This window comes from Ambystoma mexicanum, chromosome 10 (assembly GCF_040938575.1).
Source record: "Ambystoma mexicanum isolate Mex_15411 chromosome 10, UKY_AmexF1_1, whole genome shotgun sequence".
In the NCBI taxonomy this organism is placed as follows: Eukaryota; Metazoa; Chordata; class Amphibia; order Caudata; family Ambystomatidae; genus Ambystoma; species Ambystoma mexicanum.
In genome coordinates, this window is record NC_090932.1 from 1660649469 (window position 1) to 1660721557 (window position 72089).

Here is a 72089-nt window from a genome sequence, read left to right on the forward strand (position 1 = left end):
TTCCCACAATATTTACCCTACTTGTTTTTTGCTTACTGTGCATGGCCAGTCGTTCCATCTCTTTGGAATAAATTTCCTTCTCCCTTTTAGTAAGGGGCCCAATATTACTATTATATGGGATTTCAACATATTTAAAGTTATTTTCAATGGGTACCGTATCCTCTAGGTCACTTTCCTCAATAATATCGTCCTTCCCCTTTAGCCAATTTTCTAGGCCCGTACTTTTAATTGCCACTTTTTTCCTTTCATCCAACTTCTTTTGATGTTCCATAATTTCATAGTGGTTCCCTACTTCTACACATTCCGCGTCTAATGGGGCGGTGTTAGCAAGAGACATGGAGTTTCTTTTCATAATTTTATTCACTTTAGTCTTGGCCATCATCATCCTTTTACGAGGTGCTTTCTTATTTTTCCTATTTCTCCTAGTGCGCCTCTTAGAGCCTTGGGCTACCCTTATTTCTATCTCACTCACACTATTATTAATCTCTTCAACCAGGTTTTCCCTAAGGTTGAGTTGTTCCATATGGGAAATATTAGTCGGTGTCATAATATTCTCAATTTCTTTTTCAGCCGCCATAACCAACTCACTCAGATCTCCTATAACCTGATTTGGCTCCATGGTATGTCTTTTCTCCTTGTTAAAGTCATTACCACAGTATTCCTCTATCATAATCCCAAGTGATCTAGTATTATCAATATTCTGTAATACCATTGATTTTATATCACTATGTTCGTTAAGCAATTTGGTGCAGATGGTCAAGAGGACATCCATCATAGTAGTTAGGGCGTCTAATTTCTCACCTGATAAAAGTGAGTTTTCACACCCCCTACTTCTATTGCTTTTATCATCACTTTCAAAGTGGTTTCCCCTAGAGTTAAATGACTCATCACACGAATGTGAGTCCTCTTCTCCTTGAGCAAATTTATTCAAGTCTGGGGAAGCTGACAAGTTGGACCCAATTTTGTTATTCATATCGGTATCTTCAACCACAGAAATTTCCAAATTAGTACCTGTTCCCATAGATTGTCGCCTAAAGTTATGTACTAATGTCAATAGTGAATTATTATCTTTCATAGAGCTATTAGTGGGAGGTGGGAGAGATTGTATTTTATCAGATACCATTACTTTTTCCTTAATGGTTAAAAAACTGAGTATTTTTGGTTGGTCTAATACACCTTTACCATCACCAGTAGTTTCATTCTTACCACCCTTCTTAGATTTTCCCCCATTACCAAGCTTCTGAGTGGCTAGTTTGGTATTTGGTGCAGGTATGTTATTCTTCCCCTTTTTAGATCGTGTACTTGGGGCCATATTAGTATAGCACCAAGTAATAGGTATGTACAGGTGTAGTATAAAAAGAACTAGAAGAAGTTAATAATAATATTATATATTATTTATCCTTAAAGAGTCACATCACCATAAAAACCAACAAGTAAAATATTAAATCAGTCCTACTATAGCAAAGACTTAAGTATACCTATACCCAAAGTTCACTACGTCTGTTTATGATAAATAAAACTGGGGAGAGGAAAAATCCTTCGCAATACTGGGCAGCCGGTACCATCAATTGATAGGTAAACAATTAAAAAGTAAGTGTTAACAATTAAATACAACTTTTAGGTTATACGTTAAAATCACATAGCATATTAGAAAATGTCCAAAACGTTGGATGAGAAATAATAAATTCAATCCAAATCAATATGATGTCAAACTGTTGGTGGAAAGAACCCACCCTGAAAGGGAACGCCCGACAGCTTGAGGATCGGCCTTAGTCCGACTCTCCCCCCCACCAGGTAGTGAAAGAGTATTAGCCTGTAGAGGTATGGTTAGCTTACTTCAGTTCCTGGGTGTTAATAGTTTATTTTTCACACTCCACAGCACGTCCAACAGCCGTATAACAGCCAACGCCCTTTACCTCTAACGGGCTTAACGCCGCGAGGGTGGATGGCAAAGGGTTTAAAGGCTGAGGTGGATCATTTGATGGATCACGTGGCAGGCCCTAGCCCCGCCTCCTCAGCACAGCGTTTTTAGTGCCAGCACCTGCAAGAGCCCCCTCACAGCTCGCAGTGCAGGTTAGTTCCACAAATTAAAAACAAACGTTTTTTTTTCCTTTTCCAAATCTCCAAAGCACTTTTCACAGTCAGCAAGCACGCCGCTCGGGCGGATGGCAAAGGGTTTAAAGGCTGAGGTGGATCACGTGATGGATCACGTGGCAGGCCCTAGCCCCGCCTCCTCAGCACAGCGTTTTTAGTGCCAGCACCTGCAAGAGCCCCCTCACAGCTCGCAGTGCAGGTTAGTTCCACAAATTAAAAACGGACGTTTTTTTTTCCTTTTCCAAATCTCCAAAGCACTTTTCACAGTCAGCAAGCAAACTACTTTTATAACTTCCTGATTAGAAGAAGTAAACATGTATCTTTTCATGTGCATAAATAACTAGGTGCAAAGAAATTATTGTTACAAAAACATTTCCGTTTTCCAGTTAAAACATATTTTTAATCGCATATAAAATACTCCCATTGAAAATTGGAATGACATTTTTACTCCCTAAAAAATAATTTTACTCCCAACTTTAAACAAAAAGGGGGTAAAATACTCCCACTTCCAAATCTTATCACTGGTTATCGCAGTAGTACTCCCACTCTGCAGCAGGGATTATTTCTTCCAAGAGTCTGGCACCCTAGTGGTTTCCTCAGAGAGGGTTTTCTAGGTTGGGGGTGGGGCGGGCGGTGGATGTGGATATCCTCTCCTTCAGGCTAGCCCCCCTCCCCCCGCACAGCAGTCCAGCACAGTGTAGGTCCTTTTAACTCATCGCCATTGTAGTACGGTGGGTTTCACATACACCAGGACTTATCTTATATGAAAGGAGCCTACCTCAATAGTTACAGGTAAGTAGGTTCAAGCAGTAGGAACAGGACACAGGTACACCATGGACACACCCACCAGCAGCCCTCTCTCTAGCTAATCCCTGAGACGCTCAGGGAATTATCAACGTTGCCCCACGGCCGGAAACAATGAACATCACCTTGACAACATAAATATGTACTGCTTTGTGTCCATTCCTTCGTTCCCAAAAACCACAACAACAAAAACGCGATAACTCACTGCATTGCGTCTCTTATCATTGTCAAAGCTCGATGTGACCAGACAAAAGCTCTTACTACACTCATTAGATAACTTGTACAAATGTCACCATGAATTCGGAACAACATTTCTATGGAAACAGGGACACCCTACACAGGGCTGACGCAAATCCTCTTCGTTTCACTTCCGAAAGGGCTTCTTATCACCACCGTGTGGCGGGCTGCTTCTTTTATTCACCTGACAGCACCCAACGCTGCCCGGGATGTCTTCACTGCAAGCTGCAGGCAAACGCCTCTTTTAACGCTGCAACGTCTCACAGACTCCCAGCTCAGTAATGCAGCAGCAACTTGCATCTGTCACCTGTACTGGTGGATGGGATGTTGCAGTCTAGGGGGACAAGGCTTCCAGAACATTGAGGAAGACATTGCAAAGGTTCCCGCTTTGGGAGAGAGAAGAAGACTATTGTAACTGGTGATGGTGGTTTGGGGTTAGAAGCTTCTCTAACACAACTGGGGTGGAAGGTGAGAATGTTGTGGACTTTGATTCAAGAACTCTCAAGGAAGCTGAGTACAAGTATTTGGTGGTAGAAAGGGAGGCATTGGCTGTGTTTTGAGCCATTGGGTATTACACGTTTTTTTTGTTTTTTTTGTGGGGTGTAGTGTTTACCTGTGAGAGCGATATCACAAACTACTGGTACATCTGTTCTCTTTAAAGGGAATGGCTACACGCATATCTCCACGCATCTCCAGGTGGGTGCTGGTTTTATATGAGTAAAACTTTGGAGTCTCGTACTTTCATAACGAGAAAAACTGTAGAGAGTCAGATGTACACATCATTTATAGAGCCCACTCACCTCTGTCATACTGGAAGAACAACAAGGCAGCTTTGTGCTTGACACCTGGCATCATCCCAATACCACATCGAAGGTGTGAGAGAAATTATGAGCTCAGACAAAAGCATGGAATGTACCCTCGAACTGATGTGGTAGACATGAGCCTGCAGACACCACTGGATATGGAAGAGCTATAAGTAAAGTTTGGCAGATGTAAAGTGACGCCATTAAAGAGAGAAGATACATAGAAGCACTGAACTCGATGTATGAACATCTAAAGAATGAAGAATGAAGTAAACACATATGTAAATATGAAGAGAACCATACCTAAGAAGATAAGTGACAGAGATGGAATAAATGCAGAAATGTAGAAATGCAAGGTATATGAGGCATATATATAGAAGCTTGCTAAAGTAGCAAATAGATCACATGTGAAGCAGCCATGTTAAGAAAATTAACGCCGGCAATGTATTATAGTAAGTAAGAAGCCTTGAGAAGCGAAACCAAGGCTACGAAGCTGACATGCACTGGAATACACATGTGTGCAAGAATAAAGCATATTTTCTTGGCTCAGAATCAAGGATGCTGCAGCAAGAGTAACTATATGGCACGAAAGCAGTCAAACAGGATAAGCAATGCAGTCAGGACTTATTTCTGTTAGATTAAGGAAAAGAGTGACCAATTGCGAGTGCCAACTATTGTTCGATTAAAGATGCAGAAAGCACATGCAGAATGGAGAAACCAAGTCTCCAGAGGCCAAACAGAGTAACAGCACCCAATATAATTGAATTAAAAAGCACTGAATATAAGGGAAAAAAATGACAGAATCATAGTCTCCTCCATGTGATTTAGGATCGGAAAACAAGTAATATTCATAAATCTCCAGACGATGATAGCAATATGCCTTAACTCCCTTTTCAGTTCAGAAGAAGAAGAGAACAGTCAGCCAGGTCAACTACAAAGAAGAAGCCTTGGCTTAGGGCCTAACTGATGAGAGATGGTACGGCTAATTAGCTAAACCAAGAAGTTGTCTGACTTTGTTCCCTTGCACCTGGGTTTCATTGCTTACGTGCTGCTAACCAGCCGAATGTCCAATGTTGGTAAGAGAGAGACAACCAATCATGAGGGCCTATGTAATGGGGGACCATACATTGTTGCACGTGCCAATCCGCTGCTGGTATTACATTATTATCTGTATTTTACATAATTACAGCTGGTTCAAGGCGTGCCTACCAGATACGAAGCATCCAATGATTATACTAACACATATACAAGACTATATGTATATGTTTCACTTGACCAATCCCTCCATCAAGTAGGTTTTTACTGTTAGTCATGTAGGATGATGTCATACCTGATAGATGTCGAGGTATAAAACTTTCACTTGTTTGGGTTGGCGCAACAGGGGACATACATATTCGTGGAACGTATAAAACCTTTTGTGTAACCGAAATGCATTGAGAGTGTGTGAGCTGCAATCTGTTTGTTCATCAGGTTGAAATGAGAATAAAGTAGTATTTTGCCATATTCTTTAAGTCTGTCCCATTATTTGGGCTTGCGATTATTTATTGTGGTAATCTCATTCAGCACTTGGAATGTGGCAGCTGCTATTGCAGATTTGGTAGCGACGCAGATGGTCCAGATCCAGACTCTCTGATTTTTGATGTCTTTCACCATCAGCCAGAAGATCGTAGAGTTTCCGTAGAGTTTCCGGTGGAGAGTGGAGAAATCACATTCTAACTCAAGACGGTCGGTAGATGCCGCTTGGAACGAATTCCTGTCTGGCCGCAACAGCCTCCCCACGGACTGAGGGCGAGGTGGTCGATTGGGGAAGAGTTGATACTGAACGGTTCAAACTGAGCAATGGATGTAAGTAGAACATAGAAAAAGTAGCAAATATAAAGGGAGGGGTTGTGTTGTATGTGTAAATATATATAGTGGGGAAAACGTAACAGGATTGATTCAAGAAGAGATACTTAAAATACCTATTTTCAAGGAAAGAAGAAGGAAATGCATCACACTCCAAGATGGGATTATTAAGATAAGGATTCCAGCGGCAAAGCCAAAGCAAGATGCGTTTCATACTCACAAATGGGGACAAATGGAGATGAAATACTTTTACTAGAGAAAGCAAGAAAGATGATCATAGAATTTGATGTGCACATTTGTTTGGGGTTATGAATATATTAGTGTAAGAAGTTGATTTGGTTGAAAAAGACAGGGGGCTTTTATAAATTGTGATTATTTAGGCTGTAGCCTGGAAATATAGAACAGTATTAATCATTTGACTGCATATAAGACCCTAAAAACAAGCGATTTGAACCAATCATAGGAGGGTAACAGTAGAGAAAAAATATAGCAAGATAACTTTTTCAGATTGCCAACAATAAAACAACAGGATAGTGAGAATCGATAGAATTGTAACGAAGAAGCAACGAGAATATTACTGTATAGCCTTGGAAAGGGTGTTGGAGAATTGTTTTTGAGCAATGGCTGGCGATTGAGGGTGCTTGTTTGAATTGATTGTTGTGATATGTAAAGTAGTGAGAAAGAAGGACAGAATAATGTTGATGTAAAACTAATTGAATAAAGTAGTAGCAGAATAAAATATCTGGTAAGTATTGACAGTTAAAAATTACGTAATTATGGGGGCATTCCCCTGAAACACTCGTGCAAAATATTACCGACATACACACCAAAAATTTTGAAATATCATGCTGAAACGGTTAAAGGTACAGCTGACAAAATGTTCATGACTTGGTCTCAAGAGGGTTCCCTATCAAGAACAGTATTGCAACACATGACAACATAATGACATGCTGCACATACAGGGAAAAAGTCACAAAAAGGTTAGCTATTTTAGAGCTATGGAAAATGTGTCAGAGCAAGAAAGAAGACCTGCCCAGAAGGAGTGGATGCTTGATTAGCATGAAGGGGAAGGTACAACACCCTTGGCTCCTCTTTCTCCTCCCTGAAGACAATGGTACAACCATTGAGAAACAGGGATGTTATCCTCTAAAGGAGTTAAAAGCAGCAGTGGGGTATATTAATCTCATATATGCACCCCTCGCTAATAGTAGTTAAGATAGTACAGAAGAGAGTAAGATTAAAGTATGCAAATGTATGTCCGGACGTAGGAAATATAAAAAGCGTAATAAAAGAAGGGACTGATAGAGACAGAAGAAGAGACCAAGAGCCAAAAAGGAGAGAAAGATGAAGCAAGCAAAGTGACAATTGTAAAGAATGAGTGGATGGGAGGACAGATATTACTCAAAATAGACGGAAAGGGTATTGATGATGTTAAGAAAAGAGAAGAAAGAGGAGTGGGTAAGGGATAAAAAGGAAGAAGAAAGGGCATACAAAAATGAGAAGGAAAAAGAGAGGAAGCAAAAGGAGGATCAAAGAGGGTATGAAGAGCAGCTCAAGGAGAGAGAGAGAGAAAAGATGGGGATAAGAAGAAGCGGGAGGAGCTATACACACAAATATTGAAAGAAAGAATGTTACAGAGAAGACAGGAAGAGGAAGAAAAGAAGAACATTAGGAGTAGAGGACAAAGGGATGACAAAATAGATCACATTGTTAATGTATATGTAATACCAGTTGAAGAACGAGAATGATGGGAGGAAGAGAGAAGGTCATAACAGCCCTCTAGAGAGCTGCACAAGATCTTAGAGTACCAACATGGGCTAATGAGCATGAGGCAGAAGGCATAGGGGAAAGGATTGGGGAACTATTTAGGCAGATGTGGGAACAAGATGGTTATGAGACCATAGGGAGTATCAAAGGATCTCCACCAAGGGAAACAAGAGGTAGATCGGATGACGTAATGATGGACAAGCATAGACTAGATCTTGATGACGAGGAAAATGGTAATAGCCATACTAGTTGGGGTATAATGATGTCAGATGAAGAGAGGTGAGGAGAGGCGGCATGTGGCTCCTTAACAGCCCCAAATATAGAACGAAGGGTAAAGTGGACAGATTTAGGAGAACCACAAGGAAAAACATCAGAACCTGTATCATATCCAAACAACCACAAGGACGGTTGCATAGTGTAGAGGAAATGCCCCCGCCTTATGTAAGTAGATTGAGGTCATTTCCAGGATGAAGACGAGTGGTAAAAACCAGCTCCACCTGGAAGATAGTATGAGTGGATATGATAGTAGAACCGGATATACACAGTTCCCATTATTAGAGAAAGGGGGAGGACAACCACAATAAATACTGTGGCTGCAGATGGATGAAGATAATTTAAAATGTAAGTAATCCAGTTTGACTTCAGGAGTGGGTAAATGGATTTATGAGTTAGAAAGACTGACAGCAGGAATGACATTAGCAGTAGGTGACATAAAAGGCCTACTAGCAGCTATTCTCTGGGAGAGAGCTGATGACATTTGGAGATGAGTGGGATATGCGAGTGTGACAGCACAGAACACAACACATGATGGAGCACCATTTAACAATTTCTGAGCAGACGTATGGAGGGCACTTAGTACAGTATCCTGATATGTCAGACATGGACGTGATTATGGCATGGAAAATGGGAAAGAATGAAGATCCTGTTGCTTATATTCAGGAGATTCAAGAACATCAGCATCTTGAGATGAGGGAACCATGGGATAAAACTGTAGTGTTATTTTATCGTATTTTATGTCAGGGACTGCTCGTGCCAGTGCAAAGACAGATGAATAAACAGTTAGGGATGGAAGCAAAGCCATGGCCAGAAATACAGTTGATTATTGTACATCCCTGTTGATTGTTACAAGGGAAGAATAAGTTGAAAATAGGAAGGTTCAGGAAGCAAAGTCAGTTCAGAGTAAGTTGTCAAAATTTTCCATAGAAGGAGCAGCTTTGACGAGCGGTGAAGGAGTGGCCACATAAGAGTTACCGCCTACACAGCCAATACATTTAGGGCACCCCGTATATCAGGGAGGGTACCATTACTGACCACGTGGTGGAGGGAATGGGTTTAAAGGATGGGAAGGTGGATTTTCAAACCCTCTAGGGGGGCAGGATTTAATGGAGGACAGCTGCAACCGTGCTGGAATTGTGGATGAGCAGGACATATTGAACAAATGTGTAGTTGTAGATATTAGAAATTCATTCCGTCTGAAACATGCCCCTCTCCTTCCATGCAACATGTGGCAAAACCTGATGGACACTGCGCTATGTAGCTGCCATTGCAAAGTTTCCCATTCCACATTGTTCGTGGAAGAACAAATTGCCACCTCCATGATGGCCACCCTGTTATATCATGCTACCCAAACCAAGATGGTCATCAAGTAGGACCATGCTGCCCAACCCAAAATGGCCACCGGCATCCAGTCTCAGCTAGCAGACACTGCTGTTTGCCAGCATCGTTGTGTGTTGTCATTTTGTTTTTTGTTCTGTGTCTGAGCCCTGATGCCTGCAGGCTCTGGCACAATATAAACCAATACACATAAACAGACATGAACAGTAGTTATCAGCAAGCAGTCAGTATAAAAGCAGGACACAAGCAAGAGGCAGTTTCTTGCAATGCAAATCTTGAGATGCCATTCTGAGGTTATAGGTATTTAGCCTTCCTTTAGCTTTCTTATCTGCACAGACCGTTTTCCTAAGTGATCATTACTAAGCCCTTTATGTGTTTGTCTGAAACCCTGGACTTTTGACTCTAAACCCTTTTTCTTAAACTGGAACTCAGTTTACATACCTTTTCAAGATACCCTGGTGGTTTGTGCTCTAAGACTGGAGATTAAATGTGATTATTGTTATTCTTCAGAAGGGGGAAAGAACTCCCTAAATGATCACTATTGCAGACACTAATTGGTTGTTATTGTTTCCACTACAGCCCCTGTTTTGAGGTGCCAGGATATCTACCTGAAGCGTCTATGTTATGTCGCTTTTGTTTTGGTAGTCAAAAATGCCTCCTATGTCTCATTGCTGAACGGGGAGTAGTCTCTGACGTCCAAAGTAGGAGTAGGCCCTTCTCCGTGACTCCCAGGAGGTTGTCGTTGTTTGCAGAATCACAGTTCAGACAGTAGAGGGTGCATTCAGCAGAACTGGCAAGCTCCAAGAGGGGGTACAGGTTATTTCCGACTGCATAATACTGAACCACTGAACCACCGGAGTATTATGCCCAAGATCACACACAGTATCAGACAAGTACAGCAAACACAGCAGATTCACCACAAGGGCAACCACAGCAAGCACCTATACAAACACAAGAACAGACTCAACAGTACATGCAAATGCAACAGGAGACAATGCCACAATGTAAGGCAAATACAGGATACCCACCAACAAATACACCCAGGATAGTGGGTATAATAGTAATGGGAGAGAATCCTTTTAAAGGTAAAGGTATGAATTTATGTTCACAATAAGAAAGTCCACAGAGAGACCTGATGTGTTTAGTACTACCTGTGACACCAAACCCCCAAAAGAAACCGAGGGTCAGGGTAACGATAGTAGGCAAGACATATTCACTTCTTGTAGACACAGGAGTGACTCTTGTGTTCGAGAGGGAAAATATCCAATGTCTAGCATCACTATGAATGCGCAGGGATTCTCTGGGGCTATGAGTTTGGTTCTGTTTACTGATAAATAACCAATTTCAATAGGAGAACATGCCGTGTTTATGTCATGTTATGTTAGTAATGCCATTATTGTATTCTCAACTGACACCAGTTAAAATATTACTTGATGACAAAACTTAATATCACAATATCTTTTACTGACAAAGGGATAATATGTTCCACTCCAGGGTACATCACAAAATAATAAGAAAATGTATATTAGCATTTAAAGGCCGACAAGCATTACAAGCTGTCCCATTAGATCCAGAAGTATTTGTGTATGGAGTAAATATCTTGTTGCCATGGCTTCCTGGTTTGATAGGTAAATTACTACGGATACCTGATGAATGCTTGTTCAGGCCAGAAGTACCTATGGATGATGAAGGACAGGTTATTACCATAGAATTGGAGGAAGTGATAGTGGGAGAGGAAAGGGTTATTGCTCGTGGGACAGATGACGAAGCAAGGGAATGTAGAACAGTAATAGCTCTTGACAAAGGGTATAGATTATCAGACTTGATAGATGAGGAGTTATTCAGAGATAAGAATTCAGGCAAATTAGTATTTTTCATAAGTCTTACTTATTGAATGAAAGTGGAGCATAGGGAAATACCACAGAGAATGGCAATAGTAAGGAAAGTAGTCATCATTTTTCCAGACTGACTTAGAAAGGGTGACAAATATTTTATGGACCAACAGAGCCAAGCAGAAGCAGCTAAAATAAAGCTTAAGCCAGGAGCAATTTTACCACAAGCAGAATATTACCCCATGTCCAGAGAAGCATGTAACACGCTGTGTACTCATTAAAGAAATCAACGGGGGGTCGTGGAGATTTATTCAGAATCGACGTCCCCTAAACCATACTGTTAAAGCAGAATTTGCTCTGGTTCCAAATCCAGCTATGATGTTATGTAACATCCCAGCTACACCCAAACATTTTCAGTAGTAGATTTAAAGAATTCCTTCTTTTCAATTACCCTTCATGAGCACAGATTTTACCTCATTTTCATATAGAAATCAGTGGTGGAAACATAAGAAATTACCACAGGGGTACTGTGAGTCCCCATCAATCTTTAACAGGGTCCTTCAGATGGAGCTCGGTAACATACAACTTGACAGTACAATAATTCAGCAGTATGTAGATGACATGTTAGTATGCAGTGAGACAGAAAATAACTTGCAAAGAGGACTCAGTCCAGTTAATGACAGTATTGTCAGGAAAAGGATACAAAGTGGACAAGGAGAAACAGCAGTATTGTCAGGAGGATGTGCTGTATATAAGGCAGCTAATCTTTCAAGCAGGGAGTAAAATGACACCTGAGAGAGCAGAAGCAATCATGAAAACTCCAAGACATGAGACAGTGAAGGACGATTAGAAATGTGTAGGCCTTTGTTATTACTGCAGGGCCAGGGTTATTGATTACAGTAGATATATTAGACCACTTTTAAAAGGACTCAAAGAAGCAGAGACAAGTAAAAGTGAAATAGTATGGACAGGCGAGATGACAGAAGGATTTGAAGAGTTAAATTGGGCTATTTGCACAGCCCCTGTGTTAGGGATTCCAGGAAATAATGAGGAGTTTTATTTATTTTCTCATTCAAATGGAGTGGTGATGACAGCAGTCCTTATGCACAAGACAGCATTAGGACATGGACATAAACCATTAGCTTATTACAGTGGGATTTTAGCCCCAGTAATGAGAGGGCTTTGCCCTTGTAAATAAGCATTAGCTGCTGCTGCTTTCACAATTGAAAAAGCTCCAAGTATTACAAGGGGGTGCTCAATAACGCTATTTGTTTGAGCATTCCTTATTTGCCATTTTGGGAAATCCTAAAATCATGTTGACTACACAAAGAGCATCAGGATATGAGGTGATCATTTCAAATCCAGTGATCAAAGTCGTTAGATGTAGAGTAGCGAATCCAGCAACATTTATAGCAGACCCAGTAGAAAAAGAGGATTATGTACATGATTGCACAATGTATACTGAGTTTTATGATGATATTCCCCACGTTAAAGAAAACACTCCAGGAGAAGGGAAATTCTATTCATTGATGGTTCTTTGAAAAATGTATCAAATGACAGGACATACGGGATTGGCAGTAGTGAAGTTAAAACAGAATCGTAATTTGAAGTAGTGACAAGTGCAAGATTGCCTTCAAATTGTTCAGCACAGGCTCCAGAATGATTGGCCCTTATCGCTGCACTCCAGCAATATGAGAAGGAGGAAGTGACAGTATATTCTGACTCTGCCTATGTGATATCAACCGTACACGTAGGATTGTCACTCTGGAAAGGGAGGGGCTTCTTCAACACAGACAGCACACCAGTGCAACACGCATTGATATTGGACAAGCTTATTAAGGTACTAAAGCTCCCATTAGCTATCGCTGTGGTGAAGTGTGAAGCCTACATTAAGAGGGCAGACATGATGTCTCGAGTTAACAAAGCCACAGACATTGAAGCAGCATATTTTCCCAACATTTCTAATTTTGAAGTAGAAAGTGTTAAGCAAATGTCAGAACGATGCATGATGATGAAAGAAGGCTTTAATATGTTATCCATTGTATAGTCAATTGAACAGCAAGGTCAAACTCCACAAGAGGAACAAGATATGGAAAAGACAGGGTTGTTCTTTATCTCCTACGGAGCGTATATGGAGGCAAGATAGTACTGGAAAGCCAATTATGTCACTAGCATTATTGAAAGGTGTGCTGGATCAACTACACTATCCTGCGCAAATAACCAGAGAGAGTCTTGCTGCCATGATCGCAGGAGATTGTTTTTTTCCAAATTTGTTAGAACATGTTGCACAATTTATTGCGAACTATATTGGCTGTCAGTAATTCACAGCAGGACACACCTTGAGTGAGAGGAGCAATGCCCCATCCCAATGGTCCATTTCAGTGTCTGCATATAGATTATTTGGATATGTTGCAAGCATGCAATGGCTACAGATATATGTTAGTATTAGTATGACCCTTTTCCTGATGGATTGAGGCAGGTCCATGCAGGCACCCCAATACCACATGTGCTGCCAAGTCTCTCGTACAAGAGGTGTTTCCTAGATGGGGTGTATGTGAAATCCTACGGTCTGATAATGAGACACATTTTGTAAATTAGATGTTTGAGCAAATAACCCTTCTATCAGGGATAAAGCATACATTTCATCTGCTTAGCACCCACAGGTGAATGGTATTTGCAAGTGTTTAAACAGTCTCCTCAAAGAGAGGATATCAAATATAAAGATTACTTTGAAGAAGGGAAAGCTATGTTGCCTACCTCTTGCCCTATTTGCATTGAGAATCCAGCCTGGCTCCCATCACCACCCGACTCCTCATGAGTTGGTGACAGGACGCCACGTGAGAGTATACCTTGCTCATCCCACTCGAACAAAAACTGATGCCCATAGTGTAGCAAAAACATTTGGGGATGGGATGCATGATTATTTGACAAATGTGACCGCTAGCATCTCTTTTATATCCCAACAGATAGAAAATCAGAGGGAACAGTTGAAGAAGATTGAAGAAGGCAGCCAATCAATCAAGCTTACCAAACCTTTTGTCAAACCTCCCGATTCCCTGCACTCAAGCTCCCACAATGCACCACGGCGGTGTTTATCCCCACTATCACGCACCTCCTGGCAGCAAGCGAAGCCCTACTCAGCTCGTTCAAGAACGAGCGTTCATTCTTCAGCAGTATGGACACAACAGAGCCGCTGTGTGTCCCGTGGTCTACGCCCCTTTCTTCACTGGTAGTTGCTGTGGCGCAAGACCACAACCCGAGTAGGACTTCATGTTCCCATGGGTACACGCATTGTATCCGGTCACGTGACTCAGAAACAAGGTCACGTGACACGGTATAGCAATCACGTGACTCAGTGAGTTTAAAAGGACGGAACTAGCGTTGTACCGCACTTCACAGCTGTTCTGTTCTAGTTGTTTGGCACATACTCTGTTTCTTGCTTCCACGGATCACGGACCATGGATACTGCTCTACGGATTGTCTCTTCTTTTGTCCTCTGGATTTGGTACTTTTTTGCGAGACTTGGATTTTGACCTCGGAGTGGATCTACAGACTTCTACTGGATTTTTCTTTTGGACATTGACATTTTTGGTCACCTGGAACCTGCAGCACCCTCGCCCCACTCAGTGCTGTATTTCTTCAAGTCATCACCTTTGGGGCATCCAGTGAATATATCAAGGACAGTTGCATCATTTCCACTGCTATCTTGTGCTGCCTCCTTTCACCGAGGGTACAGGATTCACATACCATCCAATATTATTCCCCAAAGCATCCGTCATCCCTCACACTGGTAAGGTTGATTCTTATCCATTCTTGTGCTACTTGCCATATATGTTCTGCATTGCTGTATATGGAATTGTTTGTTTCCTTTGCAGTTATTACCTGGGATCTCCTGTGTTCCTGTACCTAACCACCACCTGTCTCCTCAAAGATTGAACAACGAGTTGTTACATATTCTCTGTTCGGTACTTGGGGTCGGAGGTTCTCTAATCCTCGCGACAATCAAGTTTTGACAGACTGTTAAACCGTGCCTTGTCGCTAGGATTATAGAAGCCTCCGCTTGGGATCCGGTAACTGCTCTGTTTCAGGCAATTGCAGTATTGCAGGCAGACATGGCAGCTGCTACTACCATTATTTTTCAGCGTCTTGACACCATACAAAGTGAGTGCCATGCCTTGCCCGCTGACCCAGAATTTGGAGACCCATCACCACAACCTGGCACTTCCAATGACCCAACCCATGCCCCTGTTTACGTTCCTACTCCGTTTCCCTTGCCGGCCCCAGAGAAATTTCAAGGTGACCCAAAACAATTCTGTACATTCCTGAATCAATGCAAATTACATTTCTTATGTAGACCACAAGCATTCCCTGATTCCACCACCAAAGCTGCTTTCACATTGTCGCATCTAGGTGGTATTGCCACCGCTTGGGCCAATCCCTTACTGGAAAACGACAGCCCAACCTTGTATGATTTTGATCTCCTAGTAACTGACATGACACGAGTATTTGACACCCGACAAAGGGCGCAGTCCCGGGATCTTGATCTATTGGACCTGGCTCAGGGTAGGATCCCGCTCATAGAGTATATCACACGATTCAACCAGTTGTCCGTAGAGACTTCATGGCCTGAAAACAAGAAGGCTGTAGTTTTTTACAGGGGCTTGAACGATCGAATGAAAGATGCCTTGTCTGTAGTACCTTCATTGCACTCTCAGTATCCCGAACTAGTAGACTTGGCCCTGCAGGTCGATGCAAGAAGTGCAGAACGGAAAGCAGAAACCAGAAGTTCATCTTCTACGTCATTCACTGCTGCTTCCGATGTTTTAGGGGAACCCATGCAAATAGGGGGCATTCGTAGCCCGATCACTGCAACCGAAAGAGAATGCCGTAGAACGGCTAATGCCTGTTTTTACTGCGGACTAAATGGGCATTTCGTAAAGGAGTGTCCAAGACACCGCAAGCTCAAACCTCAGGGTTTTCAGAAAGCTTGTCCCTAAATACGGGGGCAAGGACGAGCACTCATTTGTCCCCCTTTGGACCAGCCCTCCTATTTGGGAACAAAAGACCTGCGGTTATTCAAGCCACCTTGATGCCCTTGTCAGAAACTACATACCCAGTCCATATTGTCATTGATTCCGGGGCTACTGGTAAGTATACAGACATATCACTGGCAGCGTCTCTCAACTTGCCTCTACGGAATAAAACACACCCAGAACCCATACAAGCCATAGATGGCACATCACACATCTCGGGGCCTATCAGACAAGATACAGCGCCTCTCACATTAGTAATGCAAGATCAGCATCGGGAAACCATTACGTTCGATCTGATATCTATGCCGCAGTTCTGGTTGATACTCGGAATCCCCTGGCTGAGAGTCCACAATCCTACATAGACGGGGCTTTGGGACGCGTCTGTTTTGAATCAGCTTTTTGCCAAAACAAGTGTCTTGTGCCCCCTGATGGATGTTCAACACCATACCAAGCTTTGGGGGCTATTGCTCACTTTTCCCTGAATGATCCTGTGAGTACGGATCCGAATCAGACCCAGCATCGGGTGGGCCTGATCACGGCAGGTATACCCAAAGAATATCATGACTACCTGGAGGTCTTTGATAATGGTAGTGCAGAGGTGCTTCCCCCTCATAGATCATATGACTGCCCCATAGATCTTATCCCGGATGCTTCTATCCACAATGGACGAGTTTACTCGTCTGCCGCAGAGGATCAGGCTCTTAAAGAATATATTCAAAATTCACTGCGCTTGGGTCATATTCAGGCTTCAACTTCCCCTGCTGCCAGCCCTATCTTTTTCGTTCCCAAGAAGGAAGGTGGCCTCCACCTTTGTGTGGACTACAGACGGCTCAATGCTATCACAGTAAAGAACCAGTACCCTCTTCCACTCATTGTCCCATTACTCGACCGGTTGACAAATGCCTCCATATATACCAAGCTAGATCTGAGGGGCGCATACAATTTGGTCAGAGTACGAGAGGGCGATGAGTGGATGACCGCATTTTGTACCCAATATGGTCTATATGAGTACAAATTTATGCCGTTTGGGTTGTGCAATGCCCCTGCCACATTCCAACGATTTATGAATGATGTATTTGGTGACATATTGGATACATACGTCATCATATACTTAGACAACATTATGGTTTTTTCTCCATCTTTGGCTGACTATATACTTCATGTACACAAGGTGCTTTCAAACCTAAAACAACATTCCCTTTTTGCCAAACCCGAGAAATGCCTGTTTCATGTAAATGCAGTTGAATTCCTGGGGTTTTACATCACACCAGACGGGTTATCCATGAATCAGTCCAAAGTCTGTGCAGTCCTGGACTGGCCAGTTCCTACACACGTTAAAGCTCTTCAGTCATTTCTAGGTTTTTCTAATTTCTTTTGGCGCTTTATTTCTGGCCTTTCCTCCACAGCTGCACCTCTCACTGCACTGACTAGTCCCCGAAACCCATTCATCTGGATTAATGACCACCAAAGAGACTTTGAGTCACCTAAAGCTGCCTTTACAATGGCACCGGTCCTCCAACATCCGAATCCAGATATGCCATTTGTGACGCTTCTTCCTTCACCTTGGGTGCTGTCCTATTCCAGTCATGTGGTTCCTCGGGTCGATTACACGCGGTGGCTTTTCACTCATGAAAATTCACGAAGGCCGAAAAATATTATACAGTCACGGAGAAAGAGCTTCTATCCGTGAAAGACGCCTTTCAGGTCTGGAGACATCACCTCCTAGGGACCCAACATCAAACCATTGTGTATACGGATCATCGCAATTTACAAGATTTGGCCACCTTAAAATGCACCAATAGTCGTCAGGTTCGATGGCACTTTTTTTTTTCTGGCTTTTGATTTTGTGATTAAACATCATTCACGAATCACACACGGAAAAGCCGATGCTCTCTCATGGTCCCCGGGGGGTGTCTCTACCTGTCTTTCCTGAATCCCTGTTGGAGAAAAAAACATGTTATCTGTCTGTGTACTCCTCCTATATTTATGGTCTCAGCTATCCATCTCTGGGTCCTTCATCATGCCGACCATCTCTCGAAATGGGATCCAGTATACCGAGATGGCTTGCCCTACGTTCAAGACAGATTAGTGCTACCTACACCGGATATACGCAAACAAGCCTTAGAATGTCCCATTATGCCCCCATCAATGGACATCCTGGACAGAAACATACCCTATTATTACTCAAATGATGGTGATGGTGGCCCACAATGAGAAAAGACTGCAACGACTATGTAAACACGTGCTCAGTGTGCGCTCAGTGTAAGACCAGAAAAGGACGCCCCTTGGGATTACTGCAACCCATGCCCATGCACCCAAACCCTGGCACATGGTTACAATGGACTTTATTACCGATCTCCCACGCACGCAAGGGTTTGATACTATCTGGGTTGTTGTGGACTCCTTTACCAAGATGGCCTGCTTCATTCCCTGTTCAAGTATTCCATCCGTACCCACTCTGGCGGGGTTGTTTTTCAGGTCTGTTTTCTGTTTGTTTGGGCTTCCCACGGTACTCATATCCGACAGGGGCTCACAGTTCACGTCCAGGTTTTGGAGGGCTCTTACCAAACTACTTGGCATGGACGTCTGGTTCTCCTCCGCATACCAGCCAGGGACAGACGGACAAACCGAGAGGGTCAATCAGTCACTAGAACAGTACTTGCGTTGCATGTCATTACAACAACAACAGTCATGGTACCGTATGCTAGCGGAATTTACCTACAATAATGCCCCCACTCTTCCACTAGCTTTTCTCCTTTCTATTCCCTTTACGGCCAAAATCCCCACACCCTTCCTTTTTCTGACCAGGTTCTATCTCGCATTCCTGCAGCCACTGCATGTTTCAGTGACCTGACTCAAATCCATGCCCAAACACTTACCCATCTCCGTGAAGCACAAGCTGCAATGAAAACCGCTGCAGATAAGAAACGAGTTCCTGCCCCTGCCTATGTTCTTGGTGACAGAGTATGGTTGTCCACTCGCCATCTACGTCAGCCTGGATGTCGCAAACTACTCCCTATGTTTGTGGGGCCCTACAGAATTACCAAGATTATCAATCCGGTGGCTTTCTGCCTTTCGATTCCTTCTGCTTGGCGCATCCATCTGGTTTTCCATGCTTCCCTGCTCAAGCCCTGCCTGCCCTGCCCTGCTTCTGCTTGCATTGTCTTGCCACCTTCCCCTATTTGTTTGGGCTCCTCTGAGGAATACGAGGTCAGTGCTATCCTGGGTTCTCGTTTTAGCAGGGGTAGATTGCAATATTTGGTGGACTGGGTGGGTTACGGCCCGGAGGAGAGGTCATGGGCCTGCGCTGATCAGGTGTGCGCCCCCCTTCTTGCCTCTCGCTTCCATCGGGACAATACATCCTGCCCACCGCATTGTGGGCCTTTGTGGGGAGGTTCTGTCACACCTCTGGATTCCCCACACTCAAGCTCCCACAATGCACCACAGCGGTGTTTATCCTTCCATCACGCAACTCCTGGCAGCAAGCGAAGTCCTACTCAGCTCGTTTAAGGACGAGCTTTCGTTCTTCAGCAGTATGGACACAACAGAGCCGCCATGTGTCCCGTGGCCTACGCCCCTTTCTTCACTGGCAGTTGCCGTGGTGCAAGACCACGACCCGAGTAGGACTTCACGTTCCCATGGGTACACTCATTGTATCCGGTCACTTGACACAGAAACAAGGTCACGTGACACGGTATAGCAATCACGTGACTCAGCGAGTTTAAAAGGACGGAACTAGCAGTGTACCGCGCTTCACAGCTGTTCTGTTCTAGTTGTTTGGCACGTACTCTGTTTCTTGCGTCCACGGAACACGGACCACAGATACTGCTCTACGGACAGCCTCTTCTTTTGTCCTCTGGATTTGGTACTTTTTTGAGAGACTTGAATTTTGACCTTAGATTGGATCAACAGACTTCTACTGGATTTTCCTTTTGGATATTCATGTTTTTGGCCACCTGGAACCTGCAGCACCCTCGCCCCACTCAGTACTGTATTTCTTCAAGTCATCATCTTTGTGGCATCCAGTGAATATATCAAGGGCAGTTGCATCATTTCCACTGCTATCTCGTGCTGCCTCCTTTCACTGAGGGTACAGGACACACATACCATCCAATATTATTCTCCAAAGCATCTGTCATCCCTCACCCTGGTAAGGTTGATTCTTATCCATTCTTGTGCTACTTGCCATATATGTTCTGCATTGCTGTATTTGTAATTGCTTGTTTCCTTTGCAGTTATTACCTGGGATCTCCTGTGTTCCTGTACCTAACCACCACCTGTGGCCTCAAAGATTGAACAGCGAGCTGTTACGTATTCTCTGTTCGGTTCTTGGGGACGGAGGTTCTCTAATCCTCGCGACATTCAAGTTTTGACACCTTTGGAACCACATAGTTTGTATGCTGGATACCAAGTGCTCATCACAAGCTTTGTCGGCACTCAGCCAAAGCCCCGTTTTGAAGGCCCATACCTAGAAGAGGAGGTCAGCCCCACTGTTGTAAAGATTCAAGGAAGACGCGCTTGGCTGTATCTGAATGATGTAAAGCTCTACAAGGGAGAATCCCCTACCTTTTCGGCAACCATTGAGAGTGAAGCAAGAGAAGACGTTCCGTGGATGCAGACCAGATCGGCTACAAAGGGGCAACAGGAGTCATTAAAAAAACAGTTTTGGGGGACATGTATTGGTCCTGTGAAGGAACGGGGCAGCATTTTGGACTACCTTCATGAACAGTTTCTGTGAGATACACATGCCTTTTGCCCTCTTATGCAATGGGGCACACTTGGTAGGGTAACTGTGAAAAAGGCAATCAGTTTGCAGGGTAGAGTGTGTCTGTTTAAGTTCCATATGTGGTGACCTGTTTAATAAATATTTGGGACCCGTGCACAACCAAGGTGGGAGGGCCATACTCCATTTGGCTTCCGTGAGAAGAGAGGGGTTGTGTATACCCCTTCAGGTTTAAAAATGAGACATATAGAAGCTTGCTAAAGTAGTAAATAGATAGCGAGTAAAGCAGCCATGTTAAGGAAATGGACATCGGCATTGTTTAATAGCAAGCAAGAATAAGCAACACTCCAATGCCTGAGGGTTTGTAGTACCATATAAATGCCAATCATTTTTATTATATGTCCCCCATGAATTGTGTGTTCATCATGCATGGCTTATTTTAGGAGGTGTTGCTCTCCATCATGTATTTATTTAGCTATATCACATTCATCCATGTGTTCTTATGTTTGAGGGGACAGGAAAGAGCCAGGTGACGGGAGCAGGACAGGATTGTGAGCATTAGGTGGTGTGAGAAACCTGAGGGTATTCTCCCAGGTAGACATGAGGAGTCCCTTATTCAGGTGGCCAGAGAAGGGCTGGTGCTCTCAGAGCCCAACCCTGTGGCTGGACGAACGAGGGAGGATCACCAGAGTAGGGGAACCCGGGGGTTTGTTTGGGGAAATGCCCAGGTGAGACGCCATACTGTACCAAAGGAGGAGAGGAGGACGAGATACCTAAGGCTATTGTAGGCTTTAATATATTTACCCCCCTTCCTCCCGTCAAACTTCTCCTGTACAAATATAACAATTCCCCTGGAATCCCAAAGCCTGTCACATTCAGAAACCACCTCTCTCGGAATGTGTGCTTTTCCCCGTCCTACCCGAATACTCCCAGTATTTCTCTTTCCCATCCCTCTGTTTATCATTTCCTGCTTTCCCAACCTGCTCAGACAAAACACTACCGTTCCCACAAACCCCCTTGTTTATTTTATGAAAGTAATTCTTCACAAACCCCTAGGACAAGAACCAAAATCCCATACAACACCTCTCCCTCTCTATACCCCGTAGAATACTTGAACACTCTAAAACCCACCCTTTCCGACATGAACACTTTCGCACAACACAAAAGACAACGGACTAACACCAGAGCTGTGTACCTGACATGTCCCAATACAAGGGTCAGGCAATGTCAGGCAATTTACACCTGATGGCCCTTTCCCTTACCCACGGGGATAAAAGCTGGAGCACGAGAGCACAGGACAAGCAAGGAAGACTGCACGATGTGACAGCTAACTCAGCACAGCAGTTCAAAAGGAGGCGAAAGGCAGCGCATACTGAGGGGGTGACAAGGAGAGAAGCGACCTTGCCCTTTCCGACCTGGGCCCGTGAAACCTCTGCAGATGGCACCCTAAGACTGAGAACAATAACCAGCGTGTATTCATACAGATGTCAACGGAATACAAGACCCACCTCCGTTGATTACCAAGCCGGGGAGAAACCAACCTTGAATCCAAAGAGAAGGAAAGCCAGGCGGTTCATCACAGCTGGTGAGTCGAGGGGAGAGTCGACAAGAAACCAAACTGTGTTGAACAAAAAGTAGCCAACTTTGAAAGGTTTAATGATCCTATTGATGAGAGAGGGGGAAAACCAGCAACAGATGCATCTAGAACCACGTGGGTGCTCAAGCAGGAAACTCTAAGCGATTACCCGATGGTAGAGACTACCGTAACCAGAAGGCTTTGGGAAGAGGAAAGATAGGTGAAAGTGGTCTACCGGGGTCTTGTAAAATATTCTGTACTGTCAAAAGTCTTTGACTGACGGATGATGTTGAAGCAAATGAAGGTGAGTCCCGCTTTGTGAAACTAGTGTATGAAATGTGTTTCTTAAAGGTTGGAGGGATGCTAACAAAAAGGGCCGAAGTCTAAAGTCCCAAAATAGAGTGAACTGTCTGTAAAAGTTGGCGAGAGTGAACCCGGCAGAGGGAAGCCAACAACCAGAATAGTGAGTTAATTAATCGAAGTAAACCCAACCAAGGGGTGGCCACAGTGAACTGTCTGTAAAAGTTGGCGAGAGTGAACCCACCATAGGGAACCAGACAATCAGGGGTAAAGCCCGAAGAACTGTTTAAAACGACATTAAGATTCATGACAGCAAGAAATATTGGATGAACAGGGTAAGTGAATTGTCCCCCTTGTCAGTTGGGTCTGAGCCCAGCCGAGGGGGATGCAGGGGTGAAAATTAATCACTCAAAGTTCATATGGAGAAGAACTTTATGTTTGTTTGTTGAATCCATTAGGCCCTCAAAGGCAAGAGGCTTTTATTGAAAAGAGACTTAATCATCGAAGAACCTGCTAGTTGGAGTGGAACTGTTACCTCAGGCTGGGAAAGCTCGAGTGTGCGCTGTGCTCAGGACATCCGCCTTGTCTCGTGCTCAAAACGTGGGCAAGGGAGACACCCGGCAATCACATCCTGACTTATTATTTATGAACACTTCTTTCTTTATTGAGAACATTATCCTGCACTTCTTTTCATATTAAGAGTAAGGATTGGCAATAGGTTTTTCTTAGTATAGGCCTTTTTATTTTGACAAAATGCCCCAAGGACCGCCTTATTTTCATTTGATAGTCGACACTTGCTCCCATCTTAGATTTAGGTTTAGATTAGGCATTTTTCAACCCTGCATTTACAGTTTAATGAATACCATTGAACTGTGATCACGTGTGTCTGTCTTTACTGTTGCCACCATGAGTTCCTTACAGTGGGAAGGTACTGGGAGTAGGTGCTATATCATAGGTTGCACTCTATTAAGAGAGTGTTGGGCTATTTGGTATGTGAATTCAGGTTGAATGGCTTTTCCCAAACTTCCCCATACCTATCCATTTTTGTATCCCTACCCCTCTTTCCGGTGAAACTAACCTTCCACTACCTATCCACAACCTCTCCCTAACCCTCTTCTCCCCATTGGCTGTCTCATGTTGACATGTTTAATAAACATCAGGGAACCATGCACAACCAAGGTGGGAGGCTCGTACTCCCTTCGGCTTCCGTAGTAAGGGAGGGGTTGCTGATACCCCTTCAGGTTTGACAATGAGACATATAGAAGCTTGCCAAAGTAGGAAATAGATCGCAAGTAAAGCACCCATGTAAAGAAACAAGGATGTCTGCATCATAAAATAGCAAGCAAGAATCCACGAGAAGGAAATCCAAGGCTGTAATGCTTACAGGAACTGGAACCCAAATGTGTACAAGAGGAAAGGATATGTGCTTTATACATTGTGAGTGTGTGAGAGTGTGTGTTCCGAAACCTTTTTGTTCACCAGTTTTCCCTACTCCATTGAACTGGTGATAAAGTTGTATTTTGCAATATTCTTTGAGTCTGTCTGGTTATTTGGGCCTTAGATCATTTATTGTGGCACAAAATGCTGCTGCCAATGGCCTTTCAAGGCTACCAGTGATGTTGCCTGATGGTGATGTTTAGGGGATGAGTGAAGGTATGAGTGAAGAAATGGTGGTGGCCAGTGTAGGATTCCCTGCTATTGATGAGGACGTATGAGTAAAGGCTGAAAGGGAAGACATTTTTAAGAATTTGAAGGAATGGACGGTCAATGGTTGGCCCAATAGCAGTACTCCAGCAAGGGAGATGGATACGTGGTGTGAAGGGAGAGATGAGTTGTGTTTTATTGGTGGGAGATTGTGGAAAGGGGAGAATGTGATTCTGCCTAGTGGACTAAGAGAGAACAATATGGATCTGGCCCACAAGCGTCAGGTGGGCTTCAACCTCACCAAGAGAAGGCTGGGTGATGCAAGGTTGGGTAATGCGTTCTGGAGGCCGAACATGAATCTTATGATAGACCGCAAAGGTTAAAGAATGCTAAGAATATCTGCTGTCGGACAAAGTAAGTGGTATAGGAATGTTCCATTGAACCTTGTCCCTGTTCCAGATCAACCTTGGTATACGGTTGCCATAGATGTCATGGGACCTATTCATGGGTTAGGTGGAGTTGCTACAGTTGCTTCATTCAAAGTAAGTAGAGTGGAGGGCAGTTAAAGAGGCAACAACTGGAGTCATGATTGGTTTCTCAGAGGAAGTGTTCTTCAGGCAGGGCTTTACACGACAGGTAGTCACTGATGATGGGGTTTAGTTACGCTGAGCAAAATGCAGGAGAATCTGCCACCTTAGGATGGCCCTGTATCACCACCAGGCCAATGGCCTGGTAGAAAGGGTGAATAGGGCAATGAAGGGAGGCATACAGGTGGCAGTGAAGGCAGCCAAATACTGGTGTGAGGTGGTAAGACAAATTATAAGGAGTTATCATTACACTCCACATTCAGTGACGGGGTGTCACTATTTGTTTCTATTAAATGGAGTAGTCCAGGGAATATTTACCATTTAATATCCTGCATGGCAGGGACTGACCAGAACTGTGAGTGAATATCACAAAATGGTGATGGATAGAGTGGCGGCTGCGCAGAAGCGCATTAAGAAGAGTATGACACGCGTAACAGGGTAGTGCAGAAACACGTGAAGATTGGAGATGTTGCATTGGTATGGAATCCCAGACTGAGGTGTCATGGTGGGATGTTTTCTGCACCCAAAAGAATAGCATCAGTGAGGGGGGAATGTGGTTGTTCCTGAGGGAGGAGAAGTGTATTGTCAGAAAAGGACATTGTGATGAGTGGAGACAGAGAATTACTGTAAAGACTTGAGGGGGTATCTATACTTATGCCCACAATATAGCATTTGGGGTAGAGGCACAGATCACCCCAGACACGGTTCTATAATGGTAGCTATGGACGAGCAACAAAGGCTGAGATTCAAAGGAGATGCTGCAGGCTAGTTCTTAGGTACAGTGAATCCCCCAACTCCCCACAATGGAATTTCCACACAATATGTTAGGTAATAACAAAGTCATTTTATTTAAGGATAAAATGTCAGGTAGATATACACAAATAAACGAGACTCACTTTGTGCTAGAAATCTAAATAGATAAATTAACTTAATATATATATATATTTATCTGTGCTACCACTGTTAGCTTTAAATTCAATTGCAATGCACCCACTGCTGCCAGTTATTAAAAAAACATTTAAATTATTAGGCAAGTGTTAACCTTCTAAACGCAATACTGTTGAAAGACAGGTAATGATTAGAAAATAGGAAGAATGCTTTCTTTAGCCCATCCTGGGCAACCTACAAGGAAAGGTTAAGGTGTGCTTTATGTTGTATATTACAGCCCAGTCCAAAAATGTTTATTAATAGTGTGTTTCTCTTTCCACAGATCACACAGCCCCATAGTACCTGGGACGTCAAGGAGAACAGGATCCAAGATGAATCGAGAACCCCTGGGTGAATCCTGAGGGTGAAAACTGCTCTTCCTCATCACAGTGCCTTGGAAGGCAAAGTGATGTAGTTTTCCGAATTCACTCAATGATGCCCCACAAGAATGGACCCCCTTGAATGAAGGAGCCGCTGGGACTTTGGGATCAAGCAGGAGAAGGAAACCAGACAGTGGGCCTCATCACGAGTTGGGTGGTAACGCCGGCGCTATTAGCGCCGACGCTAATAGCCCTACCGCCAAACTCCCCGGTGCTATTAGCGCTGGATCACGGGTTTGGCAGAAGGGTTATTTCCCATTCCCCATTGGGCCCATTCGGGAATTGCTCATTCCCCATTGGGCCCAATGGGGAAAATTTGCGCTATTACCGCCGGTGGATTTGCCACCGGCGGTAATCACGCTGAAAATCAGCAATTTTGCCGCAGATTTCCCACCAGCTTAGAGCTGGGGGGAAATCTGCCAAAGCCATGATCTGGCGGACCCTTAAATGCAGCGGTAATAGCACTACCGCTGCATTTAAGGGTTACCGCCAGACTCGTGATGAGGCCCAGTGTCTTCTTCAAATTATCGACAGCGTGGGCGGAAGGATGATGTGCACCTACCCCACCAATCTTACACACAACCCTCACATTCTCATAACTCCTCCCATCACCCAGTCTGCCCCACAAAATCAGGCAGCACACTGCTCCTCTCTCTGCCTCTCACCCCGACTCCTCCCAGCAAAGCCTTGCCACTCAGTTCAGCCACTCCCAGCGCAGACATCCGAACCCTCATCAACTCTCTCTCCTCGACATGCCTCTCACACGCAAGCAGAAAATGTCCCACAGTCTCGGGCACCCCACATACCACACAGTCCCTTGACTCACGCTTCCCCACTCAAAACAAGCTGTCATTCAGCCCCACATGCCCTATCCTCAACCCGTTCAGCATCACCTCCTCCCTCCTCCTCCATTCCAGTTTCCCTGCATCCACCTTCACAGACACTTTCTCACGAACACCAAACATCCACCTGCCCTTCACCCCACTCTCCCACCTCTCCTTCCACTCATCCATAACCCGCTTCACCACCACAGCCTGTCTGAAAGGCAGCAATGCAAGTCTGTCGCAGTGATAGCGGATGTGAGGTTGTTACACCGGCTGTGGATGTCCCATAGAGAGGAAACTTGCTGTGGACCTCGACAAGGCCCGGGTGAAGTTGATAAGCCCCTAGGTGGTCCTCAATGACTTTTGGTGGTGACAGGTGCAGTGGCAGAAGTAGGTGTCGGGTTTCGAGATTTTGAAGCTCACTGCCTTTTGGTTCTTTGCTGCTGCAGCCGCAGCCTGGACCACAGGATGGTTTCTGGTGTCCTGTGCATGACCAATGGACTGGACTGCGGACCCTCACTAAGTCCGGTTTCTCTGGATGTTTTTTGCATAGATTGGTGGTGGGAAACCCACCGGCAAGCACTCCTCTGCAGACAGTGACCCTGCATCTTCTCTGGAGCGATAAAGTGGATGTGTCAAGGAAGACGTGCCCCTTGAAGATCTCTTTGGATGGTTGGAACATTGGCAGCTCCAGGTGTCAGGCAGCACTATGCAGGATGATCCTTCACCTGTGAACTCTGCACTGTCTCAGTCCACCTTGGTGTTCTGTCCCTTCCTACCTTGGTGTTCTGTCTCGTTTTAAATTGCTATGAAGGTGATCTCCTTGCATCTGCGCACAGCTGTGCCAGAGAGTACCAGTATGAAGCCAAGCAATGAAGACCTGGCACCATGGCCCCTTTCCAAGGAGATGAGTTATGCTCACATCTTGAACCGGGTGTTCCCTCCAGATATCCGGGTTGTGGCCTGGGCACCATTGGAGTGCTCCCTTCAGCTGTCTACGGTGCACCTACCACTATTACCATCCATGCTCAGTACTGGGTGCAGCGCTTATGAAATACTACATATACAAAATTAAAAGTGAGTTAATACACCTGAAAGCGCAGATCGAAACATCTATGATCTGTTAAGAAATGACACATCTCTCAGTTATAAAACAAGGTTCATGTGGACTTCTCTTCTACAAGCAGTTGATAGATACATTGAGACTGCAAAACTACCACCATCCACTGTTCTAGCACTTTTGCATACATTTCCAGCAGCAACCATCGTTCGAATAATTGTATTCATTAAACATGTTTTCAGATTCCTTCTGCTAACATCAGCATGGAGAGGGAAAGTGAAAAGGATGTTCTTTGGGGCCACTCTTAGAGTGACACAGAAAGCATACGTGGATGAGTTTGTACTGCCCCACCTCGCTTTAACCACTGCAAGGGGTAAGTTACCTGATCACATTTGTATAAATAGAGAACAATTCATCGGCCCTTCAATGAGAATTTAACAAGCATCACTTTCTTTAACATACAGATAATCATATCCTATTGACAAATGTAAGCATTTTGTGACATGTTCTCCCCAGATCCAGTCAGTAAAAACATCAACAACCATGTGTCTACTCCCTCCATTTAATAGACTCTGGTCTGTGCCACAGCTCTTCCAACAAACCTCATAATGAGGACAAACCACTTTAAGGAACTTGCCTGTCACATGACAGAACATCTGTCCGGGCTTCCCAATACTTCTCCAGGGTCTCACTGGTCCAAATATGAACCCACGATAGTTTTAGCTTTAGGGTTATTTTGTCAGTGATAAACATTTGGCCTAGTTCCATATTTAGTGGGCTATCTGGTGCGCTGTTAGGAACCCATTGCAACCTTTTCAGAAAGCTATTTTTAGTTTCTTAAAGGATATTAGACTTGGTTTAGCCCCAGATGTCTGTGCCACGAACAGCATCTGAAATCCCATTACATGTTCTTCCTAGAGCCACAAGTTAACCTTTGACACGTGTCGTTGCCAAGAACCATCAGCTGTACTCCTTATACCTAGACGGACTCAACCCTCACGCCTTCTATAGTAATATGCAAACGTGTCCATCCCCCTAACTTCCTACCACATTCCATACCGTTTTTTTTGTTAGCATTACCTTCCAGGCCTTTAGCCCCAAAGAAATGAACAAAATAGGTGGTCTGTTTCCTCATCGCTGACGGCATGCTGGACAGAAGAACAACATGGTCCACTGTGATGCTGGAAATGCATCAGAGGGACAGGGCCTCTGAATCCTTGTCCCTTACTGCTTTTTATCGTGTGTTCTGTCATGTTTTCTGCCCAGGAGTCCATGTGGGACTCCTGGCAGTGCAGCTCTCTCTTTTGGTTTGGTGAACAGACCCATGGGATACCCTTATGGCACCCCTGGGTAGGGGTACAACCCTGTGCCCCTAGTGTATGTTTTTGGGCACCTGTGGGTGGCCCACAGAGCAGGGTATGGGCTGGTGGCAGCTCCATGCTGAATTTGACAGGTGCTCTGGGTGTCCTCCATTTTGGGATACCCAGTCCCTGCCATTGGAATCAGTTGATTCCTGATAGGAAACAAGATGGCCCCTGTGGCCTCTTGCTTTCTATTGCCTGTTACCTTGTTTTCCCAAAGTCCTGGGGAGCCCTGACTCTGTCCCTTCCCCCTGACTGGCTGTTGGGTGGAAGTTCCATATATGGTGTTGTTGTGAAGGCCCAGCTAGACTGACTGGAGCCTTCCCAGTGACTGTATGTTGTGGGTACCTCCTGTCGGTGGGACCTGGGTGAATGGAGTGTGTGACCAATATACACTCCTTGTTGTGGTTGTCTGGTTTCTGGCATGAGAGACAAAGACTGAGACAGCCCTGCCCGAAACTGGCCTGAATGCAGTGTGTAGTGTTGAATGGCTGGGTACTTGTCCCAATCCACATTCCTTGTTGTGAGTGTCTGAAAGGGAGGAGTGTGGCCTGAATGCACTGTGTGCCTGATTGGCTGACTGACTGCATGAATGCCCCTCTGTATGATTGGCTGCTGAGTGTATGCCAGCTGTGTGGATGAGAGACAGAATAGTATATCTGGGGACCTCTCACCACTGGTAATGGTTCAGGAACGTTCAGGAACATTCAGAAGCGTTCAGAAGCTGTGTCTCCACTCAAGAGTAACTGGAATTGCTGATCCTCGACGTCCAGCTGGAAGAAGAAGACTTGCTGTTGCATTTGCTTCGACAGATCTGAAGGTTGCCGAATTCGTCGAGGACTGACCCGAGAGAGGACCTGGTAAGGCGCCCTCTTCCCGTGCTCCGAGGGACCATCGAGCACCGCTCCATCTTCGCCGAAGCGCCCTGGAAGACAGACCCTCGAAAGGCTGCCGACCCGAGACGGGACCGCCGAGGAGATCGAAGTGAAGCACCCGGACATCGACGCCGTCGAAGTCCATTGCCGTCGACCAGGGTTCGCAGGTTTGTGTAACCGCTGGAGGCCCGTCGAAGTTGTGTTGCCCAGCCGTGGGAACCACTTGACGCCGTGCCGCCGACGACCGGAGCCGTCCGCTCCTTGCCTAAGAACATTTGAATCGAAGGACTCCCTCGTCCGCACCGTCGACCGCTTTATCCTACCGGAGAAAGTCGAGGACGACCAACGCGCCGAGGAGAAACCTGCCGGTGGGTTTCCCGCCACCCGAAGACCACAAAGACTCGAACGACTCGACGCCCTTGCTGGGCCTCCGTCTCCACAATCTTTGCGGTCCAGAACTATTGTCACCGAGGTGCCCCGCATGCCTCTGCCTTACAGGACGCCGACGCTCCGACGCCGCCGAGCACCGCTCGGACGAAGCTGCCGCCTCATCGACGCCGTTCTACCCTGTTTGTCGACGGACGTTCGACGCCCCGTGTCTCCCACTTGAAAGGGAAGGCATTCAAGAAGGGCCGTCGATTCCCCGCCGCCGAACGCCGAGTTCCTCGACGCCTCTCGACGATCCGTGACTCCCGCTTGAAAGGGGGTCGCTCAAGAAGGAGCTGTCGACGCCTCTTCGAAGAACTCGACTCCACCAGGTACATTGGGGGGGTAAAAACATTATAGGAGGGAATAAGACTTGCAGAACAATATATGGACTGGGCTTGTGCTATATCTTTATTTTACAGGTTGCCCAGGTGGGGGGATCTCCACACAGAACTGTGTCTAGTGGTAGGGGCCAGTATTCTGCCTATTGTTCAACCACCTTATTTTCTCTCTTCTCTCTATTGCTGGTTTCACTCTATTGATCTGTGTGACATGATTACAGTATTGTTGATGCACTTTTCATGAAATCTAATACAAAGGGTGGTACCACTTTAGAACTGTATATATTTGCCATTGTTGATTTTCCTAAGTACAAAGTGAGTTATTATGATAAGTGTACATAACCTTGAATATTGATTATATAAAAACTGTGTTCTAACCAATACAGTGTGTGGACATTCCTTTGTGGGGGCTTGGGGACTACACTGTACTTAAGAACCAGCCTGCATCACCTCCTGAGAAGCTAGGCCTTGATTGCTCGTCCATTGCTACCGTAATAGAGAATCTTGGCTGGGGTCTTCTGTGCCTCTCCTCTACCATATAGAGAGCAGAAGTACAGACACCCCCTACCAGTCTTTACATCCACAAAAAACAAGATTCCAATGTTTTCACCTGCTAACGTTGGGGCGTCAGATGCATCCATTGGGAACTTTAATAACAGCCCAACAAAAAAGAGATTAAAAAGCAGGGGGGCAAGTATTCAACCTTGTTTTACGCCCTTCTCGACTGAAAAATTCTCCCCACCCAAACCCCATTGCACTCTAACCTATAACTGTTTTCAATAGATGGGGGACTCCCTTGGCAAATAGAGCTTGCCTTAATGCTAATAGCGGAATGCTATAGAAGGCTGTTCTTAAATCAACAAAAAGGAGTTGTAAACTACCCTCTTTGATAGACACATATTTATCAATAAATACGTGCAGTCTCAGAATCTGGTGAAGTGTACGCTCCGCCTTTCCAAATCCTGCTTGCAGGTGCCTCAAGGCCTCATACTCCTGGACCCACCCTTCCAAACGTATTTGCTGAATTTCCCCAAAGGTTTTGCTTCTAGCGTCTAGTAGGGAAATCGTCCTATATTTACCAGGTTACCCTGGATCGCCTTTACAGACAGGTATCATTTCTGCCTCATTTCAAGAGGACGGTTTTTGCCTTGCAGTTTGGGCTCATTACAAGCTGAGCGGTACGGGTAAAATATGGCAATATTACCATATACTGCCTCATTACCGCAACGCCCAACTATACGTTTGGCGGAAAGTTGGAGGATTCGCCTCCAGAGGATTCATCGGCCATTTTCCGCTAGATTTCAGTGGAATTACCGCAAGCAGAATTACTGCTGTCGTAATTGTACCAAAATACCCCTTGAGCCCTATGGACTCAGAATAAATGGGGACTTTACTGCCTGCCTCCACTTCTCATCCAGTATTAATACCGCTGGACCAAGTGGCAGTAACAGTAATACAGTTTGATGGTATCCGGGCAGCTTTACTGGCCAGATACCACCAACCTCGTAATGAGGCCGAGTACCGGAGGCAGCCATGGGGTGGGACAGTGGTGAGTTCAATGATATCAGCAGAAAGGAGCCTGTCGTTTTCAGCAGAGACACTTTGTTGTAGGGGGAAACCTATCCTCCTGGGTTGCTGTGGCACTTGTCCGACCGTTTCGTTTATGAGTAAGCATTAAGGGGTCCGTTGAGCTTGTCAAGACCCATGACTAGTCAAGTGAACCTTTCTCTAATTATGTCTTTGGAGAACACAGTGGTCTGGATGACTGAAACGTGGCAGGTGTTCTCTATGAGGCCAAGGTGTCTCGCTGTTACCAAAATGAGTAAACAGTGGCTCGTGGCTGGAGTTTGTCAGATATGGATGATGGCAGCGGAACCCTTTGTGTGGTGACGAAGTATGCAGGCAAATTGGCTACTGTATCAAAATGGGTCAGTGCCCTCACTGGAAGGTTCTAGCAGTCGAGGGAACCAACAGGGAACAAGTAGGCAGTATGTTCAAATGTTTGTATTTATAAAAGACCTCTGAGCATCGATAATGTTGTGACTGCTGTGGATATGGGATGCAGGAGCAGCTGGTAGTGATCCCGGGTGAGGTCTAATTTCGAGAATTTAATGGCATTGCTCATTACATATTATCATGTCCTCAATGTTGGGACCTGGGTGTCGTTCACGCTCAATGGTGATATTGGCAACGCACATATCAACGCACAGTCTGATTTGTCCATTGTCCTTAGTCCCAAGTTAGTGCCCTCCCTCTGTTTGACCTGCTGTGCTAGTTCAAAAGGTGAATGTTTGCATAGGAACACCGTCCTGTGAGAGTGCACCGCGTGTTGGGGTACGACAAACTCGCCTTGCATGGTGGCATGGAAGTTGTGTTAAGATGTCCGTGTAGAAATCTTTGGCTGTGGTAGAGCAGAATGTGAGTGTCATTGTGCGCCAAAGTACATATGTGCAGGGCCGGAGCCAGCCACAACATTTTGGGGTTGTTGGAGGGCAGTTTTGAAAGCTGGAAGTGAGTGGGGCTATGAACCCCCCAACCCATGAGGCCAGGAGCCTGAATAGATATTACACCTTCCTTTGGCCCAATAGATGCATCTTTCACCCCAACTTACCCGGGGTGTAGGCAGGATTGTGTAGCAAGTGAGTCCTCAAGCTCATGTAGTAAGGTGAGCGGGAGCCAGAAGAGGGAACTGGCCTTGTTCTGCCCCCTGCCAGATCATTAGGAGGTACCGAGCATAGCGAGGGAGAGCAAACCACTCAAGGTGGGGTTGGAGGGGTTCACTCCCTTCCCCTCAAGAACAGTATTTAAATACAGGGTTAAAATGATGCAATTTACAGTACACTTGCTGTGATACATTAGGTAAAAAGCCACACAATTTACAATCGCTTTTGTAGGCTAAGACATAAAAAAAGCCTATTAGAAGCCTAGTCACCAGCAATGCACAGGAGTATTTTCAAACACATTTCCATGATGTCGTTGCCCTTTGTATGCCAGTTCTATGGAACTGATTGTGCCCAAACATGTCCATTCTGGTGCTCCTATACATACCAGTATTCCCACTTAAGAAAACACTCATGTTTGCATTGCCCATAATGCCGGTGATGATACTGTAATAAAACATGTTCATGCTGGCTCTGCCAATATATGTCGTAAGAACATGCTCATGTTGGCTTTTCCTTAATCCCTGTAAAAAAAAAAAAGCCATGCGACAGTAAGAAAACACGTGTTTGCTGGTTAGCTGTTAAGATAGCTCAGCAGTTTGAACGATTGTTGCTGAAGTCTGAGAGGGATCTGCAGGTCAAGGTTCAAATTCCGGCAAGGCCAGCTCAGCCTTTTCCTCCTTCCGAGGTCGATAAATGAGTACCAACAACAGCTGGGTGATCATTTTATTTAAATATGTTCTCTGTAAAGTGCTTTGAAGAAAGATTTATCAAAAAATAATTATTACATAAATTCCCCCAAATCAGAACACTCATCATGCCATATTTGCACCCTAACACCAGTAAAAAATGACATGCCACTGCAATGAAAGTACTGATTCAGCGCCAGACAGAGGTGCGCACCTTCCAATTGCAGAAATAAGGGGGTGGGCTGGGACACGCCCAAATTGGGTGAAGAAGGGGTCACTGGAAACTGCAACCAGCCCCAGGGACCCAGCATGAAGAGGAACAAGGGGGGACCCACTGTAGATAACACAATATTAACACTAGGGAACCTGAGGAATCAATGCAAGGGATGCAAAAAACACAGGTAAGCGCACTCCATGGGGATGCCACAGATAGGCTACTCATAGCAGGCCAGGATGAACACACGGTCAGTACACAGTGGCCGAGAGGTGAGCCAAGCTGAATTCGGGCTGCTCGTCCCCAGCAGACTGTGGCCGCTAGGAACAGCGCTGGGCGATAAAATCAAGGTCGGCAAACCAGTCCCAATGTTATTCAAGGCAGCTGTAATCAAGGGAGGCACTTGCATAACAACAAAGGTGGTTTCAAATTGCCCCATGGCAGTTGGGAATGGGAACAAGGGTGCGGGATGAAGGGGTGCTCCGAGAAGAGACAATCAGATGGTAAGTTTTGGTGTCCCTGAAAGGCAACAGGCCCACAGTGTGTCCATAACAGTGTTTGCGAGGGTTATCATCTGGCAGGTGTCGTATCAATGTCTCCATTCCCACCAGTTCAGGGTGTCTCATGTTCCTTCGATTCTGGTGTTGACCAATGGCAGACGAATAAAGATCCGGAGCTCAACACAACTATGTTATTACTAATTGCAAGTAGTTTGTGGGGTGTAGCGGGAGACAATGTGGCGCCACATTGGGATAGAATGAACCAGGAAAAGGCAGGTCCGTTTTAATCCAATCATGTTCAACTGACCTGTCAAGCTGCAGGGGCATGACGTATTTTTAAAAAAGTGATTTTTTATTATTTATTGTGCATTTAGGGATATTTTGACTTTTTACCCAAACATTATTAATTGGATTTCTTTTTAGCAAACATTAAAAGAAATAGAAAAAGATAAAACAGAAAAATTAACCAAAAATAATATACAATACTTCATCTTGTTACAAAGTGATTAATCAAAGGACAGTAAGAAACTATAGAATTGCAATTTACAATTCTGTTCACAAAATGATTCTTACAAACTTAAGTTTGTTGAGTATTTTCAATAACTCCAATGACAAGAAGAATTCCTTACCGGCCGACAGCCTGAGCCAGAAATCTTGAGTGTTAAGCCACTCTGTGTGATGCACAAACCTTGCAAAATATTTCTCTTTTAACTCTTGGACATATCCTTTGCCACCTAGATCACATTCACCTTCTTTCTGTTCTAAGTTATGCCGTATTCTCATGGTCTTGTTTGTTTTCACTAAATTTAGTCGAAACCGTAGTAATTAGGCATACCAGTCTGGGATGGGAAATCTTCTTAGATATGGCAGTATGTATTCTCTTGGTTTTTCACAAACACTGAGGTTTTGTGCACTTTTTTGCTCACTTAGTAGAGCTCTGGTAGGTATCCAGTCAGTTCTTAGCAGAGCACGCTTTGCTTTGTCGGGCTTTTCAATCAAAGTCTCACTTGTTGCTCACAATTCTGTAAGATTTGAACAGCGATTTTTAAAAACAATTGCCAAATAGTCACTCTTTGATGGAGTTATGTGGTCACCTATATTCTCATATAAGGTGTGTTTACAAGGATCTAAGATTGAATGGTATATGAGTAATATATTCCAATTAGGTTGTGATTGGAGTGATTATAGGCCCAATTCATATCTGAGACGTGTGATGGAGAGGGACATTTTCTCTCCAAATTCGACGTTCAATTACAGCCCAATTCAATTTGCGTGCGTTCTGATTAAGTTCCAACCCATTCAAAATTGCAGGTATATCTTTCCCTTTATAAAACTTTAATAAAGGTAATAGCGAGAATCTGCAAAGACTTTTCAGGATCTTCCTTTGTTGACTTATATATTGGGAAACTTTAGGGTCTAAGTCATCATTGAGATCTTTCATCGAATTTGTAGATCTGAGATTGAAACCCGATTAAAACCCGGATATTTTACCTTTTTTGCAACTTGCAAGATTTGGTCATTCAGGCAACAGTTTGGTAATTTTCTACATTTTGAGTGATAGCCAAAGATCATTATATGTGATTTAGCAGGATTAATCATTAGTTCATTTGTCTTTGCATATTGTTCCATGGCCTTGAGCAGGATTGTGGTCTATGAAGGCTATATCAGCAGCATATGCTAAAAAGTGCACATGATTTTTATCATTTCTAGGGCAGATAAGTGAATGTGCTATTAAAGTGTCTGGCAATCAGCGAAAGAAAGATTGAAGAGACATGCTGCTAGTATGCACCCTTGCCTTACCCCATTCGTGGTGGATATTTTGGGAGCAAGGTTATCTCTAAGATTTGATCTCACTCAAAAAGATGTGTGTTGGTGGAGGGCAACAATGATTGGAAGCAAACCCTCTGGAATGGCCAGCTTCTTAATTTGTTCCACAGTTTAGCTCTGTTCACCAGATCGACGGCTTTAGTGAGGACAATCCGAGCAATATATGTAGGTTTCGATTTCGGGTGTGAAGAGAATTAGGCCATTAAGTGTAGTTGATAGGCCTTTCCGGAAGCCATTCTATTCTATTCTATTTGGCGATAATCTTTTTCTCTTGACCCATTCTATTGATCTTTGAGCACTAATACTCCAAAGCTTTACTATTGGGTGATAATTACAAAGATCCGTTCTATCCCCCTTTTTGTAAATTGGTATAACAATTGCTCACTTCCAGTACACAGGCAATGATTGACTCTTTATGATATTTATGAAGAGGATACTGGACCAAGTGGGATATCTAATTTTAGAATTATATTTGTTAGGCCATTATGGCCTGCGGCTCTAGATCCTGATGATTTTGTGATGTTATCGACGATTCTCAAAAGTATTCCACCCTAGAGTGACCTGGGATAGGGCAAGCTTGTTGCATCCATTGGGATCAGGTTTGGCCGTAAATAATCGGCCAAAAACGTCTAGAGTGTGTAGGTAAAAGAGCTTGGAGCATTGTTTGGCCATCGTGATTGTTTCGGGTTAGTCTCTGCATGTGACCAGTGATGGTAACTATTGCTTAGTTATTTTTGTTTTCTTTCCACACTTTTATTTATCAAGACCTTCTTTTCTTTGTCCTCAAAGGTTTCTTTTGAGCTGTTTCTTTTTTATATGTTTTCTCATCAAAATGGTGAGGATTCGTCTTGAATTTTAATTCGTTTTTGGCTTGAGGACAGTCTAGATCCCAGAGGAATTCAACATACCTTTCAGGAGCACTTAGATGATGTATTACAACTTTGTGGCCACACTCTAATATGTTACTTAATTTAGAATTTAGTTTTTTTTCCTTGATTCACAAAGCTCACTACCCAATGCCCTTGACTAGATATTTGAAGGCAGTTTGGATACACATTGTCAGAAAAGAAACTGTTAATCATAAAACTAGCCTGCAAGAGAGGGCGCTAGAGGGCCATCCAAGATGGCCGCTTAGGTCAGAGCTCCCTCGCAGCCCCGCATCAATCCTGGCTAATCCTACGGATCCGAGCGCCACTGCCCCCCTGTTTCCCGGTACATGAACTCCTAAAGTCCCCGGAGGCGCCACCTCGAAGTTTCGAGCGAAATCGGAGCTCTCAACCCGAGACGCGGCCCGAGAGGCCCGGCTGCCGTGACTCGCGGGGTCGACCACTAGGCCCCGTGCTCCACAGGCTGAGCCTCCCCACTGCAGACCCTGACGCACCCCCCCCCCGGGCCACCCACAAGACAGGGGGCCAATATCCTGGCAAGGAGTCGACAGCGGCCGGAGAGAACCGGCGAGAGTCCCTGTTCGCCTTCATTCCCCCGCCAGAAGCCATCGCCGGAGCGGATGAGTCGGACGTGAGACAGGCTCCTGCAGATCCGGCACCCAGCCGCACAACAAGAACCGCCCACACTCACCGGGCGGAGACCAGGCGGCGTCGGCCAGAGGGGTCGGCCCGGGGCCCTGGCAGTTAAGGAGCGGCGGGGTAACAGCGTTGTCCCCCCCCCCTTCTTCCGCCTCTGGGACCGGGTGACCGCCGTACCAGCAGCGGCAGAGCCGACCAAGCGGCACCTCCCAACTCACGGACGACCTGAACCCCTCTGTCGCAAACCATCACACTGCCCTATACTCCGAGCCCCCGGAACCAAGAGGAGCCGGCAGAAAACCACTGTAAACATCTCTCGTCAAGGGCCGGCGCAGCATCTAAACAGCCAACCCCCCGGCTCACAGCGAACATCCTAAATCAGCCTCCCACGGAATTCCTCCAGGAGGGCCGCGCTATCAGGGCAACCCGGCGGCTGCCTCGACCTCACCACCGGCAGCCAAGATGGGGAAAAGCGACAAATTGCAGAGGAAGCTAAACTTTGAGAGCGGTCGGACCCCCAGAGCCCCCCACCAACCCGAGGACCTGGCGGCACCGTCGGAATGCCCCCACCAGGAGGGAACAACAGAAAACCCCTTTGAAATTAAAGAAATCCTCCTCGACCTAAAAGCTGGGATCGGCAGCCTGAGTAACAAAATGGACGGCCTCGCGTCCAAAGTCGATCTGATGCAACATCGCATGGACTCCCAGGCCGAACGCCTAACCGAAGTGGAACAGAGGGTGTCAAATCTCGACGACAGCTCGGAAACCCTTACAAACAGAGTACTACAGCTGGAATCACAAATGAAACTAACAGCCGCCAAGTGCGAGGACCTCGAAGGTCGGTCGAGGAGGAACAACCTCCGGATAGTCGGGGTCAGAGAACATCAAATGCAGGGGAAAATGGAAGACTTCGTGGAAACCTTATGCATTACGTTGTTCGGCCGCGAGGCCCTTTCTCGCTTATTCATAATAGAGAGAGCCCACAGGATTCCTGCAACAAGACCAGCACCAGGGGCCCCTCCGAGACCCATAATAGCGAAGCTGCTGAACTACAGAGACCGTGATTCCCTTCTTCGGCTCGCCAGGGAGAAAGGCGATCTGAGTCATGATGGAGACAAAATCCATTTTTACCCCGATTTCTCCCCGGCAGTCCAAACACAAAGGAGAACATTTACAAGCATTAAACAGAGGCTCCGCAACAGCCAACTGCCATACTCTATGCTCTATCCAGCACGCTTAAGAGTCCAGCACGAGGGAAGGGTCCACTTTTTCCAAACCCCAGAGGAGGCAAATCTGTTCCTCGACCGCCTGGGACTCCCGGATCAGAATCAAGCTCGCCCCAGACCGCAAAGGGATAGAATCCCCAGGAACCCTCCTTAAACGGGTGGATGCAGTGGAGCACAAGACCCGACACAGCTGAACTGAGTGGGCCGGATCAAATACAGCGGCATAAGTCGGGGCTGGGACACTTGGGAGGCCCCAGGCACCCCCAGCGCAGCTACCGTTAAGTTATCGTTAGCCTGAGTGGGGTCTGCCTGCCGAGGAGTGATTCCCGCATACCGGCATGGCGACTCCTAAGGCCGAGTTTGTTCTGGGTGGGGTAAGTTGGAACCTCCCGGTGAGCATGTTCATGGTTGCCCACCCTTGGGAGAACTACGTTATGGGCCAGTTGGGGATTGCCCGAAGTTCGAGTATTGCAAAGTTGATAGAGAAACCCAGCGCCGTCAATTCCTGTTCGTCCCGCACGCTGCCTGCCCCCTACCAGACGCCGTCCTCTCCGTTGCACTGTGACCCCCAGCCGCTACACACAGACCCGGTCAGCGGCTCTCGCTCAACCAGAACGCAGCTGCCCGTTGACCTGGACATGGGACCTGAAATAAATGCAAAGCCGCCCCGTTCAACGTCCTAACATGGAACATCAGAGGGGGTAACATCCCAGCTAAATCCAGGAAAATCCTACACTATCTCAGACGACATGAGGTAGACGTGGCAATGATTCAAGAGAAACATTTCACACCGACGAGTGGCCGCCAGTGGGCCAAAAGCTGGGGCTGTCACAGATACTTCTCGTCTTACTCCACAAACTCGAGGGGCGTTGCAATCCTCATACACAGGCGGCTCAGCTTCCGGCTACTACACACTGCAAAAGACGAGGAAGGCAGAGCACTTCTGGTGAATGGCATCATCGCCGGTCAGAAAGTGACCTTTGTCAACTCATATGCCCCGAATGTGGATGGCCATAACAACTTCAGCTGGGTGATGACACAGCTCTCCGCGCTAGGCCCCACCACGGTCGTGTGGGGCGGAGACATGAACACAGTTATGGTCCCTGCGAGGGACAGATCATCAGCTACACATCAACCAACTTCGAAAGCTGCTAATCAAATAATGGAAATCTGCAAGGCATTTGACCTACACGACACATGGCGAATCTCCAATGGCGAAAGGCGTGAATACACCTTTCACTCTACAGTCCATAACACAAGCTCCCGAATCGACTATTTTTTCACCTCAACCAACAGCACTCTGATATGTGGCCAGTGCCTCATCCACCCGAGAACACTCTCAGACCACTCACCAATCTTCCTCAAGCTTCAGCCAGCCAGCCCCACCCCGCCGCTACAACGCTGGCGCTTCAAGCAGGGATCACTACAGGAAGAGGTTTTTGCCTCAGAATTAAGAGAAGAGATAGACGTGTTTCTACAAGCTAACCTGGGCTCAGTCCCTTCAGCAAGCATGATTTGGGAATCCTTTAAATGTTTTATCAGAGGTGTCTGCCTCGCCAAAGAAAACGGCATTCTCAAACTCATCAGGGGCGAGCTCGCAAGCTGTGAAAAAAAACTAAAACAGCTCGAAACCCAGAACGTGAACAACGATGACCCTGTAGCTGCAGCGACATTGAGGACAGAATTGCAGAAATTCAACGACACAGCGGAGCGCGAGGCGAAATTTCTCCAACGCCCCAACCAAATCCGTCAATATGGCGAGGGCCAGAAACCAGGTGCCTTACTGGCAAATCTAATCAAAGCTGACAACAAACAGTCCCAAATCGATGAGATCAGAACCAGCCAAGGGGTAGTGGTCCACACTGACGAAGAGATAGCGGAGGAATTCGGTTCATTCTACCAAGACCTTTACAGTACCAAGCTGCCGAAAGACTCGCACCTCCTCCTGGAATACCTGGAAGGCACTGAGCTCTACTGGGTCGAACATCACCTACGGGAACCTCTGAACGAGCTAATCTCACAAGAAGAGATCAAAGAAACCATAAAGGCACTACCGCCCTCCAAAGCTCCAGGCCCGGATGGTCCAACGGGAGAATTCTATAAGGCCTTTGCAGAACCCCTGGCTCCACTGCTGGCAGCAGTGTATGAGGAAGCGCTAGAGCTTGGAACCCTCCCTCCATCTTCCCGTGTGGCCAACGTCGTCCTTTTGCACAAATCAGGAAAGCCCCCAGACAATTGTGCATCTTATCGCCCAATTTCCCTGCTCAATCTGGACAATAAAATCCTTGCTAAGATTCTGGCGAATAGACTGATGCCCCTGATGCCAGCCCTAGTGCTAGCTGACCAAGCTGGTTTCATACCCGGCCGCAATACGACCTTCGGCATCCGGAGAATGTTTGGAATCATAGAGGCACTAGACCCCACGGACCAGGCAATAGCGGTCCTACTTGATGCAGAAAAAGCATTTGACTCCGTGGAGTGGCCGTTCATGTTCCTCACCAGAATGGGGCTGGGAGCCCGCTTTATCAAACTGGTTTCTCTCCTGTACACCAACCCACAGGCCACCATCTTAGTGGGCAAAGCAAAATCAGCAGCAATAAACCTACAGCGCGGCACGAGGCAAGGATGCCCCCTGTCGGCGCTAATCTTCGCTCTGGTAATGGAGCCACTAGCTTCCAACCTGCGGGAACTTCGCCAACAAATGGGGCTCACTATCGGCCCACACAAACTTATTGTATCCCTATTTGCCGACGACGTTGCACTATTTATAAGAGATCCTGAGGCCAACCTGAACCCGGTCATGAGGGAAGTCATCAAATTCGGGTCTTCCTCCGGACTGAAAATCAATCACTCAAAATCAGTCGTCTTCCCACTGACCGGGGACACGAGGCAATTCGCTGACGACTTCGGACTTGAGTGGAAATACTCGAGGGTACGTTATCTTGGCATCCAACTGTCACTGGACCCACTGGAGGTATTCCGAGACAACTATGAAGAGGTGTTAAAGTCTCTACAAGACAAGATCGCACGCTGGAAGACACTCCCACTGACACTTTGGGGCAGGACCTCTCTAGTCAAAATGGTAATGCTGCCAAAACTGCTGTATCTCTTCAACAATATCCCGCTGTTACTGCCACAATCCTTCCTGAAAAAGCTGAAAACCCTAGTTCTGGATCTACTGTGGGTTGGGAAGCCGGCCAGAGTGGCATACACAACGCTGACACTCCCCGTGTCTAGCGGTGGTCTGGCTCTACCAGACATGGAAAAATACTTCTGGGCAGCCCAAGCTCAGTACCTTAGCCACTGGTACGCAAAGCAAATGATTCGCCCCCATGTACAGGTCGAGAGGGCCTTGGCAACGCCCAACTTCTTGACCGCTGTGGTGTTTGGTCGGCTTCCCGTCCCCAATCGCACAATGAACGTAATGCTTACAACATACAAGGTTTGGAAGTCGCTGGCTAACAAACTGGGGATACAGACAAGATACTCCCCCCTCTTGCCAGTCAAGTATATTCCTGGAATCCCCTTAACATCGGAGAGTGTGTTTCACCAGTGGGTCGACAAACTGCAGATACGATCCCTCGGAGACCTATTCACAGAGGAGGGCTTTCTGACCCCTTAACAGGCCAAACAGAAAGGGGGTAATTCGGCCCTAGACGTGTTCCTCTACTTCCGGACCCGATACACTCTGCAGACCCACCTGCCTGGTTTCCCGAGGCAACCACCGACTTGGCAACTACTACATGATGTCATTCAAGCTCAGGGAGAGGGCAGGCTGGTGTCGCTAATCTACAAAGCGCTGACCACCGGACCACCCAACGTGAACACAAGAGCGAAAACGAGATGGGAGCGGGCACTATCCACAAGTATATCGGAGGCCGACTGGAGTCACATTCTGAAGCAAACTCAGAAAATTTCACTTAACACCCGGCTTAAACTTATTCATTTTCATTTCCTCCACCAAACCTACTATACGCCGGAAAAAGCTAACAAGCACCATCCCGAAGCCCAGGCAGAGTGCAGAAGATGCGGGACTCTATCAGCGAACTTTGTGCACCTCGCATGGGAATGCCCGGAGGTAGCCCCATTCTGGAACCGTGTGTTGGACACGACATCCGCAATTGTCGGTGAAACGATACAACCCCGATGCACAGCAGCGTTGTTGGGGATGACGAGGTTGCTGTCCATGCCGTCAAGGAAGCTGACCGGACTCCTACTAACATTAGCTCGCAGAAGAGTCGCCATGGCGTGGGGCCGCGGCCCGCCACCATCGTACACTGCATGGCGGAAAGATGTGCTTTATTGCCAGGACACAGAAACTGATTTCATAAAATGCTTACCACTTCACGCTCGCCCGCCCGACATATGGGGCCCGCTAATATCCTTTCTAATAAGAGAGGCCGACACCACCTCCTCAGTGGATCCGTTGGTCACTGGGAACACACCCTGATACAGTTTTAACTCAGACTCTTGAGATCTTCCACTGGTTCACCAGAGGGGCGAATTGACGCAAGAGCGGGACGATATGGGGATGCAGCGGGGGCGGGGGGGGGAGTCGCAGAGGGAGGCGGGGAAGTCGGGGCACTGGTTGTAGGCGTAAAGTTAAAGCCACCCTAATGTGGGTGAGTAGTTGTTTGTTGTGTCGAAAGACCAAAAATAAAGGTTTTTAAAAAAAAAATAAAACTAGCCTGCAACGATTTATGGTAGCTATGTTTTATGTGTACAGCATTGAAATCTGAGCAAAGATGATGTAGTTCTGTTGACACTATAATGTTGTCGATTGTCGACACAGCCTTTCTGTTTAACCATGTAAATACTGGGACCCCATAATGTCTCAAATTCCTATTCAGAATCATCATATTCCAATCGGAAAACCAATCGCCCCGCAGTTCTCCATTGACCTTATGTATATTTAATTTTGCTGTTTGTCTGACTGAAAGTGAACAGTATGCATTAACATCACCTCCCATTATGATGAAATGATCGCAATAGGATGGGTGTATTTCAGTCATGATTGATGGTAGATCATCGAGAACCGACTGGACATTCTTATTAGCAGCATTCCAGTATACGTTCATTAGAATCATCCCATTTTATTACACATTTAATAAGAATGACTTGACTTATGCAATTAATATCTTGTACTCTACTGTTGCGGACAGTTATTAGCAGAACCCCAGATGGTCGGTCTCCATTCGGACATTTGGCTAGTTGATTTATTTACATAAAGCCGTCCAAATGGACATTCTGCATAAGTCATGCTTTGTGAAGGAAAATCTACTCTTTTTATTTGAAGATCATTTTACTCGTATCAGAATCTTTCATGGAAGAAGGACCTTTTGCGTTCCAGTTTAGGAAACCAAGGTTGTTTTTTTGTTGTCTTCCCTACAGCAGATTTTCATTAGCATTGAGCATTTGCAGAACTTCGGACAAGATATCGGGAGGAAGGGTCCTCAGCTTTAATTTCTCATTGGACATGATGGTTCTAGTTTGACTTTTCAATGAAATGTCTGTTGGCATCAAGGCCTTATCCTGTGTCTGGCTTTTGTTATCATGATTATTGCCCGTTCTGTCACAAGGTTTTATCAAAGGCATTGGAAGTAAAGAAGGTAAAGTCTCGTGTACTTCTATGTTCACATTTCTCAATTCATCAGCACACATTATTAGAGCATTCCTTCCCTCGCTTGATCTCAGGATAAGAACCACTGCGTAAGTGCAGTTTTCATGGGGGAAGGAAATCCGGTCGATGTCTTTGCTAACAATCTGCAACTTTTCTTGTGTGGGTCAATATATTGGATTGATTTAATGCTTTATGTCTTGTTATTTGAGTAAATTGTCTCAACCTTAACTTTGGGGCTGCAAAAAGTTTACTTGGAGCAGGCAATTGAGATTAAATCAGTTTTGGGGGACTTATTGGCTTACATTTGCTAGAGTAGAGACCTCAGATTCCTCTAAGATTATTGGAGGTTGAGTTTTCCTGTTTTCACTGAGTACAATTTCTTCATTGCCTACACAGACTTTTTTTGTTCTGTTTAGAAAGATGGGTGCCATGCGCTGCGGTTTTAGTGGGGCTGTTGGCCATTCACCTTTTGACTTCTAATCTACATGTCGGGATGTCGTTTTTTTAAACTTCTGTACACTTAGAGAAGTCATTGCTTCTACTATTTGTCTTTTTCTTTGCATCAGCTGCAGAGCAGTGTGAAACACTTTCTTTAGATATTCGGCTTTCAGATTCAGAGAATTTGTTGAGAGCTTTGAAACATTTTGTTTAGTTGCTTTCTTTTGCTTCTTTAGCTTTAATTTTCCGATAGGTTCGGCTACGTTATTCTTATCTTCATCTACTTTTTTCTGATTTGTCTTGTGTCCTTTTTTCTTGTTTCCCCTCTGATGATGTCTTTTTGGTACTTCAGACATGCTATGATTCAGTGGTGCTGGTGCAGGACCATCTTTCCTGTTCTCCACTTCATCATTTCTGAGTGGGAAGAGATGGGTGGACCTGTTGTTCTTAGATCTGACGGGTTCAATTTGATACAGTTCTTGTTCATCGGCCATCTGGGCCAATCTCATAAATTCATCCAAAGCTGAGGCTAAGGGCAGTGTATTGTCCCCATAAAAGGAATAATTTGTCTCCAGAGCACCGGTTTCCTTTGTGCTGTTGTTTCGATATCTTGAGGTCCATTAGTGTGGATTTCATGTCCTTCCACATACATTCTTTCTTGTCTGTCTGTGTATTAAGGTCCTTTGTTAGCTCGTTAAGTACGTTTGATTGCTTTTTACTGATTGCATGCAATAGGGCTAATGGGTCTTTTACTTGAACGTTGAGGGCTGTAGTTAGACTGACCAAGGAGTATTTGCAGCTTCCTACTTCTTTAGAAAATTCCATAAGAATACCGGAACAGATGTGTACCTCATTTTCCAGAGTGTGGAATACGTTGACCAAGGAGTTCAAACATAAGCTTAACGCTTTCAGGGTGGTTTCCTGTTGAAGAACCATTGTTAGTTTATTTTTGGGAGAGTGTTACCTCGCTGTGAGATGGGTGGTTTCTCTTTTATATTTGGACTTCCACAAGGTGGAGTGAACTGGATATTGCGTGGGGTTGTCCAAATGTGACAGGTTCTCCCACCATCAGTGGGTTCGTATTGGCCGACGAGTGGGTATCTATGAGGTTCCAGAGGCTTTTCGCTGAGTGCATTCTCATTCAAGGAAGGATCAAATTCCTCTCCCACAGCCAAGGGGTGTTGTAATATTATTCCCGTTTTATCCGGAAGATTATTCAGTGTGTCAAAACTCCGGGATAATTGTTTGCCTCTTGCCAACTCACATATTGTTTGTTTCATTGTTGTAGTTGAAATTGTATACTCGAGCTTCTGATCTCGAGAATCTTTGACCAGATGCCTCGCCACAGGGGAGAGTCCCAGCAGTGGAGCTGTTAGCAGCTAAAATGGAGATCTTCTTCCAAATCACTAGAGTTTGTCAGAGGTGGAGCTATTAGAGATGCCGGTGTCCGCGCGAGTTTGGTATTCCACATTGGTTGATCTGAATCTCTCCAGATGGATGAAATTAAGGGGCTCTCAAATCATCTTTCATGGATGCACTTCTTAGATTGTACATGATTTTGTTGTAATGTGAGGCTTAAGCGATAGATACAATGTGGAGTCAGCACAACGTTCGTTGTCTGGCGGTCCTTCCCTCGTCACTTTATATGGGTACCGAACAGTATTAAAAAGACTTGCACTTATGTTTTCCTTCAAGTGTAGTTGGAACAACTTAAAAAAACATTATCCATTTACCCAGTAAGTGGGTTTTCCAGAACTGCTCCAAAGGGGTGACGCTCTGATGAACTCAGGTGTATCGCGTGTGCAGCTCCGGAGCTGCTCCGATGCTGCAGTTGTCAGATGGGCTGAAGCTGGATATATGTGTTTGACCTCATCCATTGTGAGCCCTCCGGCTCTCCCGAGAACACAGCAAGCACACTCGCAGCACTCCATTGTGCTTCGCTTTAGGTTTCCAGTATATGCTACAATGTTTGCCTTTAGGAAGGCAATGGAAAAGAGACTCTGCACAGGCCCGGAATCAGCAGGGAACAGAAGAGTTTACTCACAGCCGCAGCAAGCACACTCGCAGCACTCCACTGCGCTTCGCTTTAGGTAGCCAGTATATGCTGCAAGGTCCACCTTTAGGAAGGCAATGGAAAAGAGACTCTGCACAGGTCCAGAGTCAGGAGGGAACACGAAGAGTTTACTCACAGCTGCAGCAAATAGACTCACAGCACTCCACTGCGCTTCGCTTTAGGTAGCCAGTATATGCTACAAGGTCCACCTTTAGGGAGGCAATGGAAAAGAGACTCTGCACAGGTCCAGAGTTAGCAGGGAACAGAAGAGTTTACTCACAGCCGCAGCAAGCACACTCGCAGCACTCCACTGCGCTTCGCTTTAGGTAGCCAGTATATGCTGCAAGGTCCACATTTAGGAAGGCAATGGAAAAGAGACTCTGCACAGGTCCAGAGTCAGGAGGGAACACGAAGAGTTTACTCACAGCTGCAGCAAATAGACTCACAGCACTCCACTGCGCTTCGCTTTAGGTAGCCAGTATATGCTACAAGGTCCACCTTTAGGGAGGCAATGGAAAAGAGACTCTGCACAGGTCCAGAGTTAGCAGGGAACAGAAGAGTTTACTCACAGCCGCAGCAAGCACACTCGCAGCACTCCACTGCGCTTCGCTTTAGGTAGCCAGTATATGCTGCAAGGTCCACCTTTAGGAAGGCAATGGAAAAGAGACTCTGCACAGGTCCAGAGTCAGCAGGGAACAGAAGAGTTTACTCACAGCTGCAGCAAATAGACTCACAGCACTCCACTGCGCTTCGCTTTAGGTAGCCAGTATATGCTACAAGGTCCACCTTTAGGGAGGCAATGGAAAAGAGACTCTGCACAGGTCCAGAGTTAGCAGGGAACAGAAGAGTTTACTCACAGCCGCAGCAAGCACACTCGCAGCACTCCGCTGCGCTTCGCTTTAGGTAGCCAGTAAATGCTACAAGGTCCGCCTTTAGGAAGGCAATGGAAAAGAGACTCTGCACAGGTCCAGAGTCAGCAGGGAACAGAAGAGTTTACTCACAGCCGCAGCAAGCACACTCACAGCACTCCACTGCGCTTCGCTTTAGGTAGACAGTATATGCTACAAGGTCCACCTTTAGGAAGGCAATGGAAAAGAGACTCTGCACTTGTCCGGAGTCAGCAGGGAACAGAAGAGTTTACTCGCAGCCAACACACATACACATATGTCCCTTCCACCAACTGTTCACAACCTACTTTACTCCTCCTCTTCCTTAATGCCCTCCGTGTCCGCAGTGTCCAAATATGGAGGATATAACAGAGGCTTTGAGCAAGGGTGCACAGAATTTCCTACTAGTTTATGGCCCTCAGATGGTGGTCTAATACCAAATGGCTACCACTAAGTCTGCAACTGATACAGTGTCCAGGGGTCACTGTGACTGCTGAATCTGTACATCTTTAAACAAGTTGTGGTGATTAGCCACAGCTTGAGGACGGGGGCAACTCATGGATAGCCTTGGTATGAGCCTCTGTCGGAGGAGCCTTCTGCTTACCCCCGGTATCATACTCAGCCAGGGGAACCTCAGTGGAGTACTAAATCTTAGCCTTTAAGGGAACTTCAGGGTTGCCTCTGGTAGCTCAAGAGCCCATCATGGCACTCACTTCCTGAGAAAGAGGTTTCCATCCCTAAAAACAAGATCACGTAGCTTGCACTTTTTTTTCTTCTCGTTGCATTCATAGTCCTTGATTCCACTTATCAGGAATTCGCGACCTGGGCTGAATCAGCAGGCCGGCTGCACAAAATATCAAACAGGTTTTCGCATAGGTCTCTCAACGGCCCTCAACAGTTTTGTTGTCACGTGCCTGCAGGAGGGAGCATGTTTAGTCAGCAACCCATGTGTACATGGTAACAATCAACTACTCACAGGCTCTTGATTGTGTCAACCTTCCTTACTCTTGTCCAAGGTGCAAGGTTGGAATACACAATTGTCGCTTCTATAGATACTGGTTTATTTGCGCAAGAACAGTACATTACTAGTGAGATTGAAGGGACAGCGGGCATTGACAGATAGTTGCCCTACCTTTCGAGGACTTAGACAGGGATATGTCCATGCCCCCTGTCTATTTCATCTCTACCTATCAGATTTGGAAGAGCATTTGCAGAGCACCGCATTCGTGCCATCTAGGATATTGATTTGTCAGTTCCGTACTTGACCTATGCGGACGACGTTGTGCGACTGGACAGTACATAGGAGGGTTTACGGAGGCAGCTGGTGTCAACAAGATATTATTCTTTGAAGACTGAATTAGCTATTAATGAAAAGAAAACCAACATTATGCAATTCAGCAGGAATGCTAGGAAGAAAGTGGGGTTCACCTGGGTCCAGCAGGATTAGGTCTTGCTCCCGGTTTCAAGTGTCTCCTACCTGGATTTTGTGTTAGACACTTTACTGAGCATTGCGCCCATTATGTCCTGTCTAATTATTAAAGCAAACCAACGTTCAGCATAGATGGGAAAGATCAATTCAAAGTTTTGTCGGTTTTCCATCTGCTCATGAATTGACTTTTATCAAATGAACGCCATGTCTTTTTTATTATATGGCCTGAATTTGGCTATGACATCTCGATTTGGGGTAGAAAGTAGAGTGTGGAAAAGACCCTGAATATACCAGACTGCGTGCCAATTGAAGCTCTCTGATTTGAGCTCGGTTTGGCATCTTTGCGCGGCCACTTGAACTGGAAGATAATCTCTGAGTCTCATAAACTACTGGATCCCCTGTAAATAATCTATATGTTGATGACCTTCCTGAGGCAATGAGGCATGTGTCCAGCAACCCCATGAGAGAATTTATTAAATGTGCTGAATCGCTCTTGATGGCCTGTCATCGATCGTTGACAACTTGATAGCTGACCGTTGGGCCGTCAAAAAAAGCCAGTTTCAATATGACTTGCAATAGACAATTGGTAGAGTGAGGGGGTCAAAACTGTACAAGAGTCTGTCACATTACGATAAACGACTGGGAACAGTACATCATTACTTTGTAACGTTTCCAAACGCCTATTGCCGCTGTCAATTGTTAGGGTTCAGGTTAAATTTGCTCACAACGAGTGAGATACAACATTGTGTAAGATTAACAGTAAACAATTAAACAGATGGCTCCTGTGATAAGTGCAATATGGTGGGAGTGCCACAGACAAGGGAACATATAATGGACTTTGGGGCCCTAAAGGAGGCTAAGACAACGTTGTTAGGGCCATATGACCATGATTTCATGTATTCAAACCTTAATGAACTGTCTGTAAGATTGGCAAGTGGGGAAGTTACCAACTCCTTGGCAATAGTAATTGTCCAACTGTAGAATTATGCAGGTATTGTAAAACTCTGATAATAGAATCTTGAACGTTTAATCAGTAATATGTCATTTGTGATGTCATCTTTCATGTCCTGGGTGTTAGTCTTAACAGTGCACTGTGGTGGTGTAAGTTATGGTTGCTTAGCTTACCATAACTGGTGAATTTCTGAGGTTTCGTGGTTTTACTTGTAACCATAACATCCCCTTAACAAAGATGTTTTAATGAATATCATAGATTTTTATTAGTGCAATTTAACCATAACATCTCTTTAACAACGTTTTTTTAGTGAATTTCATGAGTTTTTAACAGTGCACCCTAATTTCCTACAACTAATGTCATACTTACCCGATATAGTTAGATGTATGTCCAATTTACAAAGGTTCACCTTAAAACTCCAACATTCCCCACCTTCAGCATCATATTTAACACTTCTATACACTTTCTATTTTTTTTAACTGTTTTTGTGTTAATCGATGTTTGAGAACGTCTGAATGGGCCCGTGCTTTTCGAACAGTTCGGAACTGCATTTTTCAGCTCATATAGGAACTTTGAAGCTCAAACTGTACCCTTGCACAGCTCCTACACCCATTCTTACTCTTTATCCATTAACAATCTAGCACACAGCCCATACTTGGAAGAATATTAGCAAAACCGGTATTTATCTTAAAAATGGCATCGACTATTGCCATCCCTCCTCCCCAAGAGCCACCACCACCACCAGCTGAAGGACCTACACAACAAACGAAGCACAATGCTTCAAAACACAAAGAAGACGACCAAGAAGATGAGGTAGAGGAACAGCCTACCTCTGGCACCCAGAGAGAATCATGGGTGTGGCAGTTCTTTACCACTCATGGGAATGTACCAAAGGCTAAAGCTAACAAAGTTAAATGCACTGAGTGCAATGTTGTACCCAGTCACGGATTACCTGGGCAGTACTCCATGTGCTGCCACACCAATTCCAACCACTGCAATGCTCTAAGAAAGGCTGGTCCTTTCTTAGGAAGTACTAGACTGTCTTCATCTAATTCATATTCCTCAACCAACACTGTAACCACACAGCCTATTTCTGTCTGACATAAAATCCCACCAGCTACCATGCAAGCAATAAACAAGGCTGTTGATCCATATCTTTCAAAGACAACAGTACTCTGGATATATATCAACACACCACACTGCAGGGGGAGCAATTTCGAAGTGCTTTTGAAGCTGTAATCAAGGAGCATGAGAAACACTGCCCCCTACCTTAGATGCAACACACGCGCAACATCTTCCCCGTCCACCTGACCCCTCCATATTTGTGGTTGGTGCCTCTTCCCTCATTTCCCTCCCCACATGTGTGTCCTCTCCTGCAAAAAAAGACAACAAAAAAACAACAAAAAGTTTCATTTGGGAGCCACCATTCACAGTTAAAAAAAATAGAAAAAAGAAATATAATCTTATAGACTCCATCTACTTTACATTTCTCAGTAAAGTAGTTAGACTCAATAAGATTATCCAACATTTCCATTAGTAGTTTGTGTTATGCTAATGGAAATAATGGATATTTGTATACTAAAGAAAAAATATTAAAGAACAGAAACAATTTTCTGTCCCAAATACTTTTCTCTGGCATACAATAAGGACTATAATCGATGGACCTTTATAACTATCCGCAGTCTCCGCAGTCCCCTTTCCAGGCCATGGATCATTAAAAGGCCCAGATGGCACGTGCACACCATCGCTCAGGGCAGCCCTTCTACCTTTTCTAATGTTATATTTGTAACACTCCTTCAATGCCTACTTTCAAACAGTCACACATCCATCCACCAATCACTTTAAAAAACTGTGCATTTAACCCTATGACCATATTAAGTTTCCGCACACCACCTGCCACTTAACAATCTTCTGCAAATCTTTTGCATCTGTATTTCCTTTACTTATAGAAAAACAATTGTACAGAGTGTTCCTATAAATGCACAAATGGATTGTGCAATGAGAGAAGTGCATACATAGAAGGGACATTACGGATAGCCAAGTGCTCATGAGAAAGCAGGAAGGAAGTGCCAAGTGATGCCAAGGTGGGATATCACTGGCTAACTACTAAAGCAGAGGAGTCCCAAGGGTGGGATGCATCTTAACCGTAGTGTCCTTTTAACAAAGTTTTTTCTGTCATAAGTTTTTATAACTGAAAATCTTTCATGATGTTACATCACTGTGTATAAGTTATTAATAATTCCTCTTTTCATATATATATATATATATTTATATATAAGAACTATAAACCTCCTTTACGAAACACATGTTTGCAGAACATACATATGCCTGTTGTTATCAACAGTGAATGCTGCGGATGCAAATCATTGTACAAATGCCCACGGCATAAGGCTCAACAATGACCCCATCCCTAGAAAACCATCCCTATTATTCACTGCACCTACCCGGCATCCTAGCTCAGTGTCCACTATACCCTAATAATGTGTCCAATGGCCAGTGCTCATGGCTTGCAGCCATGGCCAGTCTCGAAAACCAATGGAGCATGGGCTTTGGCCATGCCACATTCCCCAATAAGCAAATCAGAGTACACATTTGCATTTGCTGAGGGCAAGGCCTGCTACCCAGACACCACATTTGTATCACTAGTTTTTGTACTTCAATTTTTAAACTTTGGAAAAATAAAACACAAGACATATTTCCAAAAATATGCTTTCAGGTCGTTGCTGATGCTCGATGCGCAAGTTTGTTGTAATCTAGTCCACCACTTCAGGCTGTATAACCAAAAGCAGAATATTTTTTTCCCATTCAAAGCTACCGCTTTGGCAATGCTGCATGCCCCAATAAGCAAATTACAGTACACATTTGTCCTTGCTGACGGCCAGGCCCATTTCCCAGACACCAAAGTTATATCACTGTGTTGTGTACTTCTGTTTTTACACTTGCAAAAAAATAAAACACAGGACATATTTGCAAAACCATGCTTTGAAGTTCGTGCTGATCCTCCTTGTGCATATTTGCTGCAATCCCATCCAGCACTTGAACCTTACCACATAGCCGGTCCCTGGTGGCCATGCCCACTTTAACCCCATACCCAGTCCCTCGTGGTCATGGCTACTAGCTAGAATGCCTTTGAACATGACCTGGACAATTTGTCCACTGCCCCTGGCCACATGCTATACGTCAGTGACCAAAGTTTTCACTAGTATATCACTATTGTGTGTACCTACGTTATAACACTTTCCAAAAAATAAAACACAGACAGATTTGAGAAACCTAGCTTTTGGATCCTTGGCAATGGTCCTTACACAAGCTTGCTGCAAATCCATCCATTTGTTTATATTTTAAATTTTCGAAATGTATATTAAAAAAAAATATTCATATAACTTAGCCATATCTTGACAAAATCCATTAAGACTTTGCAAGAACATTCAAGGTTGGGTCTATAATCTTTCTGCTAACATTCCTGCAGATTCGTCAAATGGCAACAAAGTTATAAACCATCTAAAAATGTTGAGACCCAGCTCTAATTGTGTCCCCTCTTGACAAAATCCCACCAAACGTTGCAAAAGAGTTCATATCTGGGTCAAAAATCAATCTGCACATTTGTGTGCAGATTCGCCAAACGGCACCATATGTAGAAGCCTTTTAAATATTTTGGGACTCCCCTCTAATTTTGCTCGCTCTTAGCGAAACAGCACCAAACTTTGCAGAACCATTCAGGGTCAGGTCCAACATGATTTTGCCAGATTTCATGCAATTTAATTGAGTAGCGCCAAATTTATAAGCCATCCAAAAACTGCTTTTGACCAACCCTGTAATGTAGAAATATGTAGGATGTCCCTGGAAATCAGAAAGGTTTGAGATCATTAAAGGGATGCCCCCGAACAATCAGACTATTTGAGGACTTCGGAGATGAACAACAACTGTTTTTTGGCTTCTTACAGCCATATCCCATCCCATCCTCATCATCCCTCACATCCCCAGAGATTGTTTCATTAGTTTGACAAGTGCAATGTTGTGTTTTTAATATGTTCAAGTATGTGATCACTAACAACCTGAAAATTAACGCAGCAAAGACCGAAATACTGGTGTTTCAGAATTTAAGAGCAACTCAAAAAACAAAGGCTTCAAAGTTTGTGTGGAAACTAGATCAAGAACAACTGTGTTATTAAAAAGTGTAAAGTACCTGGGTATGACTTTAAATTCCAGCATCTGTGATGACCCGTGGGTAGTAGAATCCAAGAGGAAATGCGGTCAGCTGGCATGTCAGGGTCTATTGATACATAGAAAGTTTGGGCGATTTTCTATGCGACCTCTGCGAAACTTCTATGAACAGAAAGTTTCGCCGATCCTAACATATGGTGCAGAAACCGCTTTTGGATGCTCATCTAATCATTGGGCATTGCTAGAACACATGTTCTGGACCAAAGCCTTAAGTCTACCGATCGGAATTTCGACAGCCTGTATAAGGTATGAACTTGCCTTAATCTCGTTGCATGCTCAGATCAGCTGGAACCAATTGGCTTTATTTTGGATATCCAGAGCGGCGGAAGGAATATTTCAATTTCAGATTTTGCACAATGCAACATCATGCGGTTCTGACATTTTATCTCTATGGGTTAAACGTTGTGAAGATCTCTTGCTAGCACATAACATTAGCTTGGAAACCCTCCATTCAAATCCCACGGCAGCAAAAGTGAAGATCTGGCGTGCCGATTGGGTGATTACGTGTAGTGAGCGTTATTCCGCTAGTGCTATGACTCACCTGCAGAAGCAAGAGGCTTTAACGTGCTACAAAAATATCTGCATCTATTTCCAAACTCGAAAGCCAGACGGCTTTTATGCTATTCCGCTTAAACGCTATTAAAACTAAAGAGCGGACCAGCCACTGGAAATGTAACATAGGATCAAATTCCTCCTGTCACTTTTGTGATGAAGAAGCTGAATCACTTAAGCATCTCATGCTATTCTGCCCTGAACTAAAAGATGTAAGATCAATCCATCTGGGCCAGTGGAATAATGATCATCCGACTGTGTGTGCGGAAGAATGGTGGCAGAGAATGTGGAACGGATCGGACATGAAATTAATTATACCTCTAACTTCTTTTCTGGCTGCAATTGAAGAGAGATTAAGGGGGTAATTCATAGAATTCAGCGCACAAGTGGCGCACGCGGCTGGCGCACAATGTGCACGTGTGAATTTCTGCACCAGTCGCGTGCGCTAAAATCCATTTCCGCGCACAGCGTATTCATGGATTTTAGCTACCAAAACCAGCCGTGGCGCACAGAGGCGCAGCGACCCTGCAGCAGCGCCAGTTATGCCCCCAAGATCGCCCCTGGCACAAGGAAAAGCCATCAAAATCCCCAATCCAGTGCAAAGGGCTGCGCTAACCCTATACCAGTATACAGGGCCGCCACACAGCACACGGCAAGCGGGGAACGTGTATTACTGGGGTTCGCGGGAAGTTTCACATGCGATTGGAGCGTGGTACATGTATTTCGGGTGTGGGCGGGAAGTTTCACATTCGATCAGAGCAGGGTACGTGTAATTCGGGGGTGCGTGGGAAGTTTCACATGCGATAGGCCCTGTGCGAGTGGGGTGCGTGTATTCCTGGGGTGTGCGGGAGGTTTCACACGCGATCAGAGCGAGGTATGTGTAATTCGTGGGTGCACGGGAAGTTTCACATGCGATTGGCCCTGTGCGAGTGGGGTACGTGTATTACTGGGGTATGTGGGAAGTTTCATACACGATTGGCCCTGTGCGAGTGGGGTACGTGTATTCCTGGGGTGCACAAGAAGTTTCACACACGATTGGCCCTGCGCCAGTGGGGTACGTGTATTACTGGGGTTTGCGGGAAGTTTCACATGTGATTGGCCCTGTGCGAGTGGGGTACGTGTATAACTGGGGTGCGCGGGAGGTTTCACACGCGATAGGCCCTGTGCGAGTGGGGTGCGTGTATTCCTGGGGTTGCGCGGGAGGTTTCACACGCGATCGGAGCAGGGTACGTGTAAATCGGGGGTGTGCAGGAAGTTTCACACACGATTGGCCCTGCGCGAGTGGGGTACGTGTATTACTGGGGTTCGCAGGAAGTTTCACACGCGATTGGCCCTGTGCGAGTGGGGTACGTGTATTCCTGGGGTGCGCGGGAAGTTTCACACACGATTAGCCCTGTGTGAGTGGGGTACGTGTATTACTGGGGTTCGCGGGAAGTTTCACACGCGATTGGCCCTGTGCGAATGGGGTACGTGTATTCCTGGGGTTCGCGGAAAATTTCACACGCGATTGGCCCTGTGCGAGTGGGGTACCTGTATTCCTGGGGTACGCGGGAAGTTTCACACGCGATTTTGTTGTCAGAGTGGGGTACGTGAATTTCAGGGGTATGCAGGGGGTCCTACCCATGAATTGGCAGTGTGGGTCCTCCCAGGTGTTCCCTCTACACCCTCCACGGCCCATGCAGGCAGCCCACACCACAGGGGACTACCCTGCACCCCTGGTCATGTCCCGCAGGCAGCCCATCCACCATAGGCATGCCCCCCAGCCAAGCCACATGTCACCTTGCACTACTGATCATCAACTCATGTCCCCCAGCACCCCCACCCCCCAGCAGTGAGGGGCACCTGCCAGCAGGCCCCCACTCATGTCCCCCAGCACCCCCACCCCCCAGCAGTCAGGGGCACCTGCCAGCAGGCCCCCACACATGTCCCCCAGCACCCCCAAGCCCCAGCAGTCAGGGACACCTGCCAGCAGGCCCCCACACATGCCCCCACACAGGTGGCCCAACCGCTGCCACACGGAAGACACTTGAAATCCGGGGTCCTCCTGCCCTATGGCCGATGCCTGCCCCTCCGATGTTGAAGGCCCTGAGCCATCATTGCTCCCACCATGTTGCTGCTACTGCTGGGCCTGTGCCTGCACCCTGGCTCTTGCTGCCTGCACGTCCTCCCCCGGCTGGGGTGCAGTTGTCGTGGTGGCCACCCCTGCTGGACGTCTGACTCCTGACTGTGCCAGGGATGTGTCCTCCACCAGCCTGGCCGCTGGGTCAGGGTCAGCTCCACAGGGTACCCAGGTGACACATGGGTGGGAAGATTGCATGGAGGACGACTGGCGCGTAGGGGGTTCAGGTGAGGAGGGGGTCGCAAGAAGGTCCAGCACATGGAGGAATCCAGCACCGGTGACCCGTCCCAGTAGGTCAATGTGGTCAAAGAGGCATGCGAGACGACGTGCAGTCTCTCCACGAAAAGACTGCAGGTCACCTTGCATGCCCCGTTGATGCACCGCTATCCCACTCAGGACAGGCTCAACACGGTCCGGGATAGCCACGTCCGCAGGGAGAGGAAGGCCAGTTGTCATGCGTTCATCCCCTCCCTGAAAATGGGTCTGGACGTAGGCATCCCTGCTGGTGCCAGATGATGCCGTGACAGGATTAGGGACAGGATTACACACAGGCACCTCTGCGGCGGCCTGTGCTGCCTCCTGTCCCTGCCCCTGCACTGCACCACTAGCACCAGTGGAATCCCCACCTCCAGACCTCATGAGTGTCCCTTCCGCAGCCTCCTCCTCCACCAAACCCCCCACCAACCTGGATGACTCTGTGCCATCTTCCTCCGTTGGACCCTGTGGGGTCTCAGCTGCCCCTTCTGCTGCCGAGGAGTCCACCTCTGACCTCTGCCTCTTGGACCTAGCCTCGGCAGCTGCGGCCTGGGACGTGGCACCAGACTCCTCACTCCCTGACGAGATGACAATCTGGGAGGGGAGCCGGGCCTTGCTTCTCCGGCTGGTGGTGCGATCCCTGCCGCTGTGCTCCACAGCAACCTCTCCGCCCTCTTCATCAGTTGATGCTGCAGACAGGGAGAGATAAAACACAGACATTAGGGCACTGTACAATTGACTGATACACATATCACAGTTGCACATGAGTGGCAGTGTCAAACTTCAGACATGACATCACACTCCACGACACACATGTCATTTCAACTCACACACATGAGCATTTCCACAGCAATATTGCACCAGGCAGAAACATCCATACAAATACAACAGCATGAACAGCCGAAGGTGAGCCCGACATCACATGAAACACAGGGAGTGCACTAGAAACACACACATGCCACCACACTTACATGCATGTCTACATCTCCTCCAACTGTCGCAGTGATGTGATCGCCATACATGTCACATCTGGCATTCAGCCTTCTACATATCAGTGTCACGTGCATCCATGTTGCATCACAGTTGCACACTTGTCAAATACACACACATGCACATGTACACAGTGCCGATACATGCAGCAGGAACCACCTTCCATGTGTGACACCACAACCATGCCAACGTACATACACAGAAATTCAAACATGTGTGCTACCACACCTGCATTTGCACAGCATGCTTACCAACACATACACCATTGATGTGTCTCACACCTAAGAGGACTCACATGTGGCAGCCTCACGCCCCTGTTCATACACATCCCTACATGGCCCTACGAAAACACATGTGCAACTTGCACACTACTGGCACACCACCACACGCACACCGTTCAGTCAGTATGCATGTACACTTACCGCTCGACTCCAGACGGATCTGCCTCTCAAGGACCTGGACGTGGAGCGCTGGGCATTTGTGTTCCAGGACCCTCATCTGGTGGTCGGACAGGTGGCCCCGGTGCCCTTGGCATCCGCTGCCTTCAAGAGGCACCAGGCCTTGTTGAGGGTCCTGGACCTGAAGTCCTCCCAGCGCTTCTTGACATGGTGTAAATCGCAGACTGCCACTCCCTCCGCATTGATGGCAGTCACGATGTCCATCCAGATCCTGGTCCGTCCTTCATTGTCGGCGCACAAACTTCTAAAGAGGGCATCATACTGCCCCAGGACTTGCTCCACCAGGACACCAACTTCCCTGGCACTGAAGCTGGTGGCCCTCTGCCTCTCTGGCTGGGGGTTGCCAGTGGTGTCAGATGGTGTTGTGCCCGACATGGCAACCCCAGAGGCAGGAGTGGGTGGGCAACTGGGTCCTGGGGCTGGTCTGTGGAGCGATGGTATCCCAGTCGGGAGTCTTCGGTTCCAGCAGGGGTGGTCACAGCAACTGCACCCCTGGCTGACCTGCAGGCAGCAAATAGCAGGGCACGTGGGCAGCAGGCAGTCAGGCAGCAGCAGATGGCAGGTGGGAGCGTGCTCGGGGCTCTGAGGGACAGTAATTCGGCCTTCTCGACAGGAGCATGGTCTTCCGTGTGTTTTCACGTGGCCAGCTTGATACGGAGTGATTTGGCACGTGAAAAAATTGCACGTCAGCGTGTAATTGGAGGAAAGGCCCTTAGCGCGTAAGCGAGTCAGCACACGTATGCGTTTTCATTGGACCAAAGGCCCTTAGCGCGTAAGCACTTCTCTGATGTTACGCGCGCAGGCGTTCCCTCGTGACGTGGGCATAGTGGTTCAGCGCGTGTGAAAAAACTGCATGTCAGTGTGTGAATGCGTGTAATCTGAGGAAAGGGCCTAGGCGCGTAAGTGAAGTGATGCGCGCGGGCATTTCCCTCAGCACGGGTTAAAGGTGAGCGGGGCCACCAGTTCGCTGTATGTGCCTTTCGTGGAGACCGACGTGTGTAGCTGCTTCGTGTTGTTTCGCGTGCCATCACATCTTCACAGCGATCGAGGACGTATCTCTTCTTTTGGCGGCGGTATTGGCTTCACGTGTTTTTCATTATCACGCTAGTCAGACGGTGAGTCGCGCATGCTATTTTTCCCACTGCGGGTTCCCCTGTGTATCGCACCCATTTTCGAGGTCATAGTAGACTGCGTGTCCCACGCGTATGCGTTTTTCGTGTTACTGGGTGCCAGCGTGTACTGCAGGAGATTGATTCCACACACGTAGGCTGCAGGGTTGCGTGCACGGTTTTACTGCAGTTTTGGGGTGCCTGAGCATAGCATGACCCTTTCACTACATCACCGGGGTCACATACAGCCTTGCAGGTGCAGGGGGGCTGTTAACATCTTGTATCCCACACCCTTCCCCCCTATTGCCCAGGTCAATTGTGGTGTACACCTCCCATTGGAACTACTCCATCTGTGCCATGGTTGGGAGGCCACCAAAGTTGAGGGGCGCCTCAGCTGGGTGTACTCCTCGTGGCGGGCGTGGTCAGGGACGTGGCTGGGGTGACCAGGGAGTCGGGGGACTCCAGGGTGTCCAGGGTGGCCACAGAGAGGGAAGAGGCAGGGGTGCGCCACTTGAGCACGATGTTGTGCCATGTGTCGGTGCAGTCATGCCACCACCCCCTGTGGTTTTGGGAGATGCAGCTTCTGCATCTGGCACTGGCGCCCGTGTGACCCGGAAGTCCATTTCATCAACTGCCACGGGCCCAAGGGTAGTGGTAGCTACAGGTGCAGCTGTGGACACCAACACCCAGGCTCAGGGTCTGCCAGCGCAGGCTGCGTTGGCGATTGAAGAGCCCTTGGAAGATTTCCAACAGGACCGGAGGGAAACCGTAGGGGCACGCAGGGCTGCCCTGACCAAGACACGTGTCCCCAGGGCAGTAATGTCATCTGCTGCCCCGAACAGCCGGGTGTTGGCAAGTGCAGGGGCCCAGCTGCCACTGACACAAGTCGTCCCTCCACCTGCCACTCCCTTGGCTCAATCCACCAGTCCCACTGGCCATACTGATCAGGGCGGCATCAGCCAGCCAGGGTCTGCGCCACAATCCAAGAGGAGGAAGGTTGCACCTGCAGCACAGGCTGGGACCCCACACACAGCCACGACCTCCTGCACGTCGAGGAAGAAGCCTTTCTTCAACCAGGAACTGGACTTCCTCGTGGGCTACATGCGGAAACACAGCCGTGACATGCTAGTGGGTGCTAATTGTCAGACTACGGCTGCCCACCGTGATACCCACTGGAAGCAAGTTGTGGAACATGTGAGTGCATTCGCCCATGAGGTGCGCACGGTGCAAGAGTGCAAAAGGCGTTGGAATGATCTCAAACGCAGCGCTAAGGCTAAGCGTGCCTCAAATTACAACTTGACTCTGGTGACTGGCGGTGGCCTGCACCGGAGGAGGAAGACCTCACTCCGCATGAGTCACTCGTTGCGGAGTTCATACCATCTGAATCGGTCGAAGGAGTGGGAGAGATGCCGGACTTTGATGCCCAGTCTGGTGAGTGTTGATGCGTGTTTGTCAATGATGTGTGTGTTTTACTTGTGTGATGTGTTGTGCATGACTGCCACTCCATGTCACGTGTACATGGTTATGATGTGTGAGTAATGCAATGCTTCCCTGATACATGTCTACTCTGCTGGATGGTGGACATGTGGAGCAGACAGGGACTGTCCACATCACCACTTTTGCACCGTAGTCACATGCTAGTTACCAGTATGCCCCTCCGGTCCATGTTCCAGCTCACTGCATGTAGCGTGGGGTGAGCTTCCTCCCAGCCCAGGAACTATGCATAGCATGACTGACGTCCCTGTGTCCTCTGCCTGCAAGGGGGTAGCCAATGTAGGCATGCTCCCTTGCCCCTCAACCCCCTGCTCTACACCCCAATTCCATCTTAGCACTGGTCTGCTACAATATTGCCGTTGGATACTTCCCTGTTCATGCCTCCTGTGTACATTCTAACATCCAGCGGCCAATCTGCCAGACATATCCATTGTGGTACATCCTTAGTACTTGATGCAGGGTGTCTCACTTGGACTGTGCAGAGGTCAGATGCCCCGTCGGGACATGAGTGCCCATTCATGCTCCATGTGCATTCCACGCATGCCCATATGTGTCCATGACTGGATGATCACTGTTACACAAGTCCATGATGACCCAAATTGCATGGCATTTCATCTGCCTTTCCATGTCAACTGTGGCTCAGTACTGCGTTGCACACATGTTTAGGGTCTGACAATCTGTGAGGGTCACAGGCCTCAGCCTGTTTAATGGCCAATGACTCTGTCCAACTGGTGTAGTGTCTTCTTCACACGTGGGTGGACTCCAGAGGTTTCATCATGTGCCCTGCTTACTGTCCCATCATCATTTGCAGTGTTGTCACTTGACTCACATGAAGCTGTTGATGCTAGTCAACACTGTCTGTCAATACACAGGTCTATGGTCAGCCTTTTGATACCACGCTAGGCATCCCTGCTTTTGCACTTGGGTGGAGGGGTGCTTTGCTTGTAGATATGCTACCCATTGAATGCACATTGCACGTGATGCCTGAAGTTGACCTTGCACTGCCTTCACATTTTCTGACACACACCATGGAGTCCTTGTACATGTAGGTAGTGAGTAACATACATATTTGCTGCACTGCACAGACCCACTTCAATGCAGACTGCCACCTTTCAACAGGTCTGATCACAGAAGCAATTCCAAGTTGACCCAGCATGCATGCCAGGCTCTATTTTGTGTGTCACATGTCTGCCTGATGTGTTTGTTGTTGGTGTGTGTGTGTGTTGTGTGCTTCGAACATGTGTAGTGACCTTTTTTCTCTCTATTTTTCAGATGATGACGCAATGGAGCCGGAGGATGGTGTTGTCATGCCAGGCACAGGGTTGTTATCACTACATCAACCCAGCACAAGTGGGGGTATTGGGGTGGTAGGCCACGAAAACCCCCAATTGCTACAGTCCATCTTGTCTCTGGCTGCCTATGAGTCCAGCCTTGATGACGACTCTGACGTCCATGTCGAGTTGGATGAGCATCAAGTCCATGTGTCAGGTGTGAGTGATTCTGATGTGGACACGCCTCTGTCTGCGACACCTGCACTGAGGGGTCAGACAGTCTTGGAACCTCCGCCCGTGGTGGATCAGGGCGCAGGGTCACCCTCCACACCAGTCACTGATGTGCCTGGGACATCACGTCGACGGGGGCATGTAGTCGTGCAGCCGTGGGCGGTGCCAAAACAACGAGGACACACAGTCCTTGGGTCCCGCCGGGGTCAAGCCCAGCAACGTGGTCACCGCGCGCAACCACAGTATACTGAGTGGGAGCAAGACATGACTGCCAATTCTGAACAGCTGTCACGGCTCGCTCCCTTCGCTCCCGTTCCCGCCACTTGGGGGCATGTTTTGGGGTTTATTCCCTACTGGACATTTCCTCCGAACCTTATGCTACAGTGTCCTGATGAATTGGGAGCGCTAAAACCTTATTTTCCAAATTACTTCCCTTCCGGATCCATTCCAGGTTTTTGGCAGCCAGCATGCTACTTTAATCAAATGACTATGCTTCCCAGAATGCCTGGCTCACTGCTTCACCTCCTCCCTTGCAGGACAAGGCTGGGTGGAGGATAGGCAACACCTGTGGCTGCAGGTGCAGCAGGCGGCACGCCTGAGGGGTGTGCTCGTTAAGCAGCTTTAAAAGCCTCAGTTTGCTTCAGTCCAGCGCTGGTCATTGTTGCTGTGTTCCTGTTGTGACTGGTCCCTTGTTCCTTGTTCCTAGCTTTTGTGCCTAGTACCTAGTTCGTGTTCCTTGTTCCTAGCTTTTGTGCCTAATACCTAGTTCCTGTTCATTGTTCCTAGCGTTTGTGCCTAGTACCTAGTTCCTGTTCCATTCCTAGCGTTTGTGCCGAGTTCCTAGTTCCTGTTCCTTGTTCCTAGCTTTTGTGCCTAGTGCCCAGTTCCTGTTTCTTGTTCCTCTGCCCTGGATTTCGGATTCTTGTGCTTAATTGATTTCTGCTCACTGGATTTCCCTTTCTGTCTTCCTCTGTCTGCAGGCAGCCTGTCTCTGTGCTTGACCCTTTGATGCTGCCCAATTCGCCTGTGTTTTCTGTTTCTTTGTTGCTGTCCTTTGCTACTGAAAAACCTGATGCTTTAGTCTTTCCCTTTATAGATTTAGCGTCCTGCCTCAAGGTTTCCTTTTGTGATATCATTTTCCCTGCTCCTGATCCTTACTTTCTATTGGGATCCATTCCATGTTTTCCATCTCACTTCTGCATTCATTTCCCATGGATTATTAGGTGTGGGTGTTATTGTAACTAGTCCCAGTGTAAATGCCCTTTTGTTTCCTCACTATTTTATATCACTATTTCTACTCGCCCCTTGACTAGGGTCTTATGTATTTAGTTTCCTCCACCCATTGCTGTTATAGCCTTCAGGGTTCCTGTTTGATCAACTGGGTTCGTGAGTTTACTGACATTCAAGTGGTCTTTCCGGTCCTCGTGAGTACAGTTTCTAAGTTCCTTATTCTGTATCATCCAGAGTGTCAGCTCACAGATCCTGTCCTTGCTTGCCCTCTACGTGGGTTTAGCGCTGTCAGTATCTGTAATAGCATAGTGGGTAAGGAGTTTGCTGACTTTCCTTTCAGTCATAAGGAGGTTCTAAGTGCTTACCCCACATTCCTTTTCATATATAGGTATTATTGTTTCTCCTGGGTTTTAGTATACACAAGTCTTGGGTGTTGTATGCACATATTTAGATTCAAAGTTGTACACTGTGAGATTCCGTGCACATTGCCTTCTTCCTTTCTTAACAACAGCAGGGGGCTGCAATGGAGAACATTGCTGAGAGCATGGAGTGTGTGGCCCAATCTGTGCTCCCTCCTGCTAGGCAGGTGCTTCTCCAGCAGCAGGCGGCACGGTCCATGGCCCGCTCGCTCAGGCTGGGCATGGCGGCCTCAGACAGGGCACCCCAGGCTGAAATGTCGTCTCTGCATCAAGCAATTGCTGCTCATTCAGAGGCACACATGAAGGCCCTGAGGGAGGAGCATGCTTCCCTCAGATCCACTCTGGGTGTCCTTCTGATGTCCCAGAGGGAGCGGGAAGAGGAGATGTTTGCACTGCTTGAGCGTACCATCTCGGCTGAGCTACATGCTTGCCGGGAGGTGCAGCGGTTGTCCAGCCAGGCCTTGCAGGAGGAACTCTGTGTTACATGTGCTACCTTGCAAGAGGAAGCACGTGTATCACAGAAGTTTCTGCATGCAGACCTACATGTCATTGCCACACAGAACCAGGCTCACCCATCCGGCAGACCTGCTACCGATGAGGGGCAAGCTGCGGCTAGGCGTGGTCATGCTCCTGTGCCACGTCCTCCTTTTCAGGACGAGACAGACTCGGACGACAATCTATCTCCCACATAGGTCGGGCTGTGCAGGCGTTGAACCCATGGAGGTTTTTTTTTTCCTCAGCATCATCGCATGTGGGTGTTGAGCAGCACCTTGTACCTCCCCCCTCCTGGGTGCCCCTCCCCCGGGTCGTATGTGGCCATTTTTGATTTTTCTTTTAGTTTAGTTAGTTAAGTTTCTGTTTGATAGTTAGTTTAAATAGGTAAAGTAGGTTTTTCATAGTTAGTGTAATTAGTTAATATAGTTTAAAATTGCTAGTCTATTGTGCTTTCATGTGACGGTCAGGTGCTTTGTGGCTTTTGAAAGCATCCACTGTCTGTTCCAGCTGGGCCCTTCAAGCTTGTCTTGTGTATGTGTTTGCTGCTTGTGGTCCTTGACTCACATATGCCACTCTTGCTTCCCTTATCCATGGGCTCGCAAGGATGGTTCGGTGTAACAGCCTATTACACAAGGGCAATGGACTGTCATATCTGTGGCATGTCTGCTGCTGTGGAACGTGTGTTAACACCCCTAGTGGGGATGATTGGGGTGTAATTGACCACTGTTCTTCTTTTGCTAGATGGGGTGTTTAATGATTCATGTGTACATTCATTGCTATGCATTGTGTAGTATGTTTCTTATCTTTAATGAACATGTGCTTGTTGAAAATCATGCCGTAGATAGTGTGTTCCACACTGTTGCTGTGAAAGATGGACTGATGGTGTCATTTCTGATGTACGTCTCTGACATGGTCCATTCATGTAATGCCTGAAGAGACACACACAGATGAATATTAAGCATTAATCATGTGTTTCATGGACTTTCTGCAGGGGGATGAGCCTCAAGACCACCTTTGCCAGCAGACCTGGGCCATTGGATGTCTGGAATGTGGACACGTTTGGTGATGCCGACATGCGCATTTGTGCGCAAGCTGAGGCACAGGGATTGCGATTATACATCCAATAAACGATGACGTGTTTCAAGGGACTCCAGGCAAGGTGAGCAGCACAGGGGGGCCACAACGCGGCAATCCTTCCACCTGGCCAGTTGAACATGCATGCTTAGTAGCAGCACTGACGGTGAGCTTGGAGAAATATTGGTGTTGAAGCGCACAATGCAGCTCAGATGCGTTGGTGGAGTAATGGGTAGTTGATGGGAAAGTTGTCTGGGGCACCTGCATGGGCAGTGGCACATACTCTCCGTTCCACCATGGTCCATTGAGGCACTTGTATTAGTCATGTAGCGTTGCAAGACATGGAATGAAGCAGCTCACAGGGACAGACAGCAAGGGACAGACTCGGGTGCAGTGCATTTCATTTCCAAGTAGAATTTGATACATGCACTGGCTACTTTATTTTGGTCATGGTGGTACAGGACTTGTTCTGAAGTCAGACCTTGCTATATGCGTCTGTCTGTTTACCCAGGGAACATTGCATGTTGTGTGAATCGTGACACATTGGTGTTCCATTTGCCACGCACCCACCGGTGCCTGACTTAATGCATTGACTGTGTATGAACCATCACAGGGGTACTGTTACGTATGGGTATGAAGCATCCACACAAGATTATCTGTTTGTAGAGTATTTTGTTACTTTGCGACATATTTGGTGGTGTGTTTGTGTGTTTTGGGCACGCACAGATTATTAACTGTGGCTCTCTTTGCAGCATTGAACTGCTCCTGTTACCGGACCAGAGAGTGCACAGGCAGGAGGCCAGCACTCACCCCAGAGATAAGTTTCTCTTTGACTTCCATTTGAGTCATTTGCTGCTATGTACATGTGAACAAGTTTGGTCTATTTGTGTATGCGTTAATGTGTGTACTACATTTTGGTGCATTCCCTACTTTCCCGTGTCAATCCTACTGCCCTCTCCTGACCCTCATTCCGGTTATCCAGTATGCCAATGCCTGTGTGACTGCATATCCCTGACCCTCCTTCCCCACCAGGGTCTCAGAGGCCTGTGTGAGTTAGACCTTGCAGGCACCCAGACCACGGTGGGGGTGGTTGTTTTGTGCCACTCCTGCACCTGTACACGAGAGCTGTGACAGTAGACATCCGTTCGTGTTGCATCATTCTATGTTATGTACTTCACATGGTTCAGATCCTGTTGTGACATTGTTTTACTGTGCTACCTTGGTTGTTAACATCATTGTGGTAGTACTTGGCCTTTGTGGCGTACTGCTACTTGAAGTCATCTACTGGAGGCTGTTCTGGTTTGTTTTACTGCCTGCAGGGTATTTGCTTGGCTTCTGTGTTGTCGTGCTTTGAGTTCTCTTGGATATTGTGCTTTTGCAAATCTAGGTGGACTCTGAGGGTGCTGGCAACTTTTTACACACAAGATGGTAGATGGTGACAAAGGGGAAGGGTGATCCTGTGGCCAGGTGGAATTCAAGGATGTTGGATGAATAACCCAGATTCAGTTGTTCAGTGGGTTGTGGTGATTTGTGAGGGAGGGGGGATGTTTTGTTGTTGATAGTTGCCTTGCCCTGCAGTGTGATGGGCACCCTGAAATTGTAATTGTGCTTTACTATGTACATGATGTATTCTGCTCATCAATGCCTGTTCATGTGTTGTGTTTACCTTTCAGGTGTGAGGGGATAGTTGTGGTTTGACATGCTGGGGTATACACATGGTGAATGTTTACATGTGATGTGCAGAGGACAGTGACGTTCACTTGATGTCACATGCATATGTTGAGTGCATGTCCCTACTGACCCACACACTCGCACTATGATCCACTACATGTACAACCACCCTTACATGTCCACGTATACACTCTGTTTGCCTTCTGGTGCCCACTGAGTCCCTGCAGCGAATGTTCTATGACCATTTGTGGATCCTGTACATGCCTAATTTTGTTATTGTAGTTTGTCACTTAGATGTGATGCTCAGGGTGTGCATCACACACAATGGCTGTTCACTGTGCTGTGCGCTGAGCAGTGTGTTGCAGGAGGTGGACACAGCACACAGTAGCTGCAGTGTTGATTATGCAATACACATTGTGCATGTGGACCGGCATTCATTGTTATGTTTCAAATACAACTTTTGGAATGCATTTGGGTATGACTTATTTTGGGTGGGAGGTTGTTGGTCAGTCATTTCATCTGATTCCATGTCAGGCATCATTGTCTGATGCCCATTTACATTTTTCACATGGCAATGTGTACCTTATTGGTACTGTGTTGGTGTATGGCTATTGCTTGCCATGTCATGTTGTGGTTTTGGTCATGGCCTGTTTTGCAGGTCTGTGTGATTCACACCTTGCATTTGTGCCTTTTGGTCACACAGGATTGCTTGTGTTTAAGTAGCTAGGAATGCACACAATGTGGCAATTCCATGGCAACAATCTCAGGGTGATAGTTGACTGTCTCTTTGTCATCATCGATTGTCACCTGGTATATGCCAGGCCTGTGTGCACTCCGCAGGGTTGGGAGTTTAGGTGAAAAATCTGGCCACAAGCTGGGACCGGGCTTCCTCGCCACGTGCCCTATCCCCTCCCATGGGCAGCGCCTGTGCCTGTGGTTAGGGATGTGGGGACACCACCATGTCCACCGGTATGCCCTGCCGTGTTGCAACATTGTGCAGGACACATGCTGCCACAATGATCCTGCACACTACTGTGGGTGCATAGAGTAGATGCCCGCCAGAGCGGTCAAGGGAGCGGAAGCGTGACTTGAGCACTCCGAATGTGTGCTCCACTATTGCCCCGGTTGCAATATGGGCCACGTTGTATCTTACCTGGGGTGGTGTGGTGGGGTTCCGGATTGGCATCATCATGTGGTTGCTCAGAGGGTAGGCACTGTCCCCTGGAGAGGTGATAATGGTTGTGATTATTGGGGTTTGTGTATTTGTGTGTGTGTGTGTGTGTGACATGCATGCATGTGCACGGGCATTTGTACTTACCTAGAAGCCATGTGTCGCCATGCTGCCCAGCTTCCAGGGCCCGGCTCAGGGCGGACATTCTGTATATGAAACTGTCATGGGTTGAGCCAGGGTAGTTTGCAGAGACAGAGGTGATGATTCCGTTTGCATCGCATACCACTTGTACGTTGATGGAATGCCAGTGCTTGCGGTTTCGGTAGATGTGCTCATTGGCCCTAGGTGGACGTAGGGCCACATGGGTGCAATCTATGGCACCGAGTACTTTGGGGAAGTGTGACACCCTGTAAAAGTCCTGGACAACGGCCTGCCTTTCTGCGGGTGTTCTGGGCATGTATGTGTGCCTGCGGACTGAGGGGCGCGCTGTCATGATTGCCCATACCTGGTGTAGGCAGCGTGACTGCGTGGCCTGTGAGACCCCACCCACTATGGCAGTAGTCTGCTGAAAAGACCCAGTGGCCAAAAAATGCAGGACATTGAGCACCTTCTCCAAGGGGCTCAATGCTTGGGATCAGAGGGTGGGGGATGTTAGGTCATCTTCCCACTCCCTGACCAGGTCTAGGATGATATGGGGTGGAAACCTATACCTGCCAAAGACCTGGTCGTCAGGCATCCCAAAAAGGCTTTTCCGTGGTGAAAAAATGTGTGCCCTGGCTATTCTCCTCCTCCTGCGGTGTCCCACGATCAGTGCTGCGACAAATGGGGCATTCATCGTAGCTGTATATACGTGTTTGTTGTTTGCGCACACTTTTATGCTGTGCACGGGGACGCTTCCGCCTGCCTTCGTGTGGCGGACACGTTGACGCCTGTGTGTGTCTTTTGCCGTGGGTGGGTTTCCCTTATTCGAATCCATGAATACGGGTTGTTCGCATGCGTGTGGGCGTTCCGTGTAGTTCCCTGCAGTACTTCCCCTGTTACGCCTTCTTTTTCACGCGTGTTACGCCCACTGTTCCGCCCACTTTTGTTGTGTCCGCTGCGCCATGTGTGCTTTTGCTGTGCGCGAAGCGCACGCCGTTTGATGACGTGTGTGCCTGCATGCGCCATGCACGGATTTGGCGCACAACCAGTGCGAAAGTAGCACAACACCTTCCTTGAATCGCACACGTGCACGTGCGCTTGCTTTCTCACGCTTGCGCCTCCTTGCTCCTGCTTGCGCTGGGATTTTCGGCGCACGTTTGTTCCATGAATCGGCCCCTAAATGTGTTTGACCGGCCGCTAACTAAAGATGCTAATTAAAAGCTAAGGTTGATTCATTTATGTTAATCAAACTGCAGCAATATGATAATGGATGTGGGGAGGGAGGAGGATGTTATGTTATTTGTTTGTTACTTGATTGTGTTGTTTTATGTAATATTTTAAAGGTTTGAATTTAAACCAATAAAAAATTATTTTAAAACAATTTAAAAAATATGTTTTTACTGTGCTGTCGATGGACAACAGCGCGTGTCTGCGTATCCAACATGGTGACCGTTAAAATAAATATGACAGACCTCATGCTTATCACCATCCAATCAGTGAGTGCGTCCGGTGTCCACGGACATCACGATGGCCACTGGACCAATCAGAGGCCTATCCACACACTGAATAGGGAAGCGGGTCCACGGACCGAACCCAGATATCACCAATGTTTTTGGACCTATGCTTTGCTGTAAATCCGTCAAGTAGTTTTTTTAAAAAACAGACACATTTACAAAAGCATGCTTTGGGCCCCAAGCTGCCCGCCCGTGCCGCAAATTTGGTGCAAATCCGTCCAGTGGTTTGGGCTGTAGAAGTGAGCAAATTCTTTTTTTCCATCGCCTCTATGAGGAAAACTACACATTTTGTGACCCCCAATAACTTTGCCCCCACCCTAGACGAAACCACCAGACTTCACAGAATCAATCCGAGCGGGCCATATACTATTTTTGGCAAATTTTGGTGAGGATTCATCTGGGGGGGCTGAGGGCGCAAAGTTTTAAGCCAGCCAAAAAGTGCTCTTCCTACAGGTTGAGCAACTTAATAACGAAAAGCCTGCTACCGCAGACCGTGTAACATCAACATAATGGTGCAAGTTTGTGAAATAGAACATATTTCTAGGTCCAATTCTAGTGTATTTAGCTAACGCACCTGCTGCGCCCGGCTGTGTATTC